Source organism: Nicotiana attenuata, chromosome 11 (assembly GCF_001879085.1).
Source record: "Nicotiana attenuata strain UT chromosome 11, NIATTr2, whole genome shotgun sequence".
Classification (NCBI taxonomy): domain Eukaryota; kingdom Viridiplantae; phylum Streptophyta; class Magnoliopsida; order Solanales; family Solanaceae; genus Nicotiana; species Nicotiana attenuata.
Window position 1 is genome coordinate 32,829,455 of NC_031999.1, and position 72,089 is coordinate 32,901,543.

Sequence of the window (72,089 nt, forward strand, 5' to 3'; positions counted from 1 at the left end):
GATACCTCCGAAGCATGTACACATGAAACACTGGATGCACGGCTAATAAGCTCGGCGGCAAAGCAAGTCTATAAGCCACCTCTCCCACTCGATCAAGAATCTCAAACGGGCCAATGAACCTAGGGCTAAGCTTGCCCTTCTTCCCGAATCTCATCACGCCTTTCATAGGCGACACTCGGAGCAATACCCGCTCACCAACCGTAAAAGCCACATCTCGAACCTTGCGGTCTACATAACTCTTTTGCCTAGACTGAGCTGAACGAAGCCTATCTTGAATGATCTTGACCTTGTCCAAGGCCTCTTGAACCAAATCTGTACCCAACAACCGAGCCTCTCCCGGCTCAAACCATCCAACCGGAGACCGACACTGCCTACCATATAAAGCCTCATAAGGAGCCATCTGGATACTCGACTGGTAGCTGTTGTTGTAGGCAAACTCCTCTAAAGGCAAAAACTGATCCCACGAGCCTCCAAAGTCAATAACACAAGCTCGAAGCATATCCTCTAGAATCTGAATAGTCCGCTCGGACTGACCGTCCATCTGGGGATGAAATGTTGTGCTCAACTCGACCCGTGTGCCCAACTCTCGCTGAACTGCTCTCCAGAAGCGCGAGGTAAAGTGCGTACCCCGGTCCGAAATGATAGATATGGGCACACCATGAAGGCGAACAATCTCCCGAATGTAGATCTCAGCCAACCTCTCAAAAGAATAGGAGACTGCCACAGGAATGAAATGTGCTGACTTGGTCAGCCTATCAACAATAACCCATACTGCGTCGAATTTTCCTCCGAGTCAGCTGAAGTCCAATAACGAAGTCCATAGTAATTCGCTCCCACTTCTACTCGGGAAGCTCAATCCCCTGAAATACACCACCAGGCCTCTGATGCTCGTACTTAACCTGCTAACAATTCAAACAACGAGCCACATATGCTACAATACCTTCTTCATCCTAAGCCACCAATAATGCTGCCGCAAATCCTGATACATCTTCGCGACGCCCGGATGAATAGAGTACCGGGAACTATGGGCCTCCTCTAGAATCAACTCTCGAAGCCCATCCACATTGGGCACACAAACTCGCCCCTGCAATCTCAAGACTCCATCAGCATCTAAGGTAACTTGCCTGGCACCTCCGCGCTGCACCGTGTCTCTAAGGACACACAAATGGGGATCATCATACTGCCGATCACGGATATGCTCCAATAATGAAGAACGAGCGACCGTGCAAGCTAACACACGACTGGGCTCAGAAACATCCAGTCTCACAAACTGATTGGCTAAAGCCTGAACATCCAAAGCAAGTGGCCTCTCACCGACCGGAATATAAACAAGACTGCCCATACTGGCTGTCCTACTCAAAGCATCGGCCACCACATTGGCCTTTCCCGGATGATATAAAATGGTGGTATCATAATCCTTCAACAACTCCAACCACCTCCTCTGCCTCAAATTCAACTCCTTTTGCTTGAACAAATACTGAAGACTCTTGTGATCAGTGAACACCTCACGCCACGCCATACAGATAATGCCTCCAAATCTTCAACGCGTGAACTATGGCTGCCAACTCCAAATCATGAACCGGATAGTTCTTCTCATGAATCTTCAACTGCCTCGAAGCATAGGCAATGACCTTGCCATCCTGCATCAACACTACTCCAAGCCCAACACGGGAAGCATCACAATAGACTGTATAAGGCCCTGAACCTGTGGGCAAAACCAACACCGGTGCCGTAGTCAGAGCTGTCTTGAGCTTCTGAAGGCTCGCCTCACACTCATCCGACCATCTGAACTGGGCACCCTTCTGGGTCAATTTGGATACCCTCTGCTGACACAACATGACCCAGGAATACAACTGAACTCAACCAGAACTCACACTTTGAAAACTTGGCGTACAACTGACTATCCCTCAAAGTCTGAAGAACCACTCTAAGATGCTGCTCGTGCTCCTATCGGTTGCGGGAATATATCAAAATATCATCATGAAGACTATCACGAACGAATCCAAATAAGGCCTGAACACTCGGTTCATCAAGTCCATGAAAGTTGTTGGGGCATTTATCAACCCGAATGACATAACCAAGAACTCATAATGCCCGTACCGAGTGCGGAAAGCTGTCTTAGGGACATCGGATGCCCTAATCCTCAACTGATGGTAGCCAGATCTCAAGTCCATCTTTGAAAATACCTTGGCACCCTGAAGCTGATCAAACCAATCATCAATCCTCGGCAATGGATACTTATTCTTAATTGTAACCTTGTTCGATTGCCGGTAATCAATACACATTCTCATTGACCCATCCTTCTTTTTAACAAGTAACACCGGCGCACCCCAAGGCGAAACACTTGGTCCAATGAAACCCTTCTCAAGCAAATCCTGCAACTGTTCCGTTAGCTCCTTCAACTCCGGCGGCGCCATACAATACTGCGGGATAGAAATGGGCTGAGTGCCCTGAACCCGATCAATGCAAAAATCAATATCCCTGTCGGGTGGCATACCTGGCAGGTCTGAAGGAAAAACATCAGAGAACTCACAAACAACGGGCACAGAATCAATAGAGGGAACCTCAGCACTAGAATCAAGAACATAGGCTAAATAGGCCAAACATCCCTTCTCGACCATACGCCGAGCCTTCACATACGAAATAGCACTGCGGGTAGAATGTCCAGGAGTCTCTCTCCACTCTAAACGAGGCATACCCGGTAAAGCTAAGGTCGCAGTATTGGCATGACAGTCCAAGATAGCGTGGTAAGGTGATAACCCGTCCATCCCCAATATAACATCGAAACCAACTATGTCTAGAAGAAGCAAATCTACACGAGTCTCAAAACCTCCAATAACCACTATACATGAACAATGGACGCGATCCACCACAATAGAATCACCCATCGGCGTAGACACATAAATAGGGGCACTCAAGAATCACTAGGCATGACCAGATATGACGCAACATAGAACCGAAGCTTCTCTACCACATACCAGAACAATACCTGCACCTCCACCTCTAATACCTTTACCTCCACTTCTAGCATCTCTATCTCCACCTCTAATACCTCTCTCTGAGTGATGTGGAGAAGCTTCTCCAGAAATAGCTGCGCGAACTGCTCCCAAGTCAAAGCTGGTGACCTAACTGGTATGGCCAATCAATAATCTCTCCAACAGGTCTTGGCAGATCCAAACAAGCGAAAGGTAGCAAAATCGACCCTATTGGTCTCCACGATCCCCATGTTCCTGAGAACCTCCTGACAACTGTCTAGAAAATCCTAGGGATCCTCAGTAGATGCACCGTTAAATGTAGTAGTGAAGAGCTTGGTGAAACTTATCCAACCTCCACAAAGCCTCCGAAGACGTAGCTGATCTATCACTGGTCTGTGCTGCTGCTCAGCTGAAGAAGCGGTACATGACCTCGCCATTCGCGAAGGGACAAGAGTAGAGGTTTCAATTTAGCATTTGAGAAACAAGACCGCACGATAGGAAAGAACAAATGTGAAACTTTTCCTAACTCTGTAGCCTCTGGGGATAAGTACAGACGTCTCCGTACCGATCCCTCAGACTCTACCGAGCTTGTCCGTGAATTGTGAGACCTATGTAACCTAGAGCTCTGATACCAACTTGTCACGACCCGGATTTTCCACCATCGGGGTCGTGATGGCGCCTACTCGTAGAAGCTAGGCAAGCCACACATCTAGAATCCATAAATGCTTTTGTTTAAAATCCATTTCTACCAATTTAATTAACAGGAAATAAATAATTAAACAACAGCGGAATTTGTAATTTAGCGGAAGTATTAAACGACATAAACCAAATAATAAGGAAAAATCCACATATCCCTCTACCCAGAATTGGTGTCACAACATTCACGGACTACTAAGATTTACTACATACAACCGTTTGAAAAAAAGTAACTCTGTCTGTCTCGAATATAAGAGATAACAGATCATAAATAAAAAATAGAGGAGACGCCGGGCCTGCGGACGCCTGCAAGGCTACCTTGGAGTCTCAGTGAACTGAAGGCTGGCTCCCGAGCTACTACGGCTGTCCGGGACCTGGATCTGTGCAAAAGAGCACAGAGTGTAGTATCAGCACAACCGACCCCATGTGCTGGTAAGTGCCTAGCCTAACCTCGGCGAAGTAGTGACGAGGCTAGGACCAGACTATCAAATAAACCTGTGCAGTTATATAAAATACAGCGGAAAGTAAAGCAGGTATAAGCAAGTAAGGATGGGAGGGGAAACATGCTTTGGGGGATAACAGGTAAAAATAGAATATCAAGAGAATAATAAAGAATCAATAATTTAACTCTAACACGGATAAGGGAAATAAAAGCAGGTTTCACTGTCAATACATATCTCGTTGCAGGCGTGCAACCCGATCCCATTTCATGTATCTCGTGGCAGGCATGCCACCCGCTCCCATTTCATTATACCCCGTGGTAGGCGTACCACCCACTCCCATTTCATTATATCTCGTGGTAGGCGTACCACCCGCTCCCATTTCATTATATCTCGTGGTAGGCGTACCACCCGCTCCCATTTTATTATATCTCGTGGTAGGCGTACCACCCGCTCCCATTTCCTTATATCTCGTGGTAGGCGTACCACCCGCTCCCATTACATTATATCTCGTGGTAGGCGTACCACCCGCTCCCATTTCATTATATTGTTGCGGCGTTCAACCCGATCCATATATAATGTTGTTGCGGCGTGCAACCCGATCCATATATAATATTATTGCGGCGTGCAACCCGATCCATATATAATATTGTTGCGGCGTGCAACCCGATCCATATATAATATTTACAAATATAACAAGAGTCCCGACAAGGGATCAAAAGGTCTACACTATCCCGACAAGGGAAAAAGAAACAGCTATAACCAAACTTGTCACAGCACTTATCTACCTCAGCCATACCCAAACTTGTTACAACACCTAACTACCTCAGCTATACCCAAACTTGTTACTACACCTAACTACCTCAGCTATACCCAAACTTGTTACAACACCTAACTGCCTCGGCTATACCCAAACTTGTTACAACACCTAACTGCCTCAGCTATACCCAAACTTGTTATAACACCTAACTGCCTCAGCTATACCCAAACTTGTCCCAAAATCTAACTGCCTCAGCTATAACCATAATCCTTACCTAACATAAAGAATCATCAACCTAAGTATCCGTAATATCAATTAAGAACACAATACAAGGTAACCACAATTCAACAATAGCCCGGCAAGGGGGCAATATAATGATCTCTCCTCTTTCTCACTTTTACTTCATAATTCACTTAATCACTCGAGCCACTGCTCTAGAGGTTCAATTATCACTTATACTTTCACAATTCAGTATACAATTGGAGCCAACGCTCCTCAACGTTCATAGGCCACAATTCTTTTTACAACTTTACACAAGAAATAGAAATTTTCACCAAGGCATGAATAATACAACGAAATCATGGAAATCACAATATAAGACTCACGGTCATACTCGACACCGACGTATAGATACTCGTCACCATGCCTATACATCGTACTCAACAAGAAACAAAAAGCAAATATCACGCAACTCCTAATACCTCAAGCTAAGGTTAGACCAAACACTTACCTCGATGCCTCGAACATAATTCATGCTTCAATTATAGCTTTACCCCTTGATTCCACCACCAATTCGTTCGTATCTAATCATAAATTACTTAATTACATCAATAAACGCTAAATGAATCAATTTGAATGCAAAAAAATGAATTTCCCAAAGTTTTGCCCAAAATTCCAAAATCGCCCCCGGGCCCACGTGGTCAAAACCCGAGGTTCGAACCAAAACCCGGTTACTCATTCCCCCACGAACCCAAATATGTGATTTGTTTTGAAATCGGACCTCAAATTGAGGTCCAAATCCCCAATTTAGAAAAACCTAGGTTCTACACAAAACCCCCAATTTCACCCATGAAAATCATTGATTTTAAGTTGAAAACATGTTAAATGATGTTAATGATTGAAAGAAATGAGTAAAAATCAACTTACAAATGATTTGGAAGAAGTCTTGTTCTTGGAAAATCGCCTAAGCGTATTTGGGTTTTGAAAGAATGGTGAAAATGGTTCAAAATTCGACTAAGTATGAAAAATGCAGGTTGCAGATATGGGAAATTGCGAACAAAGTTTGGGAATTGCGAACTGATAATTGCGAAAAAAAAGTTTGGGAATTGCAAACTGGGAATTGCGAACAAAGTTTGGGAAATGCGAACAAGCCTGGGAATTGCGAGAAAGGTTTGGGAAATGTGAAGCCTGGTAATTGCGAACAAAGCTTGGGAAATGCGAACAATCCTGGGAATTGCGAGAAAAGTTTGGGAAATGCGAAGCCTGCAGGCCTGCAATTCCTTAAGTCCAAAATTTCACCCCGTGGCCTATCCAAAACTCACCCGAGCCCTCGGGGCTCCAAACCAAACATACACACAACCTCAAAAACATCCTACGGACTTATCCGTGCGATCAAATCGCCAAAACAACATCATATACATCGAATTAAGCCTCAAAATCCATGATTTCTTCCAAATTTCATAAAACATCAAATTTCCATTTTAAGTCCGAAACACGTCAAACGACGTCCGTTTTCAACCAAACTTTACAGAAAGTTCTTAAATCATATATAAGACTTGTACCGGGCGCCGAAACCAAAATACGGGCCCGATACCATAGTCTTCTAATCAAATTTCATTTCCAATTTCCTTAATTATTTCCAGAAAACAATTTCACACAAAAATTCATTTCTCGGGCTTGGGACCTCGGAATTCGATTCCGGGCATACGCCCAAGTCCCATATTTTTCTACGGACCCTCCGGGACCGTCAAATCACGGGTCCGGGTCCGTTTACCCAAAATGTTTACCGAAGTCAAATTTATTCATTTTAATATCAAAACTTAGCATTTTTCACAGAATTTCATATTTAAGCATTCCGGCTACGCGGCCGGACTGTGCACGCAAATCGAGGCAACCCTAAATGAGGTTTTCAAGGCCTCGGAAGCACAGAATGAATAAGAAAACAAGTGATGACCTTTTGGGTCGTCACAATACCACACCAGATCCAGAGGTCCTCCACCTCCTCATCCACCTAGCGACCCAAAAAGCAAAGGCAAAGGCAAAGGCAAAGGGAAGATGGATGATCTAAGTGGTTAATCGATAAGACAATGCTACCATGGTAGAAAATGGTGAAACCTCAAATGAAAGAAGTACGCCAGGACAGAATGAGTTGATCCTAAGGTTGGAACGAAAAATCTTGGAGCTACAAGGTGAGCTTGAGCAGGTCTGAAATCTCGCAAACCTCTCTTACTTTAAATATTCCCGACATCAACCATGAGAACACCACCACTCAGAATCAAACACCACCGAAGAACACCCAAGAACAAAATCGACTACCCATAGCCCCACAAAATCCTCCTGTACTGCACCAGTATCACAGCCCCGCACCCCCTCAAAACCTTAACCCCTCACTAATACAAACCCCTCAACAATACCACCATCACCCAGTATCTGCAAACCACCACTTATCATACTCCTCAAAATGCACTACAACTTACCCCCGATCCCCCTTAAACCTCAATCAATGATCACCCATACACCCAAGTCCAAGGAACACACCAAGGCAACCAATATACATGGAAACCTTACCACATACCCCACAACAAACCCTATATATACTTGAACCAACCGAGAAGGACCAGCTCATCCGAAACATGGCAGAGGAGCTGAAGAAGCTGATAGGAAAAGTTTAGAGTGTTGAAGGTGGGAAAGTGTTGAAGGATTGAATTATGAGGACTTGTGTATCAAGCCAGATGTAGAACTATCGGAGGGTTACAAACCTCCTAAGTTTGAGATGTTTGATGGCATCGGTGATCCTAAGGTGCATTTGATATCCTATTGTGACAAGCTTGTAGAGTGGACAAGAATGAGCAAATCCGCATGAAACTACGTATGCGAAGTCTTACGGGTGATACCTTATTTTGGTATATTAGCCAAAACCCAAAGAAGTGGAAAAACTAGGTGAGCGCGGCATACGATCTCATGGATAGATTCAAGTCAATACAGAGAACGCGCTAGACATTTTCTACATCTAGAACCTCAAGAAGAAGCGAGCAACCTTCTACGAGTATGCTACTCGCTAGAGATCAGAGGCCGCCAAGGTGGGGCCGCCACTAAAAGAAGAACAAATGAACAAGTTCATTGGTAGATCTCAGGATCCACAATATTATGAAAAACTGATGGTTATAGAGAATCACAAGTTCTCCGACATCAACAAATTGGGAGAAAAAATAGAAGAAGAAATCAAGAGCGATATGGTAACCAACTTTGATACGCTGCAAGCTACCAACAAAGCCTTACAATCAGGAGGCATTTTGAACAAGAAGGAAATGGGTGCCGTAATGGTAGCCCATGGCCCTACGTCTCCCCGTACCTACTAAAAACCTCCACCCATATATCAACCCTCACCTCCAAAATACAAATACCCAGCCACTACTTACCATACCTAAAACACCCAACCCGCATATTACCATTCACCTCCTCTCACCCGCTAAAACTACCCAAAGCCACGACCAAACTTTGACCCCAAAGCTCCTAGACAATACACCCATATCGTTCGACCCATAGCCCAACTATATGAGAGACTGAAGGTCGCTGGTTATGTCACTCCCATTCCTGTTGTTGCTGTTGAAAATCATTCCCAGTGGGTTCACCCTAACAAAACTTGTGCTTACCATTCAGGCATAAAGGGTCACACTATTGAGGAATGCCGCATATTGAAGGACAAGATCCAGACACTTACTGAAACTAAAGTTATACAAGCAATGGAGTCCGCGTCAAATGGCCGCAATAACCCTCTTCCTGATCATAGGGGTTAGGGAGTTAATGCGATAGAAACTGATAAAGAATGCAATTATGAGGGATCTATTGGGCTTATTCGAGAGGGGGACGCTCCCAAAACATCTCATGTCGCCCTCTCCCCAAGTGTGGTGCAAACCTAGGAGTCGTTTGAGGTCGAGGTAGCTACACCTTTGTGATGGTAGCTCCAATACCGTCTTATAACTCGGATGCTATCCCATGGGATTATTTGGCGGAGGCAAGGAGAAAAGGAAAAGCCAAGATGGAGGAACAGGTGCTGCACAAGGAATGATCGAGGGTGAAGGCACACCCCTCAATTTTGTTTACGAAAAAATAAAGAAGAATCACTATCCTCTAGAAAGAGGGGTGAATCTGACCGAGAGTCACTTCATACCTTTGTAGAAGGCAATAATGATTGGGTCTAAGGGACCCAACTTGAAGGGGTAAGTGTAAACACTTAAAAACCCTCCACATGGGTAGTGATTGATTCCTCAGGCGAGGGCAGCGCCAGGTGTTTATCGGCCCGGTTATAATCCTCTTTGACCTTGGGGAGAAGATCATCGGTGATCGTACATATATATCTCGAGACCGGCTCGCATCGACCTGGTACTGAGGAAGTATTTTCAATCTTGAAATCAGCACCGGTCGGGCAACCTCCTGGAATGAACTCTTCAAGGTGTGGCTCTGCCGCAGTCCCATCGCCAGCATGCCGTGATGAAGAGGCTATTTCTTTCTATGGAACAGTCTTAGAAGTTTTCACCATTTTAAAGAAGAGATGAAGAAAAGGAAATTAAGAAGGTACTCTTAGTGGTTGCAAAAGGTTCAGGAAATCTGAGCACAAAAGTTGGAGAATGAAGAGATCCTTAAAGAATAAGAGTAGAAGAAGCTTTTCAACATAGTTTGAATGAATGAGAATCGGGATATTTATAGTTTGTCGACCAACAGTAACACACATTTAGTGCCTTGGAGACTAGATCGATGGGACGTTTCATTGACTTGTTGTCGCTTACATCATGACATATCGAAGCGAGGTTCGAAAGTTCATATCATTCTCGTCATCTTCTCTCCAAAAAACGAGGGGACTATCTATATACGGTTGAAACCGATTTCGTTCATTTTTTGACCAATCGAGGCTAAAGCATGGAAGGTCAAAGCTCGAGCTGGGTTATATCGAACCAAGGCGCAAAACTAGATCGTCGAGCTCGTCACCCAAAGATCGAGCAAGATCGAGACCGAACAAGATCGAAGGAAACTTGCCAATCCAACGGAAAACCAATATATCCGCAATCGGTCGAAGATCACGACGGCAATATCGGCACGTATCAAGAAGAGGCCGATTAATTAGCAAATCATGAGATTTTTTACCTTGTATAGAATTGTACCAAGAGTAGAACACCCCTATTATATAAAGGGGTTCTGATCATTTGCAGGACACATTGTAACACGTACAAGAAAGCAATATATTGATCATTTCTAGTTCTTATCATCTTGTTGTTCAGTTCTAACATCAGTTGAGACATTTCTTGGCTCGAGGGTGATCAAACTCAAAGGCTAAGGCTGTTCAATTTGGTGGTTTGCATTTATTTTCTTATCATTAATTTCAACATTAATCTGTCTTCTTAATTTGTATCAAGTTATATCACATATCCTTAAAACCGCGTACAAATTCAATTGTTATCCAATTTTAAGAGTAAATAGTGCTATAGAAAATTGAAGACTCGTTGCTTATTTATGATCAAAACTGAGTAAATAGTATCTTATTGAGATTATATATATATATATATATATATATATATATATATATATATATATATATATATATATATATATATATATATATATATATATATATTGTTTAATTGAAATTTTTTTGAGGAACATCATTATTGGATTTTTTTGGCCTTTAAAAACTTGTTGAATAAGACAAGGTGGTAGGTCTACCAATTTTTGAAAGTTTGGGTTGTGTTTTACCAGTAGAATTATTGAAATCAATATTAGGAGACTGCATATCATATTTGGAGATATTTGAAAATGTGGATAAGATATTTTGAAGCAAAAATATGTTGGTGAAATTTCTACACATGCAAGTAATAACAATCCATCAAGATTAGTGAATAATTTTTACCAAACATTTGACATAATTTCTGCCAAAGTTACAATCCATCAAGGCTTGTAACAAGGCAAGTTGTGCGCATCAATCAGAACTTGTAATACGCCATCAAGATTTTGTAAATAATTTGTATCAAAGTTATGATATAACTTGTAACTAAATTGTGACGATCTATTAAGACTTGACAAGATGAGTTCTGCCCATCTACATTTATAAAAAATATGGATTAAAATTGTGATACAATTTGTACAACAGCCATGACGATCAACCATGACTTGTAACAAGATAAGTTAATCTATCATAACTTTTGATGATCCGTCAATACTTTTGCTAAGTCTTGACCCACAAGCTCTAAGTTCTGACCCTAGACTATTTTTGCAAAATTTAATAAAATGGGATCAAAACTCAAACTGGGGCACATAATCAACCAATTGGTAAACTTTTTATGTGGTACCCAGTTTTGCTCCACCGATTGATTCTGTACCAACTTTTAAAAAAGAAGTTTAACTAAAACCCAATTTTTAGTTACTTCAGATACATACATTTTTCCCATCTTCTTTACTGTTGCTTTCTTTTTCTTCTTTGTGTTTAGGGTTTCTTGTTCTTTTTAGTTTCAAAATGGATTTGTTATATTTTTTTAACAATTTAATGATTAGAATTTGTTCTTTATGATATTTTAAAGCCATGTTTTAAATTTGAACTTATTTGGAGTAGATTTAGACGTTGAATCGTGTGTTCGATCGTTGATGTAACGACCCGACTGGTCGTTTAACTTTTTAGATCCCCGTTTCCCTAATTAAGACTCTCCATATATGCTTTTACCTTTTTTTTTGACTTGCGGGATGGTTGATTTGGGTTTGGAAGGGCTAAGGTTGAAATCGAAATACTTAGTTCCTTAATAGTCGCCTAAGATGGCCTAGTTTGACTTGAGTCAACATTTTGAGTAAAAGAACCTCAGAACCGGGATTTGATGGTTCCAATAGGTTTGAGTGATGATTTTGGACTTGGGCGTGTGTTCGGATCGGGTTTCAAATGATACGGGATCGTTTCGGCGCTTAATGTTGAAAGTTGGCACATTGAAGGTTTTCTAATTCTTTAAATTTAGTTTGGAGTAGACTTTGGTGTTATCGAGGTCCATTTTAGATTCTGAGCCTGAGAATAAGTCCGTATGGTGATTTATGAGTGTATGCAAAATATGGTGTCATTACGACTTGTCTAAGTATAATTTGACACATTCAGAGCTAGTTGAAAAGTTTGAAGTTCAAAAGTTGATCAATTTGGTTTTGAGGTCCGATCTTAGTTTCAATGTGTTTTATGCGTTCCGAGGGTTCGAACAGGTCCATATTATGTTTATAGACTTGTTGATGCAGTTGGACGGGGTCCCAGGTGGCTCGGGTGTGTTTCAGGCCGTCCGAAGCTAAGTCCAAAACTGCTGCACTTGCTGGTTCTGGTTTTCTTCTTCGCGAACGCAAAGATTCCCTCGCATTCGCGATGAAGGAATGAGACTGGGTAGGTTTTGTTCTACACGTTCGTGAAGAGGAGCACACGGTCGTGATGCTCTAGGCCATTGTTCATCACGTTCACATGTCTGTGCCTACGTTCACGTAGAAGAAATTAGGTCTGGGGGGGCACTGGACAAGTGCTCTTCGCATTCGCGAAGTTAGGGCCGCGTTCACGAAGCTTTGGTCAGGTAAGCCTTCGCGATCGCGAAGTGCATTTTTCTGGGGCGTGTCCTGTTTTCCTTCACGATCATGAGGCATCTTCCATGATTGCGAAGAAGGTTCACTGAGCAGTGGACTTTAATATAAATAAGACTTTGGCCTATTTTGCTCATTTCTCTCATCTTGTGGCTGATTTTGAAGCTTTTTAGAGAGAGATTTTAACCTAGCATTTTGAGGTAAGTGTATTCTACACAATGTGAGTTTAGTACATAGATTATGGGTAGATTTTAACATAAAAATTGTAAAAAAATTACAGTAGTATTTTTTTTTGAAAAGCCTAGGTTTTAATAAAAACAAAATTAGACCACGAAAATGGTTATGAAATTGAGTAGAAATTATATATTTCTGTTCGTGAGGTTATAGGTAACAATTATTTACGAAAAATTTCGAAATTTGGGCGCATGAGCTCGGGGTGAATTTTAGGAAACCTCCAAATTGGGTTGGGTAATTACTCTAATAGTTGAATTATGAGTTTTTTGAGTAAGTATTGATTAGTTTGTACAACCTTTGACTAGTTTCGGATTTCTCAGCACTGCGTGAGGCTTTTAGTGTGATTTGTGGACCGAAAAGTGGATTTGGAAATGAGGTAAGTATCTTGTCTAACCTTGTAAGAGAGAATTAACCCTATAGGCGTTTAAATTATTATTTGCTACTAATTGTGGGTCCTACATACGTATGAAGTGACGAAAGTCCGTACGTAGCTAAAATTCATGTTATGTTCCCATAGACATAAGACTTTATCATGCAATACTTGCACTATTTGAACCCAACTTGTTAGTTTAATTACTTTTATTAATAAGTAAAATTTGATTAAAGATTATGTTAGACCGAGCTTCATTACTTAGAGATTTGGCGGAATGATTAATTATTGATGGAAAATGCATAATTCCTTTATGGGCATACCTTGGGTTGTAAACACGAAATTCATAGGTCGAAGAGTTCCCTATTCATGTGGATCGGGCCGAACGCCTCGGCAATATTAATATATAATGTAATGCCTCCATGGATCGAGTTGTACGACCTCGGTAGTGTATGTACACGATTGTTATGGATCGGTTCGTACGACCTTGGCATAACTCGTGCGTGTTCTCGCGAGAAGTTCGATTATACTCGGTATATTCTTCATGACTCTAAAAGTTGTAATGGCCCTTACTTGTTGTGATTAGCATGTGACATTTAAGAACTTTCAACTTGTTATTTGGTTAAAGCATCACTTGTTTACGACCTCTTATTCCAGTATTATTGTTGTATTTCATGCCTATTATAATTCTTGCACGTATGTATATTGACCACTAGTAAGTGATGATGTCGACCCCTCGTCACTACTTCTTCGAGGTTAGACTAGATTCTTACTGGGTACACGTTGTTTACGTACTCAAGTTACACTTCAACACAAATTGTGCAGGTTCAGAAGCAGGTATATCTGTTGTTCGTCTAGGCACGCATCCGCATTACTCGGAGGCCTAGTGGTGAGCTGCTTCTCATGCTCCGTTCTGCAGCCCCGGAGCCTCCTCTTGTTATATTTACTATTTCTGTCTATTCTGTTTCAGACAGTAGTTTAGGGAGTTTTGTATATTCTACTAGATGCTCGTGCACTTGTGACACTGAATTTTGGAAAATTAGTAGATATTTGTGGGTTTTTGATTTATTAAATTCACTACTTACTCTCATGTTTTAGTTTATTCTTTACACTGCTACGATCACATACTATTTGTTTCGTTATTAAATAAGACCAATGACTTTAAAAATATTAAAATGAACAATTAAATGGATAGTTCACTGTTGGCTTGCCTAGCGACGACGTTGGATGCCATCACATCCTATAATGGGAATTGGGTCGTGATAGTTAAAATTTGAAAAATAAGCTTATGTTTCAGAACTTCAGATTTTGAATCTGAAGTTGTATTGAAAAATTGAACTACTTAATATTCAAATTTTGAATATGAAGTTGTACTGAAAAATTGACCTACTTAAGATTTGAATTTTTGAAGTTGCAATTAAAAGATAGAAGAAGTTCAAATTCGAAATCTGAAGTTGCTTTGAAGAGCTTGAACTATTTAAGATTTGAATTTCTGAAGCTGCAGTTGAAAGATATGAGAACTTCAGATTTGATTCTGAAGTTGCACTGAAGAGATTGAACTGCTTCAGATTCAAGTGGGACACTTTGCAAAGTTTTGTGCAACGCGAGTATAAATTCAATGGTAGCCCTAAAAATGGCTATACATGCAATTGCAAATGGCCCGACCAATTTGTTCATATTACCTAAGAAAGCGAGCACATCAGTCATGTGAGAGGCACATGATAATGAATTGGCTTGGACCTGTCTGTACTGAAGGATTTGGCCCAAATAATTTCCGGCTGACAAAGCCCAAGATCATTTTTCCTTGAATACATTCCTGAATACTGGAGGCTGCAAACTTTGTTCAGGCGAACTCATCGGAGATTTCATTGTAAGTTCCCTTTTCTAGATTTCATCATCTCTTTGTCTAGTGTTAGTGGTGTACTAAAATATCTCCCGTAACTACTAACTTTCTCGTCTACTAACTAGTTACTTCGTTTGCCCTAGTCCATTTTGCTTTTTGTTTATTGATATAAATAAGAAAAGTACAAAAGAATACTTTTAAAGAAGTGAAATGTGAAAAATCCTAGATTTCCTCATCTCATGTGCCAAAAATCCTTAAATCCTTAAACCCTAATTCTTTTTCTCTAGTGTTAGTGGTACTAAAATGTCTCCCTTAACCACTAACTTTCTCGTCTACTAACTAGTAGTTACTTTGTTTGCCCTAGTCCATTTTGCTTTTTGCTTAAATCCATTAAGAGTCAAGTGGTAAGGGGATAGAATGATGAGCTTAGTGAAGCTGTAAAGGGGAGGGGTAGTTTTACAAATGTTATTTAGAATGTTTTAACTTTGTTAGAGCCCCAGGGCTTTGGTAAACTAAAGAGGTAGTGCAGTGCGGGATGGGCGGTAGGTGCACATGAAAAGTTTGAAACCCTAGAGCTAGCTGGTATGCAAGTGGAGAAGGTAGATGGATGGGCCTATTGTCCACCAAGTTTTAGAGTTGGAAATGGTGGATTATCATTTTTTTTAATTTAAAATATTAAATTTGCTAGAGCTCTTTGTTTAATCTAAATCTTTTCTAGATAGTTTGCTTGATGCTGAGTTACTTTCTCTTAAGAGACTAAAAGAAAAAGGGTAGTGGCATGTGATGACTGATGAGGAAATGTGCTTGCTAGTATGTGTCTACTAGCATTTGGGTTCCTCGATTGCCCACTGTAAATGGTTCCATAGATGTGGGAAAAGAGGAAAACAGAAAATAAATAAGAGAAACTGAGTTAGCTGTAACTACTTGTGTTGCATAAGTACATATATAGTGGCCATTCTACTTCTGTCATAGAGGTTACACCCAGAGCACCAGAGACCTAGGGTATGATAACATAGTTATCTTAGGGTATGATGACATAATTATCCTAGGGTATGATAACATAATATTCTTAGGTTATGAAAATCATTTTAAATTTACCCAATATTTGTCTAAAATAGTCATTAGATTGATGATTCCTTATTTCTTTACTGATGGAGTAAGTGAAAACTAATTTAGTTTAGTAGCTTATCCAAATCATATATCCTTATAAGATGTTTCTTTTCTTAATCAAGTTTAGTTCACATGCTTTTGGAATGTCTTTGAGCATTGTTGACACTAGTGACTAGTCAATTTATTCATAAACTATCAATAGAATCATGTAATCTACTGTTGGGCTATTTCTTTAGTCCTGTCCTATTTGACGAAAAGGAAATGCAAAGGCCAGTGGTCTTTGTGAAATGTTTGATTTTATCTTTTTGTGCCCCTGAATCTCTAATTGATCAACGAGAAATATGTAATTGATTTTTGTTTTCAACATGTAATTGGTTATTGGACCTTTTCTTGTGTTCTATCCTATTTGATCAAAGGGAAAAATGTGTAGGCCTGTGATCTTTGTCCAACATGGATTACAAAATATTGATTTATCTTTTTGTTCCCCTTAATTCAAGTGTATTATAGGAATATCTCTCACATTGAAGCCTCCGGTTCTCCTTATAAGATGTTTCTTTTCTTGAAGTTTAGTTAACATGCTTTTGGAATGTCATTGACACTAGTCAATTTGTGAGGGAAGCAATCAACAGAATCATGCAATCCATTGTTGGGCTCTTTCTTTGGTCTCGTCATATTTGATGAAAAGGAAATAAGCCTATGGTCTTTGTCCAACATCGACTTTGAAGTGTTTGATTTTATCTTTTTGTGCCCCTTAACCTAAGGGAAACATATAATTGATTATTGGAGCTTGTGCCCAAGGGTGTGGCCTAGTGGTCAATGAAGTGGGTGGAGAACCATGATGTTTCAGGTTCAAATCCCAGTGGAGATAAACACACCAGGTGATTTCTTCCTATTTGTCCCAGCCTTGGTGGCTAGAATTACCTAATACTTGTGCTGGTGTGGAATTAGTCGAGATGCAAGCAAGCTGACCCGGACACCAAGGTTATAAAAAAAAAATATGATTATTGCATCTTTTCTTTTGTCCTAGCGTATTTGATCAAAGGGAAAAACGTGTAGGTCTGTGGTCTTTGTCCAACATGGATTGCATAACATTGATTTATCTTTTTGTTCCCGTTAGTCTCGAATGCATTATGGGAATATCTCTCACATTGAAGCCTCTGATTTGTTTCTAAATAATATTGGAAGATATTTTGGTTTCTCCAAATTACATGAAGGTAGTAGGCTAGCATTGTACTCACTTTTGGTTTCTCTATACTACCTCTGCCAGCACATTAAATATCGAATTTTTAGGGGCTTATAGCTCTTCTCAAATTTCTCCAATTCCTTCTCTGTGATTCCCAGCTTGAATTTTATCTCCACAGTTTGGCTCTTAGACTCCTTCAAATTCTAATACAGAAGAAGGCTTGACTTCTTGAAAATGGAAGATCACATTTGAGAATCAAGGAATCGATCATCATTTGCTAACTCACATTTTTCATTTCCCGGTATTATGGTAAATCAGGGTTAGAGTTTAAAATCAGATTGATCTTAATTAAACATTGTGATAATATGTAATTGGATAATTTTTCTTTCTGTTCATTATTGATAAAGACAAAGCGAGAAAGTAAAAGTTACGGCTCTGAAATTTAGAAGCTGTGCATCTCTTCATCTCGGCTCTGGACAAATTAAGCATTGTCTGCCAACATGCTTGGTCTTCGCTTCATTTTCAAGTACTCTAACTGGTTCCTTTTTAGTTGAAGCAAACCAATTCGTCCTAAAACTTTTTCCCAATTTCTCAAATTCTTCGATTATTTCCCCAAAGACCACATTAGTGTATGGCCAAATGGGTTTTAGTCTTCTTTCCATAATCATGATCATTCATCAGGCCTTGAATCATTCGCTGTGTTTTGTTTTTGGGTCAAATTTTCAACGGTTGTGATTGAATTTCAATATGGTTCTGAAAGAAAGGAGGGGAGACGGGGATGGATGGAATGCAAACTGATGGAGAAGGAAGAAAAGTTAGGTTTAGTTCTTAAGATGGGAAGACAAAAATACCCATTTTACTAATGTGTTGGCATTGTAAAAGGATATTTAAGAGAGACAAAAAATGGGTGCAATGCTAACCTACTACCTTCATGTAGTAGCATGAAAGTAGTAGGTTAGCATTGTACCCATTTTACTACTGCGTGGCTGTAGTAAGTTAGCATTGTAACCAAATTTTCGATTCACTAAAGTAGGAACATTTAGGGGATTTTGTCTTTTACCTATATCCCCGAATTTCTTTCTGCTCCATCTGCATTTTATTCCCAGATTAACTGCAGCAAACCCAACCCTTCAGGCTGCCTCCTCAATCTTCTCGTCATCCTCCACCTTCGGCAAACTTCAACAATCCCCGCTTGTTGGCTTCCTGTATTCATTAGCTCAGTACGTATTGATGGGGTAGCAAGGCAAATATGAAGACAAATTTGACGACTATCGAACACACTACCGCTTGTCACAATTTTAATTCTGCTTTTTGGGTTTAATTCATTTGAAAGTACAGAGTGTTACGAAGTAGTGAGGGCTGAATTTCAGGTCTCACTATACCGAGTTGCCTTTCTCTTATGCTCTTTTCCTGCGAAGAACAAAAAATCACCCAAACACAGATTGTTCATAAATTCTATTCAGCATGGGTTTGATTTAAATCTCATTCTTGAAGAATATCTTGGGGCGTTTAGTTGCTTTCAAGCTGTGCAATGGGAAAAAGGGCTGCAATTATACAGGCAAAAGATTCAGGACCTGGCAAATGTCGTGGAATGTGGACTAGAAAACCTCCCTACCAAATATCTAGGCCTCCCTTTGGGCTACAAAAATAAGTCGCAAGATATATGGCAAGGGGTGATTGAAAGGAGTGAAAAAAGATTGTCAAGATGGAAGAGTCAATATCTGTCACTCGGAGGCAGAGTGACTCTGGTAAATAGTGTCTTAGATGCATTGCCTTCCTATGTGATGTCCTTATTCCCAATTCCTACTAAGGTGAGGAAAAAGATTGACTCCCTTAGAAGGAATTTCATTTGGCAAGGTAACAGTGAGAAAAGGACTATTCACTTGGTCAATTGGGATACTCTTTTGTGCTCGAGGCAAGTAGGGGGCCTAGGTGTCAGAAATCTAAAGGCTCAGAATAATAGTCTACTGGCAAAATGGTTATGGAGGTATAACTTGGAGGAAACAGCTTTATGGAGAAGGGTAATTCAAGAGAAGTATGGCTGGGGAGGACATTGGTGCACCAAACCGAGTGGCATCCCCTATGGATGGGGGTCTGGAAAACAGTCAGGGGGCAATNGAGTTGTATAGCATTGCTGAAAATCAAAGAATTTCAGTAGCAGATGCAAAATCCATACAAGGTTGGAACATTGTCTTCAGAAGGAATCTTAATGACTGGGAGTTGCAGAGTGTGGCAAATTTCTGGGAGACCTTAGAAGCTTTCCAAGGTCTCACAGAAGAGGAAGATGCTTTAATCTGGGAGGGTCACAAATCAGGTTCTTTTTCAGTGAAATCTACTTATCATTTCATTAACAATACTCCTAATCGTGCGCAAGGTTGGCCATGGAAACAAATTTGGAGGGTCGGGGTGCCTACAAAAGTTCAATGCTTCACATGGTTAGTAGCGAGGGAAGCTGTCCTAACTCAGGATAACCTTCTTAGGAGAGGAATCCAGCTACAAGCTAGATGCAGTTTTTGTGGCAAAGATGGGGAATCAGTTTCCTACCTCTTTATTCACTGCCCGGTCACTACCCAACTGTGGTACTTCTATCTTAATTTGGCTGGTATATCTTCGTCAATGCCCGTAAACACTGCAGCTCTTCTCAGTAGCTGGAACAATGGAGGGGCAAATATTAAACAGAAGAAATGGTGGAAAATTGTTCCTGCTTGTATATGGTGGACCATCTGGAAAGAAAGGAATGCCAGAATTTTTGAAGATAGACCTAGCTCTTACCAGAAAATTAAGCTTAATTGTTTTTTGTTATTCCATTTTTGGTGTAAAGAGAGTTATAGGGAGGATGTACACTCTTTATTAGGCTTGCTGGAAGAAATGTAATCGAATAGAATAGGCTTTGGTACTCTCTCTGACCCTTTGAGGGTCTGATTGTGTCCTTCACAATCTCTTGTAAATCTTTTACACATTTATACAATTGTTACCATTCTCAAAACAAAAAAAAAATTACACAGGCAAAAGAGAACAAATGTGAGGGAGATGATGAACTGCATTTTTCTGATTAGTATAAAAGACAAAAAGCTCCAAGATTTATTTACGGATTAAATAAGTGACAGAGGGTATTTTAATGAATCAAAAAGTGAACAGCATTGTACTCAGATTTTAATTCTCCAAATACCCCCAACAATTCATGTCAGCACATTAAAGTTTAGGGCATTTTTGTCTTTCATCCAAATCTCTAAGTTTCCTCTCCTTCCGTAGTTCCGTTGTGTTTCTCTCCCATTCTGATTAAACTCCAGCGAGCCCAGTCCCAAATTTCTTCTTGGACAGCCTCCACATTTGTTCTTTCTATTCTTGACAAAGGGAGTGTTGCTGGGTTTTGGTAAAAAATAAAAAAAAATGACAATAAAGAACCATAAAGATATGGATTTATTTTATTTGATACTGCATTTGTTCAATGATTGAAGAGAAATATTAAGCAAATGGGGAAGAAGAGATGTTTGAAATCTATGTGAAATAATCAAACAGAGCAATTGTTGGACATCATAATCAGAAAGCAAAAAGTATTATGCACACCATAATCTGAATATAAAATAGAGGCACTAAAGACTTAGTAGAATTTGAGAAATGATGGACATTGGAGATTTTGCTCCCTGTTGCTTGCCTCAAGTGTTGTAGAGAGAGGTTGGAGATAAATGTTGCTGGGAGCAAAATGCAGGTGGAAAATTGGGGAATTTGGGTTAAAGAAAAAAACGCCCTCATCTTTAATGTGTTGGCATGTATTGTCTGGGGTATCTTGGAGAACTGAAATGTGGCTACAATGCTAACCTACATCCTTCAATGTATTGTTTGGGATATGTATGTATGTGTGTGTGTGTGTGTTTCGCTCGCACGGCTGTGTGTGTGCGCGCGCGTGCGCTCAAACAGATAATCAAATTGTCTGGGCAAGGAGCTCTATAATAACTTTGTACTTCTGTATCTGTAACTTATGTTTCTATTATGTTTCTTGCATTGGTTAGCTGAATTTTCTAGAAACTTATCAGGTGCAAGCGAAGGCCAAAATGCAAACTGAAAGTGCTTTGTCAGTTATTGGACCAAGGCCGATGGAGTTGTCTGCTGTGCCTCCTAGCTTTCCTCAAGGGCTTGGACCAAATGGAAAACCACGGACATCAAGCTTGGAGTCACCAATTATGTTGCTTACCGGACATCAAAGTGCTGTGTATACCATGAAGTTCAATCCAGCAGGAACAACCATTGCATCTGGTTCACATGATAAAGAAATCTTTCTTTGGGATGTACACGGCGATTGCAAGAATTTTATGGTCTTGAAAGGGCACAAAAATGCAGTTCTTGATGTTCAATGGACTACTGATGGATCAACAATAGTATCAGCCAGCCCCGATAAGACTGTTAGGGCGTGGGATGTAGAAACAGGCAAACAGATTAAAAAAATGGCTGAACATTCCTCATTTGTGAATTCATGCTGCCCAGCTCGGAGGGGCCCTCCACTTATTGTCAGTGGATCTGATGATGGCACTGCTAAACTTTGGGATATGCGCCAAAGAGGAGCCATACAGACATTTCCAGACAAATTTCAAATTACTGCCGTCAGTTTCTCTGATGCCTCCGATAAAATCTACTCAGGTGGTATTGACAATGATGTGAAAGTGTGGGATTTGCGAAGGTGTGAAGTAACTATGACTCTTCAGGGCCATCAGGATACTATAACTGGTATGCAGCTGAGTCCTGATGGGTCTTATCTTCTTACTAATGCCATGGACTGCACACTTCGCATATGGGACATGCGTCCGTATGCCCCCCAAAATCGCTGTGTTAAGATCTTGGAAGGCCACCAACACAATTTTGAAAAGAACCTGCTGAAATGTAGCTGGTCACCTGATGGAAGTAAGGTAACAGCTGGGAGTTCTGATCGCATGGTTTATATCTGGGATACAACATCTAGGCGCATTCTGTATAAGCTCCCTGGACACACTGGATCTGTTAATGAATGTGTTTTTCATCCTAATGAACCAATTGTGGGATCTTGCAGTAGTGATAAACAGATCTATCTTGGTGAGATTTGAATAGGAGGTACTACCTTTTCTGACCTTCAGCTATATATATTCAGTATGAGGGAGCTACCAGCAGATTTGGGAACTAGGTGTGGATTCATCAAGTTGTAGTTAAAATTTGTAACCTTCTTTTGCCTATGGGTGGAACTTTGAAACTGCAAAACAGTGATATGCTTGCTTAATTTTGATTACCTGATAGATGTTATTGTACAACTATGCTGAATGTTTTGCCTTGTAGACAAGAAGTTTAGATGTGAGATTGCAAGTTTTGGGGATTCAAGACACTGCTTTAGTTAGGTATCAAAAAAATATATAAAAAAAGATACATTTGTTTAGTTGCAGAAGATTGTGGAGATCAGTGAACAGTTGACATTTCGATTTCTAGTGTACCTATTGGGTTTTACTGTCGAAGCTGAAGTTAACAGTTTGAATTCATACTTTTTGTTTACTAGTATTTACTGCCTCTTATGAATGAATCAAAATATGCACTATGTTATATTTTGAGTCATCATACTTTCAATTAAAACTTCTCTTTCAACTATGTAAGTTTAATTGTTCTAACTTTTATGTACGTGTAAACCATAATTATTGTAATAGTTACTACCACACAACATAAGTACCTTCCTTGTTTAGGGACAACTACTAAAATATTTGTATAAAACAAAATAGTAGAAATATTTGCTTGGATTTTTAAAAAAGAAACGAAAATATACAAAACAGTGTCCTTGCATGAGTAATTGCGAGGCTAACAATGGTACAAAGGATGGGAATAGCTACAAAAATTATGCCATTTCATTTAATTTGTCAATCTCTGTATATAAGACCATGAACAATTATATAACCAGCAATTTCATTTCACTTTTTTCTTTTCAGCATTAATACTTTATCAAATCAATGTAAAGTACTTTGTAAAATTTTTATTGCGTAGTGCAAACAAAAACACCAATTTATATATATAGCTTAACCAACCAAAGAAAACAATTGAAAATAACGAAAAATAATGATGTAAAAAACTATTCAACATGATAATGAGAAAAACAGAGGATCATACAAAGATTCGGTAAAGTCTCACTTTGCAGGACATCTCAAACAAAGTAGAAAAAATGTATCTACACAAGCCAGAAATTACATCTAATTAAAGACGGTGAATACATACGTGCATGTTGTAAAAAAAAAAAAAAGTGTATCCGACGTCCCAACAATCACATTATTTTGTATTCGCGATATGAAAAATAAGAAAAAGAATCGTACTACTATTACAAATGAGTATATATCACTACACTTTCTTATCAAACTTCTTTCCTTTGTTTAAAAAGAAAATATTCTAATGGTTCTTTTGCAGAAAGTCAATATTATAGTACACAGTTGTCCCATAAATACAAGCCTCTAGATGGTAGATATGAGAAAATGAAAAAGAAATTAAATTACCTATCAAGATATTGCTGAGCAAAATATGACAAATGAAAAGAGACAATACATAATGTGGGGAAAATGGAATTTATTATAGATAGAAGAGAAAATTGTTAAATTGATTTGGCACTTTGTTTTGCACTTTTATAAGTACAATAAAAGATATGAAAAGTTTACTAATAAATGTTATTATTGGTGGCATCTCTAAGGACCAAAACTGATATAGAGGTGGAGCTTTAAAAAAATTTGCAAACTGAACATGTAATAACTACAGTAGACTAAACGATCAATCCTATTTATTAAGCAAAAAAATGGGCACACCTACAACATGTTATAACTGATGGCAGATGAAAGAATCCTAATTCAACGCAGCTAATATTTTCATCTAACATATTCATTTTCATTGATTTAAAGAGTAATATGGTCATTTAGCTTTTGAAGGGCATTTACGTAATTCGATTTTAGACTTAGGGTCATCCACTTTTAATATAGTATGATATGATATGATGATTCTTTTGTTGTTCACTTTGGTTTAAGAAGTTGTCAAGGATGCGATTGGAGAAAGGTTATTAGAGCAGGATACCTACGTATTGCAGGTAGAGAAACCATTCATCAGAAAAGTTTCTTTCAATTCTTTCTAGTAAATAAATCTTCTATTTAGATAAGGAAATTTGATCTTCACGGCAATACAAGATCATAGTCCTCTTTGATAATGAATGACAGTTTTTGACCAACATGGGAAATTTGTGTTCGTGCGCGATAAAAACAATTGTATGCAATTAAAAGGAATTGTGCATTGCCGAGAGTTATAATTGATGTTATCAGACGTTAATTTCCCTTTGCATTAATCTTGATTAATACTACAACTAGCGACTGCGTATGCATCATCAGGAGAATCATTAGATTCTCTCTGTTAGATTTGTTGTTGCTTTGACAAATTAATGATTGAGATTTATTTTTTATGATATTTAAAAATTATGTTTTAAATTTGAGCTCATTTTGGAGTAGATTTGGGTCTTGAATTGCGTGTTGGATTGCTGAAATTTGAAGAATAAATTTTTTCCGGGCAATTTGCACTTCATACTAAAAATTCTTAAATGCATGCAAAAAATAGCTATACTTTGCTTCAGATGCTGTGATTACAGGTATCATCTCGGTTTGTCATAGAGATGCCTCTGTGTTATTTGATTCTGGCTTCACTTTTCCGCAATTATGTCCTCGTACCGAGCCGACGCTGAAGCAGCTAATGCCCGGGCAAAGGATATCTCTGCTGCGGCCAAAGTTAAGTTATCATGTGCACTCGACCATGCTAGGCGACGGTCCCGGAGGGAAACCCTTGAGGAGGTACATGCTCACGGCTTCGATCTCTCAGCCGATATTGAATAGAAGATTATCCATACCGGGTATAATAAGCTTATCCTTTCGATACTCCGTTGTGGATAAATATTACCCCTAGTAGAAGATTATCTATACCTGGTATAATGAGCTTATCCTTTCAGTACTCCGTTATGGATAAACATTACCCCAGTAGAAAATTATCTATACATGGTACACCAATTAAGTCTTAAGTACATCTTAAGTGCAAGTTTTGCACTTCAAACTACTGAAGTCTTAAGTGCACGCAAAAATTAGTCGCACTTCAGACAAACAGTCTTAAATGCATCTTATGTTTGCAACTTCATACTATGATTTTTTCAACTTCAGACATCTGAAGTTAATCCTAAGATGGGTAAACTTACATATTTTTGTGTAATGACCCCAAAACTAAGTATATATGCAAATTTCCCTATATTTTATATTGACTTAAAAAAAATAATTCTCAAGCCAATAAATATAAGTATATTCTTGATCTTGATATAATTATTATTAAATTAGTTTCTCGACACGTGTATTGCACGTGTATGTCGAGTCATGTATTATACTTGAAAGAATAAAGTACAAGGTTGTGTAAATGATCAATGTGAATTATTCTAAGTTGACTTGTTTGTCCAGGTCAAGATGATTGAATATATATGTGAAATAATGCAAGAGATTTTTATAAATAAAGAAAAAAAGGCAAAATGATTGTGAGCTAATTTTCTTAGGCAGAGGCGGATCCAGGATTTAAACTTTGTTGGTTCAACTTTTAAGGTTTTATTATTGAACCCATTATAAGTTATGGGTTCATATTTACTATTTTTGCAATTTTAACCAATTTTACATATAAAATTTTGCTCCACGTGGAAAGTTATGGGTTCAATTGAACCCGTCATTAATATACCGTATTCGCCCCTGTTCTTAGGATAGTAATTTCTCCACATGGTGTAAATTGTTAAATAGAAATTCTACCCTTAAGAACAGTGCCTACTCAAAAATCAAAGTTGTACTTTTAAATTTCTTCTAATACATAAACTCAATCCAATAAATAGAAATTAGAAGTTGAAATAGAAGATCGAAGGGAAATAGAACGTCAATATATTTCCAATGTTTGAAGAAACGACGAAGAAGATTTTGGCATAATATGTTCTGACCTAATTTCCACTATAGATCGTGATGGCGCCCAACGTCGTTGCTAGCAAGCCAAAGGGAAATTATCCACTTAATTATTTATTTAAATATTTTTAAAGTAATTGATTTTATTTAATAAAGAAATAAATAGTAGGTGACCGTAGTAATATAAAGAGTAAGATAAATATAAGAGTGAAGTAGTGAATTTAATAATCAAAAACCATGAATATTTAAAATCCCATGCCACAAGTGCACGAGCAAACTAGTATATATACAAAACCTCTTATACTACTGTCAGGAGTAAGATAGACAGAAAAATAAATACCACAAGGAAGAGACTCCGGGTGTTGCAGAACGGTGCATAGGGAGCAGCTCACCACTAAGCCTCTAGGTAGCGGGGATACGCGCCTGACTGGCCACCATGCACCCGCCTCAGATCCTGCACGATTAGTGCAGAAGTGTAGCATAAGTACATAAACAACATGTACCCAGTATGTATCTAGTCTAACCTCGAAGATGTAGGGACGAGGAGTCGACATCGACACTTACTAATGATCAATAAATAAAATATAAAAATCATAAGTAGGCATGAAATACAGCAATAATAATGAGATAATAAACATTAATTTATAATTCTTAAACATAATATCAATTTAAAGTATCCAACTACCACATGCCAAGTATTTAACACGTAAGAACCCCAAGTAATTTTTTAGTCTCAGACCAAGAAGAAATATCAAGTAAAATCGGACTCTAACCAATATCATGCACAAATTATGTCAAGGTCGTACGACCCAATCCAAAATAGTGTGTACTGCCGACGGTCGGCCGGCACGACCATAGATGCATCCAATATACTGCCGAGGCATTTGGCCCGATCCACAGGAATAAAGGAAACTCCACAAACTCCGATCAACGATTACTACATAGGATTAATACTCAAAGAAGGCATAATTTCCACTAACAGTCAAGTATTCTCCCAGAACTCAAAGTAACGAAGCTCAATCCTTTAAAATCCTTTATCCAATTACAATTAAACATTTAGGTAATTAAACTAACAAGTTGGATGCAAAAATTACAAGTAATACATGGTAGGGTCCTAAATCTACCCGGACTCTCGTCACATGGTGCGCACGTAGCACCCACAATTATTAGCAAATAACCATTTGAAACACCTACGCGGATAATTTCCTCTTATAAAATTAGGCAAGAGACTTACCTCGTTTCCAAGTCCTCTTCTCGGTCCACAACACCCTAATAGTCTCAAATCCGTATCGAGCAATCCGAAACTAGCCAAAGGTTGTACAAACTAATCAATATATGCTCAAAAGTTTATAATTCAACTATTAGAGTAATTACCCAACCCAAATTGGAATATTCCTAAAATTTGCCCCTAGGACCACGTGCCCAGATTCCAGAAATTTTCGTAAAGAAATGTTACCCATAACCTCGCGAATACAAGTATATGATTTCTACCCAACTTCAGAATTATTTTCATGGTCTAATTCCATTTTTATCAAAACCTAAGTTTTCAACAAAATCCTATAATTTTCACAATTTACATGATAAAATCTACCCATAATCCGTGCATTAAACTCACATTAAGTAGAAATTACTTACCTTACAAGTCTAGATGAACAATCTCTCTCTAAGAGCTCCAAAATCGGCTAACCCAAAGTGAAATAAGAGAAAATGAGCCTAAGTCCCGATTTAAAACAAAGTTCTGCTTATTTGACCCTTCTTCGCGATCGCGAAAAATGCCTCGTGATCGTGAAGGCAAAGCTTTCACAGGCCCTGAAAACCTTCATCGCGAACGCGAGGGCGGTCTCGTGATCGTGAAGGCCTGCACCAACTGAGCATCGCGAATGCGATGATACCTTCACGAACGCGAAGGGTAATGGGTGTTGACCTCCCCAGGCCCCTTTCCTCTACGCGAACGCGGGTCCACTCACGCGAAGGCCACATGTCCTAGCCCTTCGCAAATGCGAAGAGAAAAATGTCCATTCCTCTAATTCCTTTTACGCGAACGAGACTCTACCTCCGCATTCGCGAAGAAGGAAACCAGAACTAGCAATAACAGAAATTTAGACTTAGCTCCAAGTGATCCGAAATTCACCCGAGCCACCCGTGAGCCCATCTAACTGCGCCAACAAATCTATAAACATAATACGGACCTGCTCGAACCCTCAGAATACGTAAAATAAAATCGAAACTAAGAATCTCACCCCAAAACAAAATCAAATCAACTTATGAACTTCAAACTTTTCAACTAGCTCCGAACGCGTCGAATCTTACTTAAACAACTCGGAATGACGCCAAATTTTACATACAAGTCATAAATCACCGTAAGGACCTATTCCCAGGCTCATAATTCCAAACGGACCTTGATTACACCAAAGTCTACTTCAAACCAAATTCAAAGAACTTGAAAACCTTCAACGCGCCAACTTTCAACATTAAGCCCCGAAATGCTCCGGATCATCCGAAACTCGATCCGAATACACGCCTAAGACCAAAATCATCATACAAACCAATTGTAACCATCAAATCCTTGTTCTGAGGTTGTCTACTAAAAATGTTGACTCAAGTCAAACTCGGCCATCTTAGGCCACTATTAAGGAATGAAACGTTTCGATTTCACCCCGAAACCTTCCAAAACCAAACCAACCATCCCCGTAAGTCATAAAATAGAAAAATAACATACGGGGAGTCTTAATTAAGGGAACAGGGTTCTAGAAAGAAAAACGACCGATGAGTCGTTACATTCTCCACCTCTTAAACAAATGTTCGTCCTTGAAGAAGTCTAGAATCATACCTGGAGTGCTAAATAAGTGTGGATATCTGATCCGCATGTCCTGCTTGGTCTCCCAATTCGCTTCCTCGACTAGTTGACCCCTCTACTGAACCTTTACCGCAGAAATCTTCTTAGACCTCAACTGTCGAACCTGCCTATCAACAAAGGAAATTAGCTCCTCCTCATAACCCAAGCTCTCATCTAGCTGAAACGTGTTATAATCTAACACATGCGACCTGTCGGTATGGTACATCCGGAGCATAGACACATGAAAAATCGGATGACCTCCCGATAGACTAGGAGGCAAAGCAAGCTTATAAGCAACCTCCCCAACTCACCTCAACACCTTAAATGGGACAGTCAACATTGGGCTCATCTTGATCTTCTTCCCGAACCTCATGATACCCTTCATCGGCGAGACTTTCAAGAGAACCTTCTCGCCTACCATAAACGTGCCATATGCCCTAGCCTCGCGGGGCTCAAAGCATCCGATTGCGAATGACATTGCCGACCATACAAAGCCTCAGATGGAGCCATGTCGATACTGGAGTGATAACTGTTATTATACACAAACTCGGCCAAGGGAAAGAACTGATCCCACTGACCTCCGAAGTCAATCACACACGCTTTGAGCATATTCTCCAGAATCTGAACTGTCCGCTCCAACTGCCTGTCAGTCTGTGGATTGCTGTGCTGAGCTCTACCCGGGTACCCAACTCGCTCTATATTGCTCTCTAGAAATGCAAAGTAGACTGAGGGACTCTATATGAAATAATAGAAACAGGCACACCATGCAACCGGACAATTTCCTAAATGTAAATCTGGGCCAATCTCTCTGAAGTGTAAGTAGTCGCAATCGGAATAAAGTGTGTCGACTTGGTCAGCCTGTCAACAATTATCCAAACGGCATCGTACTTTCGCAGTATCCGCGGCAACCTAATTACGGAGTCCATAGTGATGCGCTCCCATTTCCACTACGGTATGACCATCTGCTGAAGTAGGCCACCTGGCCTCTGGTGCTCATACTTAACCTGCTGGCAATTTAGGTATCTCACGACATACTCAACTATGTCCTTTTTCATCCTCTGCCACCAATAATGCTACCTCAGGTCGCGATACATCTTCGTAGCACCTGAATGAATAGAGTACCAAGAACTATGTGCCTTATCTAGAATCTTCTCCCTCAAGCCATCAAAATTAGGAAAATATAGGCGACCCTGGAGTCACATAAAACCATCCTCACCGATAGTAACCTCCTTGGCACCCCCTATAGTACCATCTCTCTAAGAACCAGCAAGTGCGGATCATCGTGCCGACGAGCCTTGATCCGCTCAAATAATGAAGACTGAGCCAGAACACATGCAAAAACTTGACTATGCTCCGAAATATCCAACCTCACAAGTCTGTTATCCAAGGATTGAATTTGCAAATCCAATGGCCTCTCCTCTACTGAAATGAATGCCAAACTACCCATACTCTCGACCTTTCTGTTCAAGGCATCCGCAACCACATTCGCCTTGCCCGGATGATAAAGGATGGTAATGTTATAGTCCTTTAGTAACTCAAGCTACTTCTGCCACCTCAAATTAAGATCCCTATGCTTAAACAAATGTTTCAAGCTGCGATGATCGGTGTAAACCTCACAGGACACCCCAAAAAGATAATACCTCCAGATTTTGAGAGCATGCACTATCGCGGCCAACTCCAAATCATGTACAGGTTATTCTTCTCGCGAGGCTTCAGCCGTGAATCATATGCAATAACTCGCCCCTTTTACATCATTACACAACCCAGGCCAACGCGTGAAGCGTTGCAATACATAGTATGTTTCCTTGAGCTGGAGGGCAACACTGACACCGGTGCTGTAGTCAATGCGCTCTTGAGCTTCTAAAAGCTCATCTCACAATCATCAGACCATCGGAAGGGAGCTCCCTTATGGGTCAATCTAGTTAAAGGTGCCACAATAGATGAGAAGCCCTCCACAAACGACGATAATAACCTGTTAACCCAAAAAGCTCCTGATCTCAGTCGCTGTGGTAGGACGAGGCTAACTCTGGACTGCCTCGATCTTTCTGGGATCTACCTTAATACCCTCACCTAATATAACATGCCCCAAGAATGCCATAGTGTCACGACCCCAATTCCCCCCCGAAGGATATCGTGATGGCACCTAGTCTCTACGACTAGGTAAGCCTAACAATTAATAACAACTTGACAGAAATAATTAACAAATACTAAAACAAGGCCGAATAACTAATATAAACTTCCAAAAGCCGGATCAACAATAGTGCACTCCCCCAAAACCGGTGGAACTGAGTTATAAGCTCTAGAGATTAAGCTAAAGTGTCTAGGACATCACTGCCTGAATGAAACGAAATACAACAGTAGTCAAAAGCAAGGAAGGTGACTCACATGACTGCGGATGCCGAGCAGGCATACCTTGAAGTCTCCGTAAGGAAGATACAAATGATCTCTAATGACCGGCACGAGCAGACGTACCTGGATCTGCACAAAAATTGTGCAGAAGCGTAGCATGACTACACCACAATGGTACCCAACAAGTATCAAGCCTTACCTCAGTAGAGTAGTGACGAGGCTAGATCAAGACACCTACTAGGATATAAATAGATAGTATGAAATTGTAATAAGGTTAAATAATGAAAAGCGAAGAAATAACTTATACAAACCAAGATAATAGCATGAATTAATATCGGGAATTAAACATGGAAAGAGCATAAAAGAAATAACCAAAGAGAACTACAATGATCATATACGGACAACAACTACTAGAACAATAAAGAATGAAACAATAAGAAATGTTCCCACCAAAACTCTTTGCAACATTAAATAAATAGTAAGAATCACAACAAGGTGTCGCCTCTTGTACAATAAAATCAAAACAGAGGTACCGCCTCGTATAATCAAGAATCATAACCGAGGTACCGCCTCGTATTCACATTTCTCAATTTCACTCACAATCTTTCCTTATACCTCCGCGTGAGCCTTACATTTGAAATAGTTCTTTTTTTTAAAATAATTTTTTCGAAATAGCTACACGCATTTTAGCCCAACTTATGACGCCGCGTGCCTTCACGCTCCCCTGTAAGCAACACGCACATAAGTCCCACCTTATACTGTTGGATCCACATTAACCCCAAGCCTTATACCGTTGCATACGCGTCAATATCACATTACAATAACAACTCGCACCACAAGTGCCCATATATCACAATTTTCCAACAATCATAAATATCAATGTTCTCACAACCATAGCCCAGGGTTCCACCACAACGAGTACAAGAATATCAACAACAACAATGAATGTAAAATGCTCAAAAAGGAAGATACTCAACAATAACAATTTCACCTCAACGGGATAACGACTTTCACAACATCAATACCAATAACTCAACAATGAGAGATAATGCATAACCACATTATTTAATAATAATAACTCACAATGGAAGAGGTAACATGTATCAGTGACTTCAAATAATGGAAATCAACAAGGGAAGGAATAAAATGAACAATAACTTCAAATAATGATAATCAACAATGTGAGATAACACGAACAATAACTTCAAATAATGATAATCAACAATGAAAGAGATAACATGCAACAATAATAGAGGAAACAAGTTCAACTAAAACGTGAGAGCAATCTATCAATTAGGATGTGGAACAAGTGTTAACGAAATCATTTAAGGCATGTAAGTATAAACCGACACAAGTAGGAATAGATTGACTATGAGAATTTTGGACATGATACTACAATTCAATTAAAGCATGGATAGAGTCTAAGTAGCCTAAACCGGTCAAATACCACGTACAACTCATGTACCCACTTATCACCTTGCGTACACGACTTTCACATAGCACAAATGAATCAAACAATACCAATCCTAAAGGGTAGTTCTCTCACACAAATTTAGGCAAGACACTTACCTCAACTAGGCCAATTCAACACTTGAAAATATCTTTTCCCTTAAAATTCACCTCCACACGAATCGAATCTAACCAAAATTGACTTATTATTATCAAACAATGCTAGGGAAATCAATTGCAATAGATAAAGCTAAGATCCTTACACTTTTTCCAAAAAGTCAACTCAGGGCTCGCCAGGTCAAAAACTGGGTCCAATGGTAGATTCCTTCTACCCATGACCCCACGAGTTCATATATGTGATTAATTTCAAAATTCGAGTCCAAATCGACCCTCAAAACTCAATTTTTTATTTTTCCCAAACTTGACAAAGTTTCACAATTTTCACTTTGATTCACATGATTTTGATGTTAAAATCTAAGATACGTTGATGGAATATGATTAGAAATAGATTAGAATCACTCAGCCAAGGTTTGTAGGTAAAATTCCCTCTCCAAATCGCCTCCTGCCGAGTCAAGGGTTCAAAAATGAGAGAATATGTTCAAAACTCCCGTCTCCCAGCCCTTTAGCCAGCTGCAAATTTCGCATTTGCGACACATGCGAACCCTCACAATTGCATACCAGGGCTCGCATTTACGAACCTTGACAGCCTAAGTCAACATTGTATTTGCGATAAAGGCTTTGTAATTGCGAAGCTGGGTACATCGCAAAAGAGAACAAATGCTCGCAATTGCAAACTCAGTCAAAAATCTACTTCCTTCGCAAATGTGAAGGGGAAGTCGCATTTGCGACATGTGTCCCTTACACCAGCATACTAGCAGTTCATTTTTAAGTTCAAACCATCCAGATACATGTCTGAAACTCATCCGAGCCCTCGGGGCTCCAAATCAAACATCCAAATAAGCCTAAAAACATCATACGAACTAATTCGTGTGATCAAAACACAAAAATAACAAATCGAACATTAAAACGCATGGATTTTAAAGTAAAGTTCAAGAATTTCTAAAATTACAACTAAATGTCGGAATCCTATCAAATCAACTCCAAACGACACCAAATATTGCAGGCAAGTTCAAAATACCATAACGGAGCTATTCCAAGTCCCAAAATAAAATTTCGAGCTAGATATCTAAAAGTAAACCTACGGTCAAACGTTTCAACTTCAAATTGCCAAATTTTGGCAAATCAACCTATAGACCTCCAAAATCAATTCCGGGCATACGCCCAAGTCCGAAATCACGATTCAAAGCTATTAGAGCTATAAAAACACAGTTCCGAGATCGTTTTGACAAAAGTCAAAGTTTGGCCAACACTTTCTAGTTTAAACTTCTATGTCAAGAATAAAGGATCTACATCAACTCGAAAGCTAGCCGGAACGAAACTAACCAATCCCGCAAGTCATAAAATCATAAACACACTTGTGTGAAGAATATAAACAAATGGGAAACAAGGCACAATTACACAAAATGGACGATCAGGTCGTCACACACAGAATCCAACTAGAACTCGCACTTGGAGAACTTAGCATATATCTTCTGTTCCTGTAAGGTCTGAAGCACAACTCTCAAAGGCTGCTCGTGCTCCTCGATAATTATGAATTCTAGCATATCTTATGCTCTCTTTTGCTTAGGTCTTGGATAAAAAATATGTAAACGTTTCCCCGACAATTGACCTATTGTGCTTGTTTGCAGGGTTTGGTCAAAATGAGGCAAGAAAGCCATAACCAACTCATGAAGGAGTTAAAATTGCACAAGTTCAAAGCTGAGACAAAAGCGCTGACCGCGAAGGAAAAGAGCGGCATCGGAAGGTCCACCGCTGGGGCAGCCACAATTACGCTAACAGCGAAATTGAGGTTCAGAGAGGCATTTTGGGGTACAAGAAATACCATTTACCGCGGTGAAATAGCGCGGTAGCGGAATACTTGACGCGGCTGCAGTGCTAAACCCGCTGAGGGTGAAATAAGAGACTTAGAGGCCTGGAAATTTAAGCTTAAATGAAGAGTGCGGTCCACAAATATTTTACGCGGTCGCGGTTGAAGACAACGCTTAGGCGGTCTCTTTTATGAGCCCAACGGAATCAAGCCCAACCCCAGTCCAAAATGGAAGAAACGCGGTCCGTGCTTGCTTTTGCGTAGCTGTGAAAGTTCAAGCGCTGAGACGCTCAGTATTGCGCTGACAGCGGAACCTCCGTAGGGGTATTTTTGTCCAGTAATTTCAACTGTGTATAAATAGATCTTTTTCACATTTTTAGGTTATCTTTTGTATTCAGGAGTTCGAGAACCGCCATGCTTAGCTATTTTCAATAATTTTTTAGTAGCTTTAGCTATTAATCATAGATTTTATTCTTGTAATCAACTTTTATGGCTTATATTTCATCTCCATCTTTGATTTCTACCTTTATTATGAGTATCTAAACCCATTAGCTAGGGTTGTAACCCGACCCTAGTATGTATTTAATGGGTCTTCAATTTTAGGGCTTAATTGTTTATGGGTTAGTGATATTTAGCTTGTTTCATGCTTTAATAGTAGAATTGATGGTTGCAAACACTGATTCGTGCCTTTATGACTTAGACTCTTCTTGAGAAAGAGGGACTAAGTCTAGGAAATTTAGGCTAACGAGGAATTGGGGTGCATTCAAGAGATTAATAGCCCCAACTAAAGGGTTTAACCTAGAGATAGTAATACCCGACTTAAGCCAATTTTACTTTTATTTTTTGAACACCCAATTGGGCTTGAGAAAGCCAATTAGGTCAAAGTCACCCAAACTACCGAGAGGTATAGAGTGAGTAATTATGTGTAATGGTTATATCACAGCCGCAAATATAACAAGCTTGTCCTAAATTTTAGATCTCATTAGATACTCACCTAAGTGTAAGTCATTTCCCTGGTGCTTTTTATCACTTGAAAAACTCTTACAAAAACATTGTACTTAGTTTATTTTCTGCAATCAATAGCATTAAAAGTAGAATAGTAACATATACAAACATGGTTAGAAGTGCAATTAAGAGCATAACACATAGCTAGATTGGTGTCCTTGTGGATATCGATACCGACCTTTCGGGTAAAAGCTACATCAACCACTCTTTGCCATTTTATAGTAGTATAGGGTTGGAGCCAATCACTTTTTGGTGTTGTTGCCGGAGAGCTAAACGGCTTTGGCTATCTATCTGACTAGTTGTGTGTCTTGTTTTTCTTTCCCTTTTATTTTACTAACTTGTGTGAGTTAATCGATTCAGGTACAAAATGGCAAATAATGATCCTCTCAGAATATTCTGCCGGGGGAGGAGGTAGATGATAATGGTGAAGATGAGGTGCCTCTAGTACCTAAAGCTCAAAGAAGAGGCCGCCATGCCAATGAAAACATTCAAGACCCTCCCCCAGTTCCTCCACGAGTAGCTCCTCGGGTGCTTCCAAATGAAGGTTACACCAGTGCAATTGTCCCAACCCGGATCCGGACGGGCAATTTCCAGATTACAAATGTCATGTTGACCTTATTGGAGCAAAGAGGATACTTCACAGGTGCTCCCCATCAGAATGCATATAAACATCTCAAAGGCTTTGTGGATACCTGCTGGGGAAGCAAACAAACAAATGTATCGGAGGACGCATTGAGACTGAGATTGTTCCCTTTTTCACTTAGAGGGAAAACTTTGGACTAGCTCGAAAGACTCCCCTATCATTCCATCACTACGTGGGGTGAGTTGGCCGACAAGTTTATAGCCAAGTTTTTCTTGCCGGGGCATATGGAGACCTTGAGAGATGATATCCTAGCCTTCAAACAGGAACCTAATGAACCACTTCATAAGATCTGGGAAAGGTATCGGACGATGGTGAAAGAATGCCTGAACAATGACATGACCAAAGCAATAATCCAGCAAAGGGGAAACTTTATGAACACACCTTATGCTGAGGCGTGTGATATTCTGGATAGGATGGCAGATACTTCCTCGGCGTGGCAAATCCGAGCTAATGTGCCAGAAGGTGATCCCAATGTCATTCACCTGCACAAAGAGCTCCATGACCATGGCCAATTAATAGCAGAGTTGATTACAACAATGAACCAGTTGGCAAAAGCTCAATTGCAGCAAGTTCAAGTGCCAAGGCAAGTGAATGCCATGGAAGGGGTAAACATGTTGGTCAACAAGAGGCGACAAAGAGGCTAACAAAGTCAAGGAAATCCAGATCAATATGAGCAAGGTAGCAGTGGTTTCAACCAAGATGATGGGTATGCCGATCAAAGTGAAGAAGTTCAGTATGTGAACAACTACCAAGGACAGCGGGGCAATGCTCCGAATCAACAACAACAGTGGAGATCCCAAGGAAATTGGGGGAATCAAAACCAACAAGGAAATAGCAACCAGGGGAACAAAAACCAAAAATGGGGCAACCAAAACAACCAAGGCAACTGGGGTGGTAATAACAATAGAAATTAGGGAGGAAACAACAACCAAGGGGGTTGGAATAACGGTAATCAAGGGAATCACGGGCCGGGCTTTCAAAGGCCTCCAATGTATCAACAACCAAACAACCCACCTCCATTTCCGTCCCAAGGTCCTAGCTCATCAAATAATGAGATAGGGAGGATTGAGTCAATGTTTGATCAAATGATGAAAAAGAACACCGACTCTGATGCCCAATTGGCATCCCATAACACTTTTATCCGCATTCTGGAGGTCCAACTTGGCCAGATTTCACAAGCTTTAAACACTCTCCCTAAGGGGGCACTACCTAGTGACACGGTAGTAAATTCGAAGGGAGGGAACAATACCAGCCATGCAATGGCGGGGACCACAAGGAGCGGTAGAGGTGGTGAAGCAAGTACCTCCAAGCAAAAGGAAGTTGTGAGTGATGAGGTTGAAGTGCAAAATGATGATGTTCCAATAGTGGATGAGCATGTGAGTGAAGAGAATTTAGATGCTGAGCTGAGAATTGATATTCATGACAATGAGGTGGAGACTCAAAATGACGTGAACCCGTCTAGGGAACACGTGATAGACATACCGAAAAAGGTTATGCCTAAAGCCAAGGCTCCTTTGCCAAGGTCTCCTCCACCTTACCCTCAAAGACTTGCGAAGCAAAAGAATGAAAACCAATTTAAGAAATTTATTGAGATGATGAAAAGTTTGTCGATCAATGTGCCTTTGGTGGAAGCTCTTGAGCAAATGCCGGGATATGCCAAGTTTATGAAGAATTTGGTAACTGAAAAGAGATCTATGGATTGTGAGACCATCAAAATGACTCATCAAGTGAGTTCCATTGTGCACTCGATGGCTCTAAAGCTTGAATATCTCGGCGCATTTACCATTGGGAGTGCAGATTTTGCAAAGGCCTTGTGTGATTTGGGAGCAAGTATAAATTTGATGCCTTACTCCGTATTCAAAACTTTGGGTATTGGTCAACCGAGAGCTATTTCAATGAGATTGACAATGGCGGATAGAACAATGAAGAGGTCGCTTGGTATATTGATGATTCTTGTCCGGGTGGACAAGTTTATTTTGCCTGGTGATTTTGTGATCCTCGACTGCGAAGTCGACTATGAGGTGCTGATAATATTGGTAGGCCTTTCCTAGAAACAGGGAAGGCATTGGTTGATGTGGAATCAGGGGAGCTCACCTTTCGGGTGGGTGACGAAAAAGTTATCTTCCACGTGTACAAATCAATGAGGCAACCGAATAGTACTGAGGTTTGTTCTTTTGTGGATCTGGTGATGGAGGTGATAGTTGATGACACGAGTGCCATGATCAATGTGGAGGATCCTTTGGAAGCTGTATTGCTGAACCATGATGTGACCGAGGATGAAGGTTTGGTAGAGAATGTCAATGCCTTGCAAGGAATGGGTTCTTACTCCTATGAGCCCCGTAAACTTTCCTTGGATCTTGAGAACAGAAAGACTCCACCAAAAAAGCCCTCAATCGAGGAACCTCCCATATTGGAGTTGAAGCCTTTGCCTCCACACCTCAGGTATGAATTCTTGGGCCCTTGTTCAACATTACCTGTTATTCTTTCTTCTTGCCTTACTAATGTGCAGGTAGATGCCACCCTTGAGGTGCTTCAAAGAAGGAAGAAGGCAAATGGATGGACTCTAGCTAATATTCGGGGGATAAGCCCCACCTTTTGCATGCACAAGATTATACTTGAGGATGATGCCAAACCCTCCATGGAACATCAAAGGAGGTTGAACGAGGCTATGCAACAGGCCGTGAAGAAGGAAGTTATCAAGTGGATAGATTTAAGGGTTGTGTACCCCATCTCGGATAGTTCATGGGCTTCACCGGTACAATGTGTGCCAAAAAGGAGGTGTGACTATGGTCACAATGAGCAAAGTGAGTTGATCCCCACTAGGACTGTCATCGGATGGAGGGTATGCATGGACTACCGAAAGCTGAACAAAGTGATCCGCAAAGATCATTTTCCATTGCCCTTTCTTGACCAAATGTTGGATAGACTTGCTGGGCGTTCCTACTATTGCTTTATGGATGGGTACTCAGGCTACATCCAGATTATGATTGCACTAGAGGACCAGGAGAAAACCATCTTCATGGATGATTTTAGTGTTATGGGTGACTCTTTTGAAGAATGTTTGGGTAATCTTGACAAAGTGTTGCCCGATGTGAAGAGACGAATCTAGTGCTTAATTGGGAAAAATGCCACTTTATGGTCGAGGAGGGCATTGTCCTCGGCCATAAGATCTCAAATAGCGGTATCAAAGTGAACAAAGAGAAGATATAAGTGATTTCAAAACTCCCTCCTCCTACTTCCGTCAAAGGAGGGAGGAGCTTTCTTGGGCATGCGGGGTTCTACCGAAGGTTTATCAAGGACTTCTCCAAGGTGGTGAATCCCTTGTGCAAATTGTTGGAAAAGGATGCAAAGTTTGTGTTTAATGATGAGTGCATGAAAGCTTTTGAGCTTCTCAAGTATAGATTGACTACCACTCCCATCATCACCGCACCTAATTGGAGCTTGCCATTTGAGCTCATGTGTGATGCTAGTGACATTGCGGTTGGAGCGGTCTTGGGACAAATGGTGAACAAGATATTTCATCTGGTATAATATGCAAGAAAAACTATGAATGATGCCCAGGTCAATTATACGATGACGGAGAAAAAGTTGCTAACAATTCTGTTTGAAATGGAAAAGTTTAGGCCTTATCTCATGGGTGCCAAAGTGATTGTTCATACCGATCATGCGGCACTCTGTTACTTGATGACCAAAAAGGACGCTAAATCTAGATTGATGAGATGGTTTTTGTTGCTTCAAGAATTTGACCTAAAGATTATTGATCGGAAAGGAAATGAAAATCAAGTGGCGGACTATTTGTCCCGCTTAGAGGAGGAGAGGACACCCAAATATGGTCTCAAAATTAATGATGCAATCCCGGATGAACAACTCCTCTCAGTTTCTTTGAATATTATGCCTTGGTTCGCCGATTTGGCCAATTTTCTTGTGACCGACATTATTCCGAGTGAGCTCTCTTCTAACTAAAGGAAGAAGCTTAAACGGGGCAGCTTGTATTATTACTGGGACGAGCCTTATCTTTTCAAGATTTGTAATGATGGTGTGATCTGGAGATGTGTTCCGGGAGAGGAGCAAATGAGTATCCTTGATGCTTGCCATTCCTCGCCCTACGGTGGTCATCATGGTGGGGCGAGAACTGCTTCAAAGGTTCTTAGCTATGGTTTTTATTAACCCACTCTGTATAAAGATGCTGGTGAGCTTGTCAAGAGATGTGATGAGTGTCAGAGAGCTGGTGGAATTTCCAAGAAGTATGAAATTCCTCTCATAACTATTCTTGAGGTTGACATTTTTGACGTGTGGATCATAGACTTCATGGGGCCTTTTGTGAGTTCGTGTGGCAACACTTATATTCTGGTGGCCGTGGATTATTTGTATAAGTCGTTTGAGGCCGCGACTTTGCCCAACAACGAAGCCCGAAGTGTGGTAGAGTTTCTCAAGAAGAATATATTTACACGGTTTGGCACTCCTCGGGCAATCATCAGTGATGGGGGTTCTCATTTCTACAATAGGGCATTTGACACTATGCTTGCAAAGTATGGTGTCAATCACAAGGTGTCAACTCCTTATCATCCTCAGGCTAGTGGACAAGTTAAGGTCTCCAACAGGGAGATAAAGAGCATACTGTCAAAAATTGTCAATGCAAATAGGACTGACTGGTCAAGGAAACTGGATGATGCTTTGTTGGCTTACAGGACTGCTTATAAGACTCTAATTGGTATGTATCTGTACTGGTTGATATTTGGGAAGGCGTGCCATCTTCCGGTTGAGTTAGAGCACAAGGCCATGTAGGCACTGAAGAGGTTAAATCTTGAGTGGGATGTTGCAGCAAATCTCAGGGTTGAGAATCTCAATAAACTAGATGAGTTACGATCATGCCTATTCCAGCTCGTCCTTGTATAAGGACAAGATGAAGTACTTACATGACAAATATACCCAGAGCAAGGAATTCAAGGAGGGTGACTTGGTTCTCTTATTCAACTCTCGGTTACGACTGTTTTTGGGAAAGCTCAAGTCAAAATGGAGTGGCCCTTTTGAAGTGGTACATGTGACTCCATTTGGTGCTCTTGATTTGAAGAATTAAAATGGTGAAGTTTTCAGAGTTAATGGACACCGAGTCAAACACTACTTGGGAAAATTTGATGACAGCCATGTTGTGGCCTTGATCAACTTCAAATGATGATGGTAACATGCATCGTGCCGCGATGTTAAATCAGGCGCTTCTTGGGAGGCAACCCATGTGTTTTTTTATTTTTTCTTCTTTTTCATTTTATAGGATTTGTTTTGGACTAACTGGTTGTGAGATTTGTGTAGAATTTTTGATGCAATATAGGACTAATACTGGAAAATTTGACTAAGTATGCATTTGGACCGCTGACCGCGCTCAAAATTCCGCGGTCAGCGGAAGCTTTTTCATGAGGGCGTAATTTGGTAGTGGACACGAACTTGAAAAGTCCAAAATGAGACCTCTCCGAAGTTTCAACCGCATCCACGGTGACTTTTTTGCAGTCAGCGGACCTTGTTTTGCGGTCGCGTCCACTTTTCTGCTCTCAGCGACAATGTTGAACAGATAGCTCTTCCGAACAGCCAAATCGCAAACCGCGGTGGAATTCTGCGACCGCGCCAGGTAGGTTGGTGTTGGCCCTCATGGTTTAATTATAAATAGGCGGGCCCTCCTCCTTTTACCCTTTTTACAATTTGAACTCTCAAAAGAAAATTTCTACTGTTCATCAGCCCTAAATTTGATCCCATTTGCATAGCACTAATTAGACGTCAATTTCCAGCACAAATTCAAACAACTTGTATGTTCAAATCATAGTATTGCTTCTATAATTTTGTTTTTCTTTTCTTTTAGTTTAACTTCTTCCTCTTTTCTTTTAGTTTTAACTAGGGTTAATTAGTTGTTAATTGGATGATGCTAAATTAGTTAGGGTTAATTTGTTGATGCCTAGTAGGGGTTGTGGTGTTTATGATACCTGTTAATGACAAGAAAAAGTGAAAACCTAGGTTGCCCGTTTAACTTTTGAATTCTGCGGCCGTGGCTGTAATTTTGCGGTCAGCGTTTATGTGAAGTCCTGAGTTAAAAATGATTGGTTTTCTACGATCAGCGGTGGAAATTCCGCTGACAGCGGCCTGATTTACGAGGTCGATTTCAATTTTCACGGACACCGAAATCTAGGTTTAGAGACTTGTCAAACTGGTTCGGCAGCCGCGTTTGTTTTTCCGCGGACAACGGTTCAACTTTCGCGGCCGCGTCCAAAATTCCGCTCAGCGGTACCTTAGATTCAGAAACTGGGTAGTGTGATCCTCAGTCTTTCGCGGCCGCGGACCTTTTTCTGGTGTCTGCGGTACCCCTTCTACGGCCGCTCTCTTTTTTTCGCCGTCAGCAGACCTCTGCTTGTGAAACACTGTCAACTTTTCATCTGTTTTTCTTTGATGATTCTTCTAACACGAATACTAATGATCTTTCACTAATTTTCTCTGCAGACAATAGTACGATCTAGAGGTGTCGGTGATACACAAAAGGGGAGGGCTGAATCCTCCCGAGGCAGGGGAAGAGGAGGACAAGTAAGGACCAAGATACCACTAGCGGTCTAAAAATCGATAGGGAAGTTGAGGAAAACAATAAAAGCTGCGAACAGAGCCGCATCCCATTCTGAAAGTAGTGAATATGTCGCCTTCCGGGAAGTTTCGGAGGGAGATTCAGTGCCAATCCATATCCCAGCAGACTTCCAAGGGAGATTCCAATTGAGAGACGAGCCTACACCACTTGCTTCTCCTATTTCTCCTGCTTCTTCTGAGTCGTCTGATGGCTCAAAGGAAAGTAGTGAGTCTTCAGCATCAGCCATTCCTCAAGCTTCTCCACCTAGACAAGACCCGATTGATGTCGATGCTGAGATCCCTGACGATGGGATGGGTGGTGACACCCAGACAGGAGGGTTGGAAAGAACAAGGAACCCGGTGGTATGGAAAGAAAGATTTGTCGGTGAAAAAGCCTACCACAAGTTTCGGGAATGGTGGCCTCGGAGGTCACTCACACATGAGAGGCAATTAATAAAAAGGGATCTTCTACCCCACAACCCCAACATGAAGAGGAAATTTGATGAAAGAGTGGGGTAAAAATTCTTCACAAGCAAGCTGCCGAAGGCCAATGAGCATTTAGTCAAGGAGTTTTACGCCAATGTAGCCCACTTAAAAAAGGGAACATTTTTTACCAAAGTCCGGAACAAGAAGAATAAATTTGATGGCAGGACTCTGAACGATTATGCTGGGTTCAATGACGAGGATGAGCCCTTGTATCTGGAGAATGTGGCTATGGATGAGTTAGCCCGCCCGTGGCTGGCATCAGTGATTGCTCTCCCGGGGACTACTCCAGCTTGGCTGACACCTGGGGTCCCAATCTACAGGAACACATTGAGCTTTGAGGCAAAGGGTTGGGAAACGTTTGTGTGCAACCGATTAGACCCCACTACATATGATAGTGATATGCCTGTCTCCCGGGCTATTATTATGGGGGCCATCATGGCGGGGTGCCCGATCAATGTCGGGAATATTATGTCCAGGGTTATCACCAGAGAGGTCAACAAGAATGAGAGCTCATACCCTTTCCCGAACTTCCTCACCATGTACCCGGAGGATCAGGAAGTCGAAGGCAGGGATTTTGACACCAAGGTGAAACTAAAGAGACCATTCTCCTGGTACAGCCTTCAGGTTCAGACAACCCCAAGTCCAAGGGAAAAGCCTCCACTTCCACTGGCCAGTCTGAAGAGCCAAGGGTGGTGGACACTGGTTCCAAGCCTCCCACGGACATACCACATCCTCCCTCCGGACCATCTACTTCAATTCCCTCTTCAGTGCCTTCTTCATACCCTCTGACTGCACTGAGGGTTAACCAGACTCTGTCCAGAATCAACAACTAGACGCAAGCAGCCACATCAAAGCTGTCTGTCATATCCAGCTCAGTGGCAGCTCAGTCAGCTCCGGCACAACCTCAGGTGCCTACTTTAGTAGAGGAATCACTTAAGGAGCTTCTGGACAACCAGAAGAAGTTCCTGAACAACCAGAAGCTGATTATGGCCACTTTGGAGGCACAGGGAAAAGCAATCACAGACCTGAGCAAACAAACAAAGAAAATGAAGAAAACCCGGGCTTCCAAGGAATCGGTAAAGCTGCTGAGGAAGGAGGTGGAGAAGATTAGATCTGCTGGAGACATCCCATTGGAGCTACTATTGGAGGACCCAGCTCCAGCAGCTCGGGTAGCACAGGCACCAGAGCAGGAGGCTGATAGATAGCCCGTGAGGAGATGGGTGATTCCCCAGACTGAGGACTTAGAGATTGAGCTGGAGGACCCCGAGGGAGGTGGCTCAGTCCATCCACATGACCCAGCCAGTGACCCCAGTGATGTGAAGGATCCGATGCAGACCACATAGGGAGTTTTCTTTACTCTTTAATCCATCTTTGATCTTATTTTTGCTTTTAGCATTGAGGACAATGCTAGTTCTTATTTGGGGGGTTGTCCTATTTTGATTTGATTACTGAAATGTAATTAATGATACTTATTTTTCTTTATCGTTGTTTTTCACTTTTGGTATGTATGTAACATTACCATTTATTTTTCACTTTTCGTTATGTATATAAAGTTACCTTTCCATGTATATATTTATTCCCCTTTTATGTATATTCGTCTCAATCCCGTATTGTACATATTTAGTTTACTTTCCGTATTTTACTTTATAACTTCTTTTGCAGTTTTCCTTAATAGCATAGCTTCTTATTTCATTTAGCAGCTTCTTTTCCAATTTGAAGCTTCTTACTTTTACACGTTTTTGTGATCAATAAGCCTTTGGTTTTCTTAATGCCACGGTTCTTTCCAAAGGTGGAATTTGTGTGAACCGGGTGGCTCTTCCCGATGATGGATGGCATGACAACCTTCTTAAGGGTTTGAGTCCATTTTCTTTATGTTTTGTGTAAATAGTAGTAAAGAATAAAAGTGTCTGAGGCAAAGCTTCACTTGGGCCTAACATATTTACCTTTGACCTTATGGTTAGAAACAAATTGATGTGTAAAGGATGGTGATAGTTGTGACCTTTAGACTCTTGTATTGCCGAAACGATCATCGAGTGGTTTTTAGGAGCCACTTGTGTTGCTCAATCTTAGCTAAGGTTGTTGTGGGCCCTCAACTCTGTTCTCTTTAGCAATCCAATAGCTTGTGAGGTGAGGTATTGATTTGCAAGTCCAAGTCTCATGCCAATAAGTCTAGAACTTGCCCTAAATGTTTGTCTAGGCGAAATTCTAAGTGTGGCTCAATTTGAGAAATGACTATAGGCTCTCCTTGATCCAAACCTACACTTGAAATCATCCATAGCCCACCAGATATGATATCCCTAGTCAACCCCGTTGAGCCATAGCCCTTGTTCTTTCAATAACCATGATACAAGCCTTTATCCATTCTAAAATGACCCTCTCTTGGCACCGGATCTTTCCTTAGCACAATTGATAAAAGCATAAGTTTTGGGGGAGAGACGAGGAATGCAAAAGTGATAAAATGAAGTAAAAAATAGCAATGATGAAAGACTTGAAATGATTAGAGTGGAGAAAAATGGTTTTCATGAACAAGAAAGAGTGACAGTGTGTCTCTCTAGACCCCTAAGGAAGAGAAAAATGACTCAAAGAGTCAAGAAAGTGTGAGCCGAAATGTGAAAATGAAGTGCTTAAGGAAAGAGGAAACCTTCATAGACCGATATATCCTACCTTGAACCAAAATCCTTCATTACATTCTCGCAAAATCCCTATATGATTTCGAGTTGAGTGAGCTTACATTAGTGGTGATTCACATGAGGGGCAAACTTATGGTACTTAGAGCCGGACTTGTGACCTTCCTTTGAGAGAGATGAGTGTATTTTTCCACAATCCTTGTTCTGAGTGCTATAATCTAAAGTGAGATTTGCTTATGGAAAGTAGAGGAGAAAGATTTTGGGTTCCACAGCGACCTACATAATAGAGCGAGCTTCCTTGATGAGTTAAGTTAACTCTTATGCTCTTGTGTCAAACTAAAGCCATGGTGCTAAAAAGGTTGTGTGTTTGTTAGTCCCAATTGATCCTACTAAAGTCACCTTAGAACAGCTGAAATTCTTCTTTCTTTTACCTTGTGGAGGTGGAATTACTTTGTTTGCTTGAGGACAAGCAAAAGCTTAAGTTTTGGGGAGTTGATAACTATGGATTCTAGCCTATCTTATGCTCTATTTTGCTTAATCTTTGGGTAAAAAATGTGTAAAAGTATTCCCAAAAACTGACCTATTGTGCTTGTTTGCAAGGTTTGGTCAAAATGAGGCAAGAAAGTCATAACAACTCGTGAAGGAGTTAAAATTGCACAAGTTCAAAGCTGAGACAAAAGCGCTGACCGCGAAGGAAAAGAGCGGTAGCGGAAGGTCCATCGCTGGGGCGGCCACAATTACGCTGCAAGTGGAATTGAAATACAGAGAGGCATTTTGGGGTACAATAGATACCGCTGACCGCGATGAAATAGAGCGGCAGCGGAATACTTGACGCGGCCGCAGTGCTAAATCCGCTGAGGGCGAAATAAGAGACTCAGAGGCCTGGAAAATTAAACTTAAATGAAGAGCGCGGTCCGCGATCATTTTACGTGGCAGCGGTTGAAGACAACGCTGAGGTAGTTTCTTTTACGTGCCCAGCGGAATCAAGCCCGGCCCCAGTTCAAAATGGAAGAAACGCGGTCCGCGCTTGCTTTGCGCAGCCGCGAAAGTTCAAGCGCTGAGGCGCTCAGTATTGCGCTGACAGCGGAACCTCCATAGGGGTATTTTTGTCCAGTAATTTCAGCTGTGTATAAATAGATCTTTTTCACATTTTTAGGTTATCTTTTGTATTCAGGAGCTCGTGAACCACCGTACTTAGCTATTTTGAGTAATTTTAGAAAAGCTTTAGCTATTAATCTTAGATTTTATTCTTGTAATCAACTTTTATGGCTTATATTTCATCTCCATATTTGATTTCTACCTTTATTATGAGTAGCTAAACCCATTAACTAGGGTTGTGACCCAATCCTAGTGTGGGTATTTAACGGGTCTTCAATTTTAGGGCTTAATTGTTTATGGGTTAGTGATATTTAGCTTATTTCATACTTTAATTGTAGAATTGGTGGTTGCAAACACTGATTCGTGCCTTTATGACTTAGACTCTTCTTGAGAAAGAGAGACTAAGCCTAGGAAATTCAGGCTAACAAGGAATTGGGGTGCATTCAAGAGATTGATAGCCCCAATTAAAGGGTCAAACCTAAAGATAGTAATACCCGACTTGAGCCAATTTTACTTGTATTGTTTGAACACCCAATTGGGCTTGAGAAAGCCAATTAGGGCAAAGTCACTCAAACTACCGAGAGGTATAGAGTGAGTAATTATGTGTAATAGTTATATCACGACCCCAAATTTAACAAGCTTGTCCTAAATTTAGATCTCATTAGATACTCGCCTAGGTGTAAGTCATTTCCCTAGTGCTTTTTATCACTTGAGAAACTCTTACAAAAATATTGTACTTAGTTTATTTTCAGCAACCAATAGCATTAAAAGTAGAATAGTAACAAATCCAAATATGGTTAGAAGTGCAATTAAGAGCATCACACATAGCTATATTGGATAGAAACCTAACTCCCAACCAATATTAGCTCCTTGTGGATATCGATCCCAACCTTCGGGTAAAAGCTGCATCGACCACTCTTTGCCATTTTATAGCGGTATAGGGTTGGAGCCGATCACTCCTCCATACTACGCGAGTAGATCAATATCTCATCAATGAAGATAATGACAAATGAGTCAAGATATGGCCTGAACACCCGTTCATCAAATCCATAAATGTCATCGGGGCGTCGGTCAAGCCGAAGGACATCACTAGAAACTCATAGTGCCCATATCTAGTCCGAAAAGTCGTCTTCGAATCATCCGAAGCACGAATCTTCAGCTGATGATACCCGGATCTCAAGTAGATCTTAGAGAACACCTTAGCACCCTGCAACTGGTCCAACAAATCAATAATACGCGCAACAGGTACTTGTTCTTAATGGTAACTTTGTTCAGTTGGCGGTAATCAATGCACATCCGCATACTCCCATCCTTCTTTTTCACTAACAATATCGGCTCACCCCAAGGTGACACACTCGGCCTGACAAACCACTTCGCTAGCAACTCCTCAAGTTGTTCCTTCGACTTCTTCAACTCTTTTGAAGCTATACGGTATGGTGGAATAGAGATAGGTTGGGTACGAGGCGCCAAATCAATACTGAAATCGATATCACGATCTGGTCGCATGCCTGGCAAATCAAAAGGAAACACTTAGGAAAAACTACTACACCACGGGCACTAAATCAATCGTGGGAGTCTCTGCATCAGTATCCCGAACATAAGCCAGATAATCCCAACAACCCTTCTTGACCATATGTCGGGCCTTTAAGAAAGAGATAATCCGGCTACATGTACTGATAAATGAACATCTCCACTCAAATTTAGGAAACTCTGATATCGCCAAGGTAACAGTATTAGCATAACAATCAAGAATAGCATGGTAAAGAGACAACCGGTTTATGCAAGATGACCTCAAATTCTATCATGTCGAGCAATAAAAGATCATCTTTGGTCTCATAACCACAGAAAGTCATAATACTAGACCCGTAACTCTGATCCATAACAACAGAATCGCCCACTAATGTGGACATATAAATAGGAGCACCCAAGGACTCACGAGAGACACCTTGAAAATGAGCAAATAGATATAAAACATATGAATACGTAGACCTTGAATCAAATAGTACCAAGCATCCCTACTACAGATAGAAATAATACCTCTGATCACGACGTCTGAGGCTACTGCATTTGCTCCAGCTGCAAAAGCATAGAACCTAGCTGGAGCATCACCTGACTGGCCTCCATATCTAGGGCGACCCCTACCCTCCTACCCTCTACCTTTAGTCGGCTGGACGGCTGGTGCGGCAGCTGGTGTAAGAATCATAGGTTGATGGCCCTACTGTACTGCCTTGCCCTGAAATCTAGGGCAAAATCTCCTCACATGACCAAGCTCCTGTACTCATAGAAACCTCTCGCTACGGAAGATGACTGACCCTGAGTATGACCTGGGGACCTAAATACCCACTGGAAGAACACTGAATAGTTGGTGGATGGTGGGAGATCTACAAAATGACACTGAAAAAAGGGTCGTAATGGAGCAGCCCGAGAAGGTGGCGGTGCTGAATACTTAGGCCTGCTAGACTAGCCCCTCACAAACTGACCTCTGCCCCCAGATGGAGCACTACTTAACCCTCCAGAATATCGAGGCCGCTTGTCCCTTGGTGCATGCTCTCGGCCCTACTGATGGATACCTTCGATCCTCCAAGCTATCTCTACAACCTTATTGTAAAGAGTCCCCATCTCAATCACTCAAGCCATAGTAACATGTATACCATAGTGCAAGCTTGTAATAAACCGTTGCTCTCTCTCTCTCTGCATCGATGGGGAGTATCATAAGTGCATGGCGAGATAACTCAAATAATCTCGCTCATAATTGTTCACAGACATCTGACCTTGCTGGAGTCGTTCGAACTGACTTTCCCTCTAAGAGGATGGAATATAACTCTCTAGAAAGAGACGTATGAACTGGTCCCAAGTCAAGGGATGAGAACCTGCTGGTATGATGAGAAGATAGAACTACCACCATCTATGGGCCCTTCCCTCCAACTGAAATCTTGGCGAAGTCAACCCCGTGGGACTCCAATACATTCATGTTATACAGCATATCCCTGCAACGATCAATAAAGTCTTGGGTTTATAACGACCCGACCTGTCATTTTGAGCTTTAGCATTCCATTCGGTGGTTTGAGACTTTGAGTACCTTCATATTATGTATTATAACTTGCATTTACGGTTGGTTTCGATTTTCAAGCGGTTCGAGATTTATTTGGAGGAATGATTCTCATTTTAGAAGTTTTAAGTTGGAAGAGTTGACCAAGGTTTGACTTTTGGGTACACAGACTCGAAATCGAGTTTTTATTATTCCAATAAGTTTGTATGATGATTTTGAACATGTCTACAAAGCATGGTTAAATTCACATGAGTTTTTGGTAAGTTTGGGTTGTATGGTGATTGTTTTTTGTTTCGACGTCGATTTGAGCATAAAGGCTACCATATGAGCAAACGGCCTTTGATTTGTGTTTCGACTAAATTATTATATCCGTATCATAATTTTGGAACCATAACAACTGAAATAATCAAGTTTTGACATCGTATGAGGAATTTATAGTCATTTTGCTAAGAATTGGATTGCTAGATATTTTCAGATTAATTACGAAATTGCCACTGAATTCATATTTAAAAATCTGCAATATTAATAAATTTTGAAACCAACATATCTCCTTCATTATAAGGTCATATGAAGTGATTCAAAAGCCTAACTTGAATGAAATCTCACGAGGAATATATTGGAGGCATCAAAAGCGAGTTTCAAGATTGTTTGGCACAAGAAACGAGGCAAAACAGCTAGCCATTTTTGGCTATTAGTGTTGTTGGAATTTTTCTCATCTTGAAAGTTTGGGATTGGGAGAATTCAAGGATGCTCTTCAAGTTTCTTCCATTGGGTAGGGCCTAAACCATAAATTAACTATTTTCCCTTTATTCATTCCCTTGGTTTATGATTTAATCCATTTTAATTGGAAACCCATTTAATTCTTTATATCAAGACCTAGGATTATGTCATAAATTTTAAAAATTGAAAATGAGTTAGAGGCGTGTATTTTCCGATTAATTTTGAGGGTTTTTTCTCCTATATTAGGAGGACAACATACTCGACTTTGGCAAGTTTTGGAGGAGTATTTCGGGAGATGTGCGACCAAACTAGTGTGGGTTGGACTTTTGGGTTATGAACACTGAAGAGTGATGTTTTGGCAAATTGTTTGAGCTATCGAAATCCTATTGAGTCAGTTTTTGTTCATATCGGTTCGGGCTTTGCTTGGGTAAGCTTGGATTCGGAATCCAAGGTGGGCCCGTCGTTGACTTTTGCTGACTTTTTGGGAAAAATATACAGATCATAGCTTTATTTATTATATTTTATTTCTCTTGCATTGTTTGATGTTATTAAGTCATTTTTAGTTAGATTTGAGCCGTGCGGAGGATAATTTTAGGGGAAAAGCTATTTCGGAGGGTTGAGTTGGCCTAGTTGAGTTAAGTATCTTGCCTAACTTTGTGTGGGGAAAACTACCCCTTAGGATTTAGGTTGATTATGCTATTTGTGTTATGTGAAAACCGTATTTGCAAGGTGACGAGTGGGTACACGGGCTATATGTGGTATTTGACCGATTTAGATTATCTAGACTCTTTCTATGCCTTTAATTGAATTGTCATAACATGTTATATCTCTCATTGTTAATCTACTCTTACATACTCTATTTGACATTGTTAGCACTTGTTCTACCTCTTACTTGTTATTTGTATCTTATATGCATTAGTTGAAGTTATTGTCTTCCTTATTGTCTTGTTACCTCTCAATTTTTGAATCACTTTTAATTGAAGTTGTTATTTCGTGGAATATCATCTTGTTGTGTTATTGGTGTTGAAGACGTAATAGCCGTTGTCACATTGAGACAAAGTTGTTAATTGTTGAGATACCTTTCTTCGTTGAGCATTCTCATTCATTTTGTTATTGTTGAAATTCTTGTACACATTGTGGTTGAGCCATGGGCTATTTGCTGTGAAGATATTGGTGTTGTTGACTTTTGCGGCAAGTTGTGGCATATGGGCACTTGTGGTGCGAGTTGTGATTGTGTTGTGATATTGATATGCATGAACTGGTATAAATCTAGGGGTTGATACGCATGCGGTGAGATAAGGTGGGCTAAAATGCGTGTAGCTATTGCGGGAAAAATGATTTTCAAAACTAATGTAAGGCTCACGCGGTGATATAAGGAAAGATTGTGATTGAAATTGTGAAATATGAATATGAGGTGGTACCTCGATTGAGATTTTCGTTGTACATTCCATGTTGGAACAACTTGTTGATTTGAACAGTCATTGTTATTCTTTCAATCATTCATCCGCATTTTGATTGTGTTTGGTTATTCGTTGTTATCTTGGTGTTGGAATAACTGTGGTTTCTTGCGTGAGTCATGTATTCTACGTGATATGTTGTGTTGCTTTAACATGTCAATCTATGCCTCTGTTACAACTTGATGAATTGATTGTCAGTGTTAATTTAATTGCATGGAGTCACTATATCATATTCTGTTTAGAGTTATTGGTAACATAATGGTTTAAACAGAAGAATTATTAACATGCTTGATTCTATGTGCCTCTTTTTGATACCCAATTTTTTCCTCCTATTTTAAATATATATATATATATACATATACTTTCAAAATAGTGCATATACATCATCATTTAATTTATAAGCATATACAAAAAAAATTATAATTTTTCATAATATTCAAAGACTTTAAATCAATTCATTCCTGCATTTTCATGCCGATAATTATCCTTCATATTATTTTTTTATGATCATTTAATCATCTAAATTTATCATTTATACCAACATAATGTTTAAATATTTTTCAATGCATTTTTTATAATTACACTTGCATTTTTAAGGCTAAATTGCATATTTTACAATAATAGCCCATATGCATGTATAATTATATTATTTATGTAGAAAATGACTTTTTATATTTTATAGTACTAAGTAATTACTATTAATCATTTTAGTGCAAAAATAATATTTTTGATATTTATTAATCACTTTTATAAATTATTTATTTATTAAATATTGGGTATTTAAAAAACTAGCCCTAAATTAATCCTATTTTCGGACGTAAAACTACTCAATATACAAGCGCAACACCTTTACAGTAGCCCAATAGCTCTTGGGCCCAAACCAAACAACCCCTTACTAAAACCCGGTCGGTACCCATTTTATACGACACGCCCCGTTTATCTTTAATCCCAGCCGTTGATCTCTCAAGATCGACGGCTCCCATCCCCCCTCCCCACTTTTAACCTAACGAAACCCCTAACCCTAATCATTTTACACCCCCTGCCGCCCCAGAACACTCTCGTCTCTCATCTCGGAAGAAACCCTAACGTCGTAACCCCATTTCCCCTTTTGATTCCAACCCAGATATGGAATCCATCAACGATCTTCTTACCTTATTCATCTTGTCTCGCTACTGGCTACCCATTTATGGTGTTACATAATTGCTTGCCTAACATGGCAAGCAGATCTCTCCTATTTTCAACCAAATCTGTTTCAGATCTTTGCTTCTTTCCATCTATGTTCATTTTTTGTCTCTTTATGGTATGAATCTATGAGATATTCTCAATTCTTCATTTACCCTAAAGCTCGGGTTCAGATCTTTCAAGATCTGTTATAGTTTTTCTATTTTTGTTAAATATTTCTCTGCAATGTTTTCGTATATCTATCTATGTGCATCTCTATTATGATTTTTCGTAGATATTTTCAACTAATGTTTACTTACCCTAAAATTAGGGTATTGATTCTTTGAAATCGAACCAAATCTGATTCATTCTTTAATTATTCCGTTTATGCGTCTCTATGCATCTTTATTATAACTCTTGCCATTAATTTCTGACTAATTCTTCCTGTCTATATGATTTTCTTTTAGTCCTATAGTTGGTACTATTAGATCTGAGATTGGTTATCTTTGAATAATATGAATCCTTTTAAAGGATAACCATACTGTTTGCTGGTCCTGAACTTGTTCTGAACTTAGCATCCTTAGGGTACTACTAGTATGGAATTAGTTAATCAATCCTAACTTTACAGACTTGTATTGTTACCTAATTCATGTGCCCTGCTAAGAGGTCTTGTATCCCTCTGGGTTCATGTGATAATCTAACTGTTTGCCTTAATACTTTGCCTAAATGTTTCTGTGATTAAACAAGGCTTTCCAAATGTTAACATGCACACTTAGTGTAATCAGGTCTTTTGTGACTTGACCTGTTTGAAACTGAGTACATTGCCACCCTTGCTTGTTTTCTTCATGCCATTATGCCTACATATTTTTTGTACTAAAAATTCTGTTAGGGTAGCCTTCTTCTGAGAAATCCAAACTATTTTAAATATGTCCCTACCTCTTTTATATGTTGTTACACTTTTTAAAACTCCCAATCTTAGTCCTTTAGGTTCTATCCTCAACCACCCCAGTGTGAGCACTACTCAGGGTCCATATGAGACTCTTGTGAACTCTGACACACTAGGAATTGGTTCCTAATCTCTTTTGAATCATTTCTGAGTATGTGGTTCTGGTGTGAGCATTGCGCTGGGTCCCTAAGGCCTTTAGGAACCTTGACATACTGGAAACATGATTCTATATGTGCTATGGGTGAATTGCTCATTATTGGCTATGCTCTACCTGTGAAATCAGTCTCGAGGTGGAAACAATTTGAAGTCCTGGTTGCCTAGGTGTATTTGGGCCTGATAAAGGCTCTTCATAGTTTGTTCCATTACTATCATGTAATTTATTTGCTAACCTGGTCTGTAATAACTTGTAATAAACAGATACTGGGGTATTTAGTGAAATCGGGAGGGTTTCTTATTTCTTTTGTTAAACTGGGTAGAAATCCTACCTACAGGGTTTCATCTATGTTGTAAATTCTACTCATTTTGTCCAACCTGTTAAGTTCTACGTTGTTTAGAGATCCTGCCTATAGGATTTTCATTGGTGATGTTGATTCTACTAAAATTGTATGAGTTCTGTATTAGATATCCTGCCTATAGGATTAATATTACAACTTTTGTTAGAAATCCTGCCTATAGGATACCTTAGTCTGTCCAATAAAGTGTGTTAGCAATTATGCCTATAGGACCAATGTTTGACTCAACTATTTTCTGGCGATGTGTCTAAATTTCTGCCCGTATGCTATTTAATTAAATATCATGCCCATAGGATTAAAATCAGTTCTATGATACATATCATGCCTATAGGATTAAAAATTAGTTCTATGATAGATATCATGCCTATTGGGTTAAAAATTAGTTCAATGATAGATATCATGCCTATAGGATTAAAAATCAGTTCAATAATAGATATCATGCCTATAGTATTAAAAATCAGTTCAGTGATAGAAATCATGCCTTTAGGATTCTACTAAATGATTCTGAATACGATCATTACTATCGACATAGGAATGAACAACAATTCTGGATTCGTAACTATGATTTACTATTAAGCATATGGAATCCATCAACGATCTTCTTATCTTATTCATCTTGTCTCGCTACTGGCTACCCATTTATGGTGTTACATAATTGCTTGCCTAACATGGCAAGCGAATCTCTCCTATTTTGAACCAAATTTGGTTCAGATCTTTGCTTCTTTCCATCTATGTTCAGTTTTCGTCTCCTTATGGTATGAATCTCTGCGATTTTCTCAATTCTTCATTTACCCTAAAGCTAGGGTTCTGATCTTTCAAGATCTGCTATAGTTTTTCTATTTTTGTTATATATTTCTCTACAATGTTTTCGTGTATATATATATATATATATATATATATATATATATATATATATATATATATATATATATATATATATATATATATATATTGTGTGTGTGTGTGTGTGCATCTATATTATGATTTTTTGTAGATATTTTTAACTAATTTTTACTTACCCAAAAATTAGGGTTTTGATTCTCTGAAATCGAACCAAATCTGATTCAATCTTTAATTATTCCGTTTATACGTCTCTATGCATCTTTATTATAGCTCTTGCCATTAATTCCTGACTAATTTTACTTACCTTGAAAATTAGGGTTTTCCGATTCCTTCTTTCATTGTTTCCTTCAGTGATTCTGTCTATATGTTTTGTGACTCCTGCCGTTAAATGTGGACCTATTGCACTTGCCCTAAACTTAGGAGTCTTTGATTCCTCAAATCTGCTTAAGTCCTTAATTACCGTGTCAAAATCTCTGACTTTATGTTTTACGCATACCTCTTGCTTACCTTAAATAAGGTTCTGAGTTTTCTTCCCTTAATTGACTATTAGATATTTTCTTGATTGATTATTGCCATATTTATGTGCCTAGTCCAGTGCTATTTAAACCTTCTCCCCTTTCCCCTTGAGACAGAAGAGAACTTTCAATACTCTCACTAAGAAATCTAGGGCTTAGTCCTATAATCTTTCTGCTCTCTCTTGTTTACTACTGGTCTTGGCCGGCTGAAAGCCAAGGCCAAATATTCTGGACTCTCGGCTCTGTAGTATTAGTCTGGTTTGCTTACTTAACCGGTAAGTGATTATCTTTTGTCACTTCATCTCTATGTATCCCTGAACTATGTTTACAATCCAGTATGTTTAAAGTCCATTATGAACATGATTCTGCCTGTCTATATGATTTTCTTTTAGTCCTATAGTTGGTACTATTAGTTCTGAGATTGGTTATCTTTGAATAATATGAATCCTCTTAAAGGATAACTTATTATTTTAACGTGTCTCATGCATACTGTTTGTTGGTCCTGAAATTGTTCTGAACTTAGCATTCTTAGTTTACTACTAGTATGGAATTAGATAATCAGTCCTAACTTTACACACTTGTATTGTTACCTAATTCATGTGCCCTGCTAAGAGGTCTTGTATCTCTCTGGGTTCATGTGATAATCGGATTGTTTGCCTTAATGCTTTGCCTAAATGTTTCTGTGATTAAACAAGGCTTTTCTAAATGTTAGCTTGCACACTTAGTGTACTCAGGTCTTTTCTGACTTGACCTGTTTGAAACTATGTACTTTGCCACCCTTGCTTGTTTTCTTAATGCCATTATGCCTACATGTTTTGTGTTCTAAAAATTCTGTTAGGGTAGCCTTCTTCTGAGAAATCCAAATTGTTTTAGATCAATCCCTACCTCTTTTATATGTTGTTACTCTTTTTAAAACTCCCAATCTTAGTCCTTTAGGTTCTATCCTCAACCACCCCGGTGTGAGCACTGCTCAAGGTCCATGTGAGACTCTTGTGAACTCTAACACACTAGAACTGGTTCCTAAATCTCTTTTGAATCATTTCTGAGTATGTGGTTCTGTTGTGAGCATTGCCCTGGGTCCCCGAGGCCCTTAGGAACCTTGGCACACTGGAAACCTGATTCTACATGTGCTATGGGTAAATTGCTCATTATTGGCTATGCTCTACCTGTGAAATCAGTCTCGAGGTGGAAACGGTTTGAAGCTCCCTATAGTTTGTTCCATTACTATCATGTAATTAATTTGCTAACCTTGTCTGTAATAAGTTTGTAATAAACATATTCTAGGGTATATAGTGAAATTGGGAGGGTTTCTTATTTCTTTTGTTAAACTAGGTAGAAATCCTGCCTACAGGGTTTCATCTATGCTGTTAATTCTGCTCATTTTGTCCAAACTGTTAAGTTCTACGTTGTTTAGAGATCCTGCCTATAGGATTTTCATTGGTGACGTTGATTCTGCTAAAATCGTATGAGTTCTGTATTAGATATCCTGCCTATAGGATTAATATTACAACTTTTGCTAGAATTCCTCCTTATAGGATACTGTAATTTGTCCAACAAAGTGTGTTATCAATCATGCCTATAGGACCAATATTTGACTCGACTGTTTTCTAGCGATGTGTCTAAATTTCTGCCCATATGCTATTTAATTGAATATCATGCCCATAGGATTATAAATCAGTTCTATGATACATATCATGCCTATAGGATTAAAAATCAGTTCTACGATAGATATCATGCCTATAGGGTTAAAAATCAGTTCAATGATAGATATCATGCCTATAGGATTAAAAATCAGTTCGATAACAGATATCATGCCTATAGTATAAAAATCAGTTCAGTGATAGAAATCATGCCTATAGGATTCTACTAAATGATTCTAAATACGATCATAACTATCGACATAGGATTGAACAATAATTCTGGATTCGTAACTGTGATTTACTGTTATGCATTATTGCATGAAACGCCAGATGTTGTACTAAATAAAATCAGTAGGCAAAATAATAAGCCTTAACACTTGCATTAATGAAACTGATTCTGTATATTACTGCTCGCCTGTCTTCTCACATAAATATCATTTCTATAGGATTCTGCGATTTATAAAGTCTGCTAATCAGTTGCGTGCATTTGTTGTTTATGTGTGGAGGTCAATATGAGTCCATATCTGTTTTATGTTAAAAGTCCTAACTATTTTGCTTGTCGCCTAGTATTTTACAATTTTGAGCAACCCAGGCTTAGTCTAGAACCACCCCAAATAGAAGTCCTAATGCCTCCAGGACCATAGGTAAGGGACGAGTAGTGCACTCATAGGAAACGAACTAGAATCAACTAGAGCATTTTAAGTAACAACTTAAAGATAGCAATCGGGTAGCAGGAGATGATAGTCTGTACCCGCTGAATAATATGAGTAACACCCCGACTCAATAGAGTTACAAAGTATTATTTATGTTGCACGGGATGATCCTTTAGGCTAAAAGATTTAGGACCCCCATCCTTATTAAATAATTCTCTAGCTTCATTATTAGACTAATTCATAAGTTAAGTTTGGCCGGGACCCACCGCTGTGGACCTCAAGGGGTTCCTAACACCTTCCCATCAAGGTAATTTCGAGCCCTTACCTGATCTCTGGTGATGCAAACTGGTACAATCCGAGTTAGTTGCTATAGGTTCCCTAACACACCTTAATCCGTTAAGTGGCGACTCTAACCAATTCCTTTTCCGTACCCTCTCAAAGGAGTTGTCAAATGTCGAAACATGATTTTGCAAGAAAAAGGGGGCGCGAAACCTCTTAAGATAGAACTCGTTATCTCACTCGGTGCCTTATTATTCTAAATGGTTATCACACTTTCACTATAATTGGGTTCTCAAATTATACTCATCACCCTATTAGATGTTTACCATACTTATAATTGTTATTATATTTTTCTTTAACAAATTATATACTTAATTCGTTAATTATAACTGATACTTTTACTCAATTTTATTCATTTCTAAACTAAACCCATCTTATACTTTATTTTGTATTATTTTACTTTACTAGATTTCCGAAATAATCTTATTATTTCGTTTGACACCTTACTTTATTCAAGATTGTCATTATGTTTTATGGTGTTTAAATAAATCTTTCGTTCATCTAAAATAATATTTATCACGGTTGCAAAGTACATGGTAGCACGTGGGCTTTGTCGTGCGAAGGTGATTGTTAATGTGGGGATGAGGAGCTATATGTGTAAGATTTGGAAATTGTGGTCCATGACTTGTGGTTTTGTGAGGTGTGGTGCCCTAGAGTAATTCTTGTTGTAAGTCCATGTGTTGGGAGTGATTTGATTATTTTAGTTGTCATCCATTTTTTCTTATTTGAGTTCATATACATCTCATCGATATTCTGATTATGTTATTTCTTTATTACTCGTTTATTACTTTCTGCCATTCATGTTTCTATTACTTTATTGTTGGTTGTAAATCAAAAATATTACCGCCGTTGGTCTTACATTGATTTTCTTTCCAATCATATATGATGTTGTGCGCTCGGTATCAACTACGCTCTGAGGGTTTTTAATGTTATCAATTGGCTATGAGAGGGCCATAAATGCTCGATCATTGTCTCGAGGTATTGTCTAGACTAAGGACGCAGACGTGTTGGTAGATCTTCAGTTGTTCAAGTGTGGGATGCAACTGGTTCGTGTATCAGATTGGTGTTGTACGTGCTTATGAAAGTTGGTAATGTGGATCATCGGATGTTATCCTATGACTCCACGCCAAGTGAAGGAGTCTACTATCGAAGATGAGATTTCATGTGCAAGTTTCATATCAGTCTTGAGTCTGAGTTATATATGCAGTGTTGAGGGGTTCCCTGGAATTATACATGACTAAGATCTGAGATTTTCATGGGATGGTGCTGGAACTTGCGGAATATCTGTATCATTGCTAAATCTACGTTCCAATATCATAGAGGTTAGATAAACATATTCAGATTCATAGAAGGTCTCTTCAGAGTGGATATCTTGGTTGCAACATTATGGGGTGATCCAGAGGAAATACAATGGTTTATGAGTTTTCGGGCGACGTGGTTCGTGCTAGGGTCTTCTTGTAATGACCTGAATTGTCGTTTTGAGCTCTAGCACGTCGTTCTACAGATTGAGGCCTTGAGTAGCTTCACTTCATGTCACGCCCAAAATCGAGGGGCGCGACCGGCGCTCGACCGGGTAGCCCCTGTCAAGCGGACCTGGGTGCCTTTCCTATCCCATGTGTTGCCCCGTGTTTTCATTACTCATTAATCAAGTGAAATAGTCATTTACGATCTGAACATATTCTTACGCGATTTACATAAGATACATGGTTAATTGCGTGGTTTACAACTTACATCGCCCAACATACAAAATACATATTTACATAAGTTCACAACCCACATTTCCTGTCTACGGAGCCTCTAAGGATACAAAAGGGTGATACAATACTTGCCGGTAACAAGGCTCCGGCTATACCTTACACAAATACCAAAATAAGACTCCGGGAAGAAAAGTGGCATGAGCCATGCAGAGCCCCGAAAGGAAAGGGGCTCACCAATACAGCTGACGGAAAGTGAAGGAGTGCTAATGTCAGTGGACTGGAGTACCTGCTATAGATCCACCTACAATCATAACACGAATGTAGAGCCCCCGGCAAAAGGGACGTCAGTAAATTTGAATTGTACTGGTATGTATGAACAAACTTTACCCCCAGTAAAATCAAACAATACACAAGTAACGAACAGTGATAGAATCAACAATCAAATGCACATGAAAGGAACAACCAAAGCTAAACAAGTTTCACAATCTCTCCTTTTCCCCTTTCAACATTATCACATCAATGATTTCACAACTTTCTCATATTTTCATTTCAATAGTGATTTCGATCACTTTTCCACCCTTATTACCTCGGTCACCCTTATTACCTCGGCCACCCTTATTACCTTGGCCACCCTTATCACCATAACCCACACCTTATTACTTCGTGTTGCGACGTGCAACCCGATCCCACTAGACAATCACATTTCACACAACAATAGTTCACAGTTCAATCACATGGCTTCAGGCCATCCAGAATATCATTTCACAACAACAATAACAATTTCACAATGAGTTTTCATTAACCTCAATACCATTTCCATCATATGCAACAATCCGTATACAATTTAAGTCACAACGATAATTGCCCACGACAAGTCACATATGATATTACCACAGTTGTTTCAATTGCATCACTTACGATCTCTTTCCATCATTTATTACACAGCTCTTACCACATAACCACATTCACACACACACACACTTGGTTTGTTGCCATTTACTTACACCATTATATCGGGAGACTCAACCAACAACGTTCAAGGAATGTTGACCACAAGAATTCACAAATAGTCCACGTAGGTAACACATACCAAATACTCGTACACCAAACAAGGTGACTTTACAGAGGTTAAAGTTAGCCATACATACCTGGAATCGAGTTTCCCTTTTTACTTCTACTTTGGCTCACCAACAGCCTAGTACCGACAATCTAGTTCACAAGTTAACACATATATCTTAGAATTGAAGTTCACAATTACTACCCGAACTTATTTAGGTTGTCAACCCCTCTTTTGCAAGCCTTTACTTCTACCCAATTCCTCTTACTAGATTTTTGGTTTTAAAAGACATGCATGTGTATTTCAACTTCCATTTTCAAGAATCAATGCATGAGAATCCCCCTTTTTGTTTAAATCTAAAAACAAATTAAAAAGGGTTGGGGATTTTACCTGCAAGAACGAAGATGAAGACAATTACATGAAATTTCCCCGGCCTGGGTGACTTTGAAAAAAATCAAATTGGTGGAGATAAGACTTTCTCTCTCAAGAATTCTCTCTTCCCTCTCTCTAGTTTTGTTCAGAAAATATGTTAAAATGAGGGGTTGGGGTGTTTTATTGAAAAAGGGGCCGGGTTTTAAATTTAGAAAAATAGGAGCCCCAGTCAGGTTTGCGGTCGCGCTTTGCGATTGCAAAGTGGAAATGCGGTCCGCAGAATGGACCGCAAAAGTGCTCCAAAACTCTGAACATTCTGTTTGAGTTTGCGGCAGAACTGCGGTCCGTATACCCGTTCTGCGGTCGCATAATGCACCACATAACTGCCCTCTACAAAATTCCAAGATGAATATGCGACGACTATGCGGTCCGCATATCAGTTATGCTATCGCATAATGGACCGCATTTTGACCTCAAATTTGACTAACACACTGACTCACTTTGCGATAGAAATGCGGTCCGCATACTTGATTTGTGACCGCATTCTGGACCGCATAATAGCACTTTTCTGAAAAACTTTCATTTTTGATTTTTAAATGCTTAGATCAGTACAAAAGGGTCCAAACGCATACTCGGAACTGGGCACTACGAGCTACTAGGTTTTGAGTACAAATTTTCACGGGGCCTTACACTTCAGGTATTATGACTTGTACGTGTGGTCAGAATAGAAATACGGGAAGTTCAAAGTTGATTCGGATAGAAAATTCTAATTTCGGAAGCTTTAAGTTGGAAAAGTTGACTAAGGTTTGACTTTTGAGTAAACGACCTCGGAATTGAGATTTGAAGGTTCCAATAGGTTCGTATGATGATTTCAGACTTGGGTGTATGTTCAGATTGTAAGGACCCGTGAAATTCTTAACCAAAAACTCGGGATTTCATGGTGCCGAGTTGAATTCTTGCGTTATTATAGCCACGGTTCAGACTTTTTGGATTGAACAATAACCTACCAATGTAGAGGAAGATTTTTCCAAAAAGAACGCGTTTCTGCAGCCCATTATGCGGCCGCATAATAGCTTTACGGACTGCATAATGGCCGTAGAGTGAAACAGAAAGTTGGCCAATTTTGAGGCCCGATATGCGGCCCAATTATATGATCGTATAATCGCTATGCGGGCCGCATATTGATCGCATATCTGCCTTGAATTTTTGCGAATGGAATTTTTGCGGTGCATTATGCGACCGCAGAACAGATATGCGAACCGCATATCGGTCGCATACTTGGACAGAAAACTTAAATTCCTGAGGATCTTTCTGCGATCACTTTGCGGACCGTATAACCATTATTCGATCGCATATGCAACCACAAACCTGTGTCGGGGCACCCATTTTCTTAATTTAAAACCCGACCCCCATTTCGTTAAAACACCCCCCCCCCGCCACGGCCATTTTCAGCATATTTTCTTTGATAATTGGAGTAGGAGAGGAGGATCAAAGAGAGGGGAAGGGGTCTCCATTCATTGTTCATCAAACCCTAGCCTAAACATCTTGAAGATTAACAAACAAGGCACCTAGGTCTCCCTTCCAAGAGGTAAGCTTCTATAACCCACGCTCTCAATTCCCTATTGTAGCTAAAATAGACCTTTAGTGAGGTAATTCATGGGGATTATAGTGGTTACCTTGCATGCATGTGATCCTAAGGTATGTGGGGGTATGCTAAGACAAAGATAGGAAAGACTAGGGAATGGGTTGGGGAAATCTTCCACTAAAAAGGGGCCATGGACCCCAACAAACACATAATATTTGATATAATGCTCAAGTGAGCTAGGGCTATGATCAATTTCCACATAATGAGTTCAATTGTGCTACATTGTTAAATAGATTGAAGGTTCTAAAGGTTCCGGAAGTTTTCGTAATGATTAAGGAAAGACTCGAATAAGGTATGTATGGCTAACCTTCTTCTTCTTAGAATGGAACTATTGGTGTCCGAATAATTGCCGTGAGTTCTTAATTAATCTTACTAAATGGTTTTCCTTTATGTGTTGGGTTGAAAGATTTATGTTACAAAATTGTTCTAAGTGTTGCCCTAAAATCATGCTATTGGAAAATGTGATTATGTTCTCCAAGCTTTCCTTTTCATTTTTCTTTTCTTTCCTTATGTGTGCATGCCTTATATGATAGCACTTATTGACATGGATGTTGACGATATTTGGGCAAATAATGAAGGGAAAGACTTGAATTATAAAATATGTCCAAGTGCCAAGAACTACTTAATAAATGGGGCTGCTTGTGTCAAGTAATGGAAGATGGAAAGAAATGTAAATGAAATAAATAATTGAAAAGGTTATGTCCCAAGTGAGATGGCTTAGCCGATCGAGCCGAGATCGGACGCCATGCTGTACGCATGGTGGCATTTATGTTTGATTTCTATTATCATTATGAATTTGGATATGTCTCACGTGGGATGGCTTAGCCGGTCGGGGCGAGACCAGACTCCATGTAAAAACCACGGTGGCATTATGGGTTGTGGCACTTGGCACTAATGATCATTAATCTAAAAGAGATAGAAAGAACGAACAGGAACTATGTGATCCTTATTTGGTGATTCCTTGCAATTCTGTGAAGTATTTGTTGATTTTTGTAACTGCTTTCTATTTGTTTCACTGTTCATTCTAATAAGATTTGTGTTTGCCTTACATACTAGTACTATTTGACAGTACTAACGTCCCTTTTTTGCCGGGGGTGCTACATCTTTGATTGGATGTAGGTGGTTCCATCATGGATAGCGCCAATCGCAGATAGTGGTGCTCTCTTTCTCTCCTTACAGCAGTCTTGGTGAGCCCCCATTACTCCTAGGGGTTATGTAGTCCTTCTTTGTATAAATTTTTATATTTTGAGGTATAGCCGGGTCCTTGTCTCCGGCATTGTCATGTTGATCTTTTGTATCCTTAGAGGCTCCGTAGACATTTATGTGGGTCATGTATGGGTGGCGAGGTGGCTGTTGGATCATATTGTATTTTGAAACTCTTCCACTAGATTTTCAACCGTATGTACTTTTGGAAACTTAATTATGGCATATGGTGTTTAAGTAAAAATGGACTAGCAATGTTTTCATATTTTTATATAACTGATCTCTCCCCTCTTTAACAAATGGTGATACGCTCCCCTTTCGGATCTTGAATGAGTCGGGTAGGAAAGACTGGATAGGCTTGCTCGACCGGGTTCACTCGATCGTGCGCTGGTCGCGCTCCCCGAGGTTGGGACGTGACCCAGATTGAGTATAGGGTGGTCCGGGAGCATTGCTTATTGTAGAAAGTTGCAACTTTTGAAGTTCTAGAATTTCATAAGTCTGGTTTGAAGTGGATCTTGTTGTTATCAATGTCCGTTTTGAGTTCCGAGCCTTGGAATAGGTTCGTATCATGATTTGTGACTTGTGCGTAAAGTTTGTCATCATTACGTAATGTTTTGATATGATACAGACGCGTTCGTTGAAGTTTAAAAGTTTAAACAAAGAATTTGGTCATCGATTCATAATTTGGATGTTGTTTGATGTGATTTGAGGCCTCAAGTAGGTCCGTATTATATTATGGAACTAGTTGATGTGATTGGACTAGGTCCCGAGGGTTTCGGGTGGATTCCGGATGGTTAACAAATCTATTTTTTGACTAAGGGAATGCTGGGATTTTTTTGGGTGCTGGTGCAATCGCACCTGCAAAAAAAAGGACCGAAGGTACGACGCTGTAAAAGCGGCCAGGCAAGCGCAGGAGCGGGTTTTGTTGGGCAGTGGTGGGACCGTAGTTGTGGTCATCCTGCCGCAGAAGCGGGACGGCACCTACAGAGTGGGCAGCACGGAAGTGGGGGCAAGCCTTAATTAATTGAAGTTATAATTGAAATTGATTTAGAAATAAATATATGTACACTAGGCCAAGCCTTAACACTTTGAGTTGTGGGCGAGTTATTTGAGAAATTGTAAAGATTATATTCATTTTATTCTCATGTGTTTTACTGTAAACACGTGTTTCATAATTCGGTAACTTCCTTCCTTATTTTGTGGAGTGGGCCGAACACCTTGGCAGTATATAGATGCATCTATGGTTCGTACCGCACGATCCTTGGCAGTGTACACATTATTATGGATTGGGCCGAACGACCTCTGCGGTATCGTGCGTACATCGCTAGTAGTACGAATATCCACGAGCTGATCCTTCCACTGACGCCCGACATTTTATATGGTATTCCTTATTTATTGATATTTCTACTTGGCATTTTCTGAGTTATTAACATAAAATACGAGATTGAGGAATTTATATTTTAAAGGAATATTTGGAAGATAATGAAATTCAAAGATTTCCCCCACTATTGTCGTGCAATTCATATCTGTTATGAATTATTGTATTATTTTACTGGACATCTACTAACTGTCGATGTCGACCCCTCGTTACTACTTCTCCTGGGTTAGGGTAGTTACTTACTGTATACGCATTGATTTACGTACTCATGCTGCACTTCTGCACTAAATGTGCAGGATCTGACAGGTTCATTTAGTGATCACCTTACCGCGTAGGCGCATCTGTTAAGGAGACTTTATGTGAGCTGCAATTCAGGCTACGCATCGCAGTCCGCCGAGTCTCCATTATACTATTTATTTTATCCTGTCTTATTTACATTCTGGACAGATATTGTATTATTACCGTACTCCTTAGAAAATGCTCATGCACTTGTGACACTGGGTTTTGGGGGTTCCAATTGATTGTTTGTTATTGTAATTGTGTATTTATTATCATTTTACCCTGAAAATTCTATTTTATACCATTAAATTAATGGAGATTATGATTTCGAAAGTAATTAAATGAGTAAACAAATTGATAAATCAACTTTGGCTTGTGTGGCGGCGGCATTAGGCGCCATCACGACATATAGTAGATTTTGTCGTGACAGCTTGGTGTCAGAACTTTAGGTTCACTTGGGTCTCACGAGTCATGAGCAAGTCTAGTAGAGTCTCGCGGATCGATGCTTATCTTCGAGAGGCTATCAGGCTGTTAGGAGCACTTTCGTTCTTGATTCCTTGTCGTGCGATTTGATTCCTTTGGGGATTATGCCTTTATTTCCTTCCTACTCATTCTTATACGATGTTCAGCACTCGTGTCAATTGGGCATCAAGGAGTTGCAGTGGTACTACAGTCGTGGAGCAGGATGTTTCTCCTTGCGCATTTCAGCAAGTTATCGTCGTCTTCTTACGGAAGGATGTTCTATCATTTCAACTCACTAGCTGCATTTTCGATGGTTTTGAGGCTACGCGTAGATTGTTATAATGTTCAAACGTTGTTATCGCACAGTGTTGGTGTAATGGAAGGGTGCTTGTCTATGTGTCGAGGCAGTGAATGACTTGAAAGGAGGAATTCTCGGTGCATGATTTAGGGGTTCAGAATTTAAATCCAGCAAAGAAAAGACAATCGGTCTATGAATGCTCAGGCTTTTGTTGATGGAGTAGCGAGACTTGATATTCTCGAGTGTTATGGAATTCTCATTTTTGATGTTGTGTCATTGTCCTTGTAGGAACGTATTAAGGTTCTCCGGTGTTATGGCCTTCTTTGATTTTTGGCCTTCGGGGCAGGGTGTTGTGAAAGGGTGCCTGAGGAGAAGTTGTCGGAGATAGAGGTGTGTGATGGTTTAGAATTGAATTGGTATTTCTAATGTTGATGGCTCGAGGAAAATGATCTTCGAGGAGGTTTAGAGTTGGTAGCGACTCATTTGTTCAGGTTCTACTGGTATGGATTTGATTTGGGGCACTATTCGAACAACGAAGTATGAGGAAGGGCAAGGCGGGAGATGTCTCACGGTGGTTGATTTACTAGCAGGTCAAGTATGAAAAGCAGAGGTCGAGAAGTTGCTTAAAGAAGACGGTTTAACCGAAGTGGGAGCGGTAGAGTAGCATATGGATTTTATGGTAGGATAGCCACATGCCTTGAGAGAAGTTTAGAGCAACTTGGGAATCATGGTGGACGATGACCAAGTCCATAAATTCCATTTGGTATGGTGGCTACTATACTGAGGAACATTGAATATAGCAAGAAGGAGTTTGCTTGAAATGAATAGGGGTGTGGAAACTTGATTATCGGTTGGATGCAACATGACTTTGAGTTCAAGATGTATTGTCGCACATTTAGTTGATGTTAATGGGGAATGAATGGACTTGTACAGCTGGTGGATGAGCACGGGCTTAAGAGGGCCTACTGATTCTGTAGCACTTATACCAACGCAGCGCCGCTGGAAGATGTCGGCATGGAATTTCCGCAGGTGGGTTATCTCCTGTGAGGAGTTTAGCGGTTGCATGATGTTGTGAAGTTTCTACTAAGAATACTACTTGCTACCTAGTAAGAGGTCGAATATGTGATTGTGAATGATGAGTCAGAATGTTCATAAAAAGCTTAACAAAAGACTTCGAGAAATTTGGCGGGTTGACGGAGCGAGATCATGGTGATTGAGAAGGAGGAATATTTGTGGGTTCTACATTATGTGATTGTAGCTTAAAGATAAGTGGGGGAGCTCACCATCTACGATTTGATCGCATGGTTGTCTGCTTGTGCATTTTCTGATGAAGGTGCATTAGTGGATCAATTATGACTAAGGAAAGGACCAGTCGTTTTGAGTCTACCGCATCATTTTGTAGTTTGAGACCTTGAGCAGCTTCACTTTAGGTATTATGACTTGTATGTGTGGTCGGAATTGAATTCGGGATGTTCAGAGTTGATTTTGATGGAAAATTCTAATTTCGGAAGCTTTAAGTTGGAAGAGTTAACTAAGGTTTGACTTTTTAGTTAACGACCTCAGATCGCGATTTGAAGGTTCCAATAGGTTCGTATGATGATTTCGGACTTAGGAATATATTCGGATTGAGTATCGGGTGGTCAGGAGCATTTCAGCGCTTATTGTAGAAAGTTGGAACTTTGGAAGTTCTAGAATTTCATAAGTTTGGTTTGAAGTGGATCTTGATATTATCGATGTCCGTTTGGAGTTCCGAGTTTATGAATAGGTTCGTATCGTGATTTGTGACTTGTGCATAAAGTTTGTCATCATTCCGGAATGTTTTGATATGATTCGGACGCAATCGTCGAAGTTTGGAAGTTTGAAAGTTTAAAGAAAACATGTGGTCGTCGATTCGTAATTTGGATGTTGTTTGATGTGATTTGAGGCCTCGAGCAGGTCTATGTTATGTTATGGAACTGGTTGGTGTGATTGGACGAGGCCCCGAGGGCCTCGAGTGGATTTCGGATAGTTAACAGATTGATTTTTGGACTAAGGGAATGTTGGGATTTCTCTGGTTACTAGTGCAATCACACCTGCGGAAAATAGGCCGCAGGTGCGACGCCGCAAAAGTGGCTAGGCAAGCTCAAGAGCGGGTATCGTTGGGGAGTGTTGGGACCGCATATACGGTCATCTCGCTGCAGAAGGGGGACCGCACCTGCGGAGTGGGCAACGCAGAAGCGGGGGCGCTGATGCGCATAAAGGCCGCAGAAGCGCCCGGCGACCTAGATTTGGGTTCTCGCGGGTGCAGGACTTGGAGCCGCAGAGACAGTTGTCGCAGAAGTGACCTTCCGGACCGCAGAAGCGAAATTTCTGCTAGGCAATGAGGTTTTTATATAAACGGGATTTGGCCCATTTTTCTTTCATTTTCACTTGGTTGAGGAGATTTTGGAGAGCTTCAGGGGGATATTTTCATCAATCAACACAAGTTAAGTGATTCCCACCTATTACAAGTTAAATACATGATTTGTATATAGATTTAAACATGGAAAATTAGTGAAAATTTGAGATTTTGATAGAAAACCTAGAAATTTGGTGTTTTTTGATTTTGACCACGAAATTGGACATGGAATTTGGAAGTTATATATTTGAGTTCGTGGCGACGGGCATCGGTTTGGGGTGTTAGAGTAGCGTTGGAGCCGGTTATGGAACTTTGGGGCGAGGTGTCTCCTGTCTAACCTTGTGAGGGGGAAACTACCCCCTAGGTGATATTTGTTGTTATGTGCAACTAGTTGTGGGTGCTACATACGCATGAGGTAAACGAGAGTCTGTACGTAGCATTAGCATGTTTATGTCTGAGTAGACTCAGGATCTTATCATGTAATATTTGAATTATTTGAACTCATTCTGCTAGCTTAATTAATTGAAGTTATAATTGAAATTAATTTAGATATAAATATATGTATACTAGAACAAGCCTTAACACTTTGAGTTGTTGGTGAGTTATTTGAGAAATGGTAAAGATAATATTCATTTTATGCTCATATGTTGTACTGTAAACACGTGTTTCGTAATTCGGTAACATCATTCCTTTTCTTGTGGAGCGGGCCGAAATCCTAGGCAGTATATAGATCTATGGTAGTTCATGCAGCATGACCCTTGGCAGTGTACACGTTTTTCTAGATCGGACCGAACGACCTCGGCAGTATCGGGCATATATCGCTAGTAGTCCAAATATCCACGAGCTAATCCTTCCACTGATGCCCAGCATTTTATATGGTATTTCTTATTTATTTAATATTGAAACTTGGCATTTTCTGAGCTATTAAGGCAAATACGAGATCGATAAATTTATATTTTAAAGGAATATTTGGAAGATTATGAAATTTACATATTTCCCCCATTATTGTCGTGTACTTCATATCTATTATGAATTATTGTATTATCTTATTAGACCTCTAGTAACTATCGATGTCAAACCCTCGTCAATACTTCTCTGGGGTTAGGCTAGATACTTACTGGGTACGCATTGATTTATGTACTCATGCTGCACTTCTACACTAAATATGCAGGATCTGATAGGTTCATTTGGTGATCACCTTGGCGCGTAGGCGCATCTATTGATGAGACTTTATGTGAGCTGCAATTTAGGCTACGCATCGCAGTTCGCCGAGTCTCCACTGTACTATTTATTTTATCTGTCTTGTTTATATTTTTGACAAATGTTGTATTGTTATTGTACTTCTTAGAAAATGCTCAAGCACTTGTGACACCGAGTTTTAAGGGTTCCTACGGGTTGTTCGTTATTGTAATTGCGTATTTATTATTATTTTACCCTGAAAATTCTATTTCATACCATTAGATTAATGGAGATTATGATTTCGAAAGTAATCAAATGAGTAAATAAGTTGATAAATCAACGTTGGCTTGCCTAACGGCGACATTAGGCGCCATCATGACATATAGTGGATTTTGGGTCGTGACACTTCCGCAGCGAGCTTTGACTTAGGATCATTGTGTACCGATACGGGAAAGTGTTGACCTGAATACAAGTTGAGGAGGATTGAAAGAAATGGGCCAGCTTGATTTGTGATAGGTCAGCATAGCAATAATGGTAATTAGTCTTTTGGTGTAGTAATGCTTCACTAGCGTTCTGTGGGAATCTTGAGTTTGATAGCTTGTGTGACTTGGTTGAGTTGGGGAAGTTTAGTTCTGATTGCTTGGTGATCTGCGTACTGGCATGGAAGAGTTCTTGATAGTGTCGACCAAAGCTTGAGCTAGATGTCTGCTACCAGCATAATGAACGTGTTGCGTGTTATGATTTTTGCCTGGATGGGGTCACGAGGTCTAGACAGCACGGACAATTTTAGATGTTTAGAAGAATGCTAACATTATTTGATACCACCTAAGAAGGGTGCGCACTCCAGAAGGCGCACTGTGTTTGGACTTGCGAATGTCTGACTAGTATTAAGTTGGTCGCATGGTTGATCGACTGCTGATGTCCATATTTTGCT

The 72,089-nt window shown here is 39.9% G+C and overlaps 1 protein-coding gene across 1 annotated transcript; it reads left to right on the forward strand.

Moving 5' to 3' along the window:
* On the forward strand, nucleotides 15,043–22,912 carry LOC109234320 (U5 small nuclear ribonucleoprotein 40 kDa protein). Its single transcript, XM_019400252.1, has 2 exons — nucleotides 15,043–15,148; nucleotides 21,449–22,912. Exon 2 carries the CDS (start codon nucleotides 21,467–21,469, stop codon nucleotides 22,487–22,489), a length of 1,023 nt encoding a protein of 340 aa, XP_019255797.1. The 5' UTR covers nucleotides 15,043–15,148; nucleotides 21,449–21,466; the 3' UTR covers nucleotides 22,490–22,912.

Excerpts from the sequence above, each read along its gene's own strand:
- LOC109234320 (XM_019400252.1), top strand. The coding sequence starts at position 21,467 with ATGCAAACTGAAAGTGCTTTGTCAGTTATTGGACCAAGGCCGATGGAG.